General features: G+C 38.5%; 1 protein-coding gene and 1 non-coding gene across 4 annotated transcripts; both read right to left on the bottom strand.

The window, feature by feature from the left end:
- Nucleotides 1-19739: 19739 nt before the first annotated feature.
- Nucleotides 19740-50633, bottom strand: Vamp7 (vesicle associated membrane protein 7). 3 transcript variants are annotated; one of them, XM_090326200.1, is made up of 8 exons: nt 50513-50633; nt 44580-44736; nt 38825-38882; nt 35013-35150; nt 32815-32905; nt 27788-27855; nt 24905-24997; nt 19740-21492 (listed from the first exon to the last, which is right to left on the bottom strand). In XM_090326200.1, exons 2-8 carry the CDS (start codon nt 44723-44725, stop codon nt 21424-21426), a joined length of 663 nt encoding a protein of 220 aa, XP_090182326.1. In that variant the 5' UTR covers nt 44726-44736; nt 50513-50633; the 3' UTR covers nt 19740-21423. The 3 variants fall into 3 exon arrangements, with proteins under 3 accessions (XP_090182326.1, XP_090182327.1, XP_090182328.1); XM_090326201.1 differs by having other exon boundaries at nt 44645-44736; XM_090326202.1 differs by lacking the exon at nt 38825-38882 and having other exon boundaries at nt 44645-44736.
- A 2103-nt stretch (nt 50634-52736) lies between these two features.
- On the bottom strand, nt 52737-52839 carry LOC150041787 (U6 spliceosomal RNA). The gene has a single exon (XR_016533992.1). It is a non-coding gene; the product is annotated as a U6 spliceosomal RNA (small nuclear RNA).
- Nucleotides 52840-72089: the final 19250 nt, after the last annotated feature.

Here is a 72089-nt window from a genome sequence, read left to right as displayed (position 1 = left end):
CTCTGGTGGCAGTGGAGCTCACTGCACCACGGAGGGGAAGAGCATGGTGAGCATTCACCCAGAGTGACCACTGGTTTGAAATGGAGTTCAATGCAACACAGAGGAGTGTAGGGCTGTGATCATTCAGCCAGAGCACCCTCTGGTGGCAAGTGGACCTCACTGCTCAACGGGGCGGGGGAAAGGCAGTGAGCATTTACCCAGAGTGCACGCTGCTGGCAATCTGAGATCACTGCACCAAGGAGTGGAAGAGCGGGGTGAGTATTCACCCAGAGCGCCCTCTAGTGGCAAGAGGAGCTCACTGCACCATGGGCGGTGGAAGGCAGTGAGTATTCACCCAGCGTGCCCTATAGTGTGGAGAGGCCTACAAAATGGACGGGTGTAGGGTGGTGAGCATTCACACAGGGCAATCCCTGGTGGCAAGCGGACTTCACTGCACCATGGAGGGGATTAGGGCAGTGAGCATTCACCCAGAGCACCCTCTGGTGGCCAGAGGAGCTCACTGCGCCACGGAGGGGAAGAGCATGGTGATCATTCACCCAGAGCGCCCTCTGGTGTCAAGAGGAGCTCAATGCACCACGGAGGGGAAGAGCATGGTGAGCATTCACCCAGAGCGCCCTCTGGTGGGAAGACAAGCTCACTGCACCATGGAGGGGAAGAGGGACCTGAGTATACAAGCAGCCCGCCCTCCGGTGGCAAGTGTAGTTCATTGCACCTCAGAGGGGAAGAGCATGGTGAGCATTAACCCAGATCGCCCTCTGGTGGCAAGACATGCTCACTGCACCAAGGTGGGGAAGAGGGAGTTGAGCAAACACCCAAAGCACCCTCTGGTGGCCAGATGAGCTCACTGCACCACAGAGGGGAAGAGCATGGTGAGTATTAACCCAGAGTGCCCTCTGGTGGGTAGCGGAGTTCACTGCATCATGAAGGGGAAGAGCATGGTGAGCATTCACCCAGAGGGCCCTCTGGTGGGTAGCGGAGCTCACTGCGCCACGGAGGGGAAGAGCATGGTGAGCATTCACTCAGAGCGCCCTCTGGTGGGAAATGGAGCTCACTGTACCACAGAGGAGTGTAGGGTGGTGATCATTCAGCCAGAGCACCCTCTGGTGGCAATCAGACCTCACTGCCCAGGCAATAAAGAACCCAGGCAATAAAGAACATGAGACTCTAATCTCCAATTAATCATTAAAAAATGGTTATTTTTTAAAATAATTTTATTGTGATTAATAGAAGGGTTACATTATATTCACCAGATAGAATGTGCATAACTTCACAAACATTGATACCCTTTCTCATGACATGGTTCCTGTTTCCCTCCCACCCTCCCCCCGCTTATCGTGATTCCCCCCCTTCCCTATCCAATTTCAATAACCAATTAAGCACATATAAAATATATCAGATAACAAGGTGAAAAATTGTAACAATATGAGATAAACAAGGGAAAGCAAAAGAGATGAGTGATAACATAGTATATTAAGGACAACAGTCACTTATTATATGGCTTTTATTTCCTTATCCTGGAGGTCCTGACATTTAGTGTCATACTTTTTGGCCTAATGTCTCTACATTTTGTTCTATTATAAATCCCTGCTAGGAGAGCCCAAGGTTTCTACTGATTGTGACAAATGAGGGAGACTATTGGGCCTATGTTCCTATGAGTCTGGCTTACTTCACTTAATATGATTTTTTCTAAGTCTTTCCATTTCCTAACAAATGGGGTGATGTCATTCTTTCTAACAGCAGCATAGAATTCCATTGTGTACAAATACCACATCTTGTTGATCCATTCATCAACTGAGGGACATCTAGGTTGGTTCTATATCTTTGCTATGGTCAATAGTGCTGCAATGAACATTGTTGTGCTGGTGTATTTAGTATGTCTTTGTTTCTGGATGATTGGGTAAATGCCAAGTAGTGGAATTGCTGGGTCATAGGGGAGCTCTATGTTTAGTCTTTTGAGGAACTGCCATACTGCTTTCTATAGTGGTTGAACGAGTTTGCACTCCCACCAACAGTGTAGTAGTGATCCCTCCTGGCCACATCCCCTCCAGCATCTGTAGTTATTAGCTTTTTTGATCCTGGCCATTCTAACTGGAGTGAGGTGGAATCTTAGAGTTATTTTTATTTGCATTCCTTTTATGACCAGAGATGTTGAGCATTTCTTCATGTGTCTATAGGCCATTTTTGTTTCTTCTTCAGAGAAGACTCTCTTTAAGTCTTTGGCCCATCTTTTAATGGTATGGTTGTTTCTTTGGAGATTAGTTTTGGAGTGATTCAATTTTTTTGAGCTGTTGATATATTTTAGATATGTATGGTTAGTGAAGATCTTCTCCCATTCTGTAGGCTTCCTAATTAATTTACTAGCTATGTCCTTTGCCCTACAGAAGCTCTGCAGTTTAATGCAGTTCCACGTATCCAGACTTTCTCTGATTTGTTGTGTTTCTTGGTCCTTTTTGAGAAAATTTTGACCTGTGCCAAGGAGGCCTAGTGTGTCTCCTATTCCTTCTTGTAAAGTTTTCAGTATGTCAGCTTTTACCTCGAGGTCTTTGATCCATTTGGAGTTAATTCTAGTGCAGGGTGACAAAGAAAGATCCAACTTTAGTTTTCTGCAGGTGCTTATCCAGTTCTGCCAGCACCACTTGTTGAAGAGGCTGTCTTTCTTCCATTCTATTTTTTTGGCTCCCTGGTCAGAGATTTCCAACTGGTTATCTGATGTCATTTAATTGGAGAGTTAAATTCATTAGCACTGAGGGTTGGCATTGTGAAGTATTTGTTAGTTCCTGTCTTTTTACCTTCTTATTTTTTGTAAATTATCAACATTTTCTTGTCAATTCATGCTATAATTATGTGGAAATCTGTTTAGGTGTCATTTCTCTGTTGATATCATTTTCACGTTGGTTTTCAATGTGTAGAACATCTTTGAGAACTTTCTACAATGATGGTTTGGTCAATATATATTCTTTTAGTCTTTCCCTCACTATTCTTGATTGGTACTTGTTTGCCTTTAGGGCATGGCATATATCATTCCAGGCCCTTCTTGCTTGCATGGTCTCTTCTGAAAAATCTGTAGTTATTCTGATTGATAGCTTTAAGGATCCATTCCTTAGTCTCTATTAATCCTGTATGGATTATAATGTGGCAGTGGACTATCCTGTTTTGATCTGGTCTGTTTGGGGTTCTGAAAGCTTCTTGTATCTGGATATGTCAGCCCTTTGGGATATTTGGGAAGTTCTGCAATTATTCCATTTAATATATTTCCTATTCTATTGGCTTACTTCTCCAGGCCCTCCTCTATACCTATTAGCCTTAAATTAAGCATCCTGGTTGTGTCTTGCAGCTCCTTAAGTGTTATGTCACATATCTTGTTTTTGTTTTTGGTAATTTTTTGGTCTCTCTCCACAACAGCTAGACCATCTTCAATTCCAGAAATTCTATCTTCTGCACCATCTATCCTGCTCTTAATACTTTCTACTTTGTTTTTAATCTCCCTTCCTTCTTGATGGTCATTTTTGATGACTTGCACAATCTTCTTTGCTTGTTAATTTAGTTTTGAGTGCTCTCTCTCAAATCCTTCAGCTGAGTAGCTACCCTTTCCTCTATAAATCTTTCATTATCCTCACGTAAAACCTTATTTATGGTTTCCATCTTTTCATTTATCATGATATCCAGTAACATCTTTAAGGCCTCTTGAGGGCTCTCCTCTAGGATTCTCATTGTCTGCTCTGCTGCCTGTTTATTGTGTGGGGGAGATGTGTTTCCTTGACTTACCATTTTTCTTGAGCTTCTTGGCTTGTTCTGCCCATTTGGGTGTGAACACAAGGCTAATGCTACACAAGATAATGATTTTAAGGTAGGAGATAACCCAGAGCTCTATAGTCATCAAAACTTTACAGGTTCTCAATCTTAGGTACTCTGTCCCTCCTTTTGTTGATTTAGAGACAGACCAAATACCATCACTGTACACAGTATTAAGGCAAAAACCAATCTGACCTCTATGTGATTAAATCCATCTAGACAACAAGGATATCTGGGTCAAAAACAAACAATTGTACATCAACTAACAAAGGAACTCCTCTAAGGGGCAGGGGAACAGAAATATATGAGTATAATGAAGGGTAAGGGGAGAAAGTAAGCGAAGAGGGATATATGGAAGAAAAGGAGCTGAGGAAAGTTAACTCAGGCCTGAAATTCAGTAAAAAGAGCAAAAATGAATACTAAAACAAACAACCACAACAGAATGTATAAAGAAAAAGTGTGTGTGTGTGTGTGTATAAAGAAATCGATCATTAAAATAAATTTAAAAAACTTTAAAAGGGTGTAAAGAATTAATACTAATATTAAAAAGTGCCAAGATTGATATGTATGGGGCTGGGGAATTAAAAGCATAATCTGAGTTAGATATGAAGAGAGCCACAATGAAATAATAAAGGAAAGAAGAGAGAGTCAGGAGAAAGAAAGGGGGAAAGGGGATGAGGCAAGGAAAATCAGAAACTAGAAAAGGGAAGAAGGAAAGAAAAAACAGGAAAAAAGAATAGGACAGACCAAAAACAAAACAAAACAAAACAAACAAGACAGAAATAAAAAACAAAAACAAAAACAACAAAAAGAATTCTTCAGTGTATTTGGGAGGCTTGAGTCTCCTTTCCTTGTGATGATTGGGTGGCACGCTGGTACAGATAGATATCTCCATAGCCTATGGGTGGGCCATCAGGCAGGTCACGCTCCTCTGTGCTAGTCTGGAGCTCCCCTGCTCTCAGGTCTGATGGTAGGAGAATCAAGAAAGTTTGTAGTTTCCTTGCCCAGGGGCAGAGCTACGACATTTGATTTTCTAGTATGTGGAGAATCTGAACCTCTGCTCCTTTCGGGAGTCGGTCCCTCCTCTTTGGTGAGAGCTCTGGTCCAGTGAATTTGGATCTCCCTAGAAATCTGGCTACCCCTGGGAAGGGTCCTGAATGGGTTATTCATGAAGTCTGGAGCTGGTGGTCTGCTGGCTCCCTGAAACCCGCCATCCGCAGGGGTGTCTTGTTAGCTGGTGTGAACCAGCAAGCAGTGAGCTCTCAATGTGGGGTCCATTCGCTTGGCCAGGCCTGTTGCATAACGGTGGCAGTTGCTCAGCAGAGTCAGAAGCGCTTCTGTCCCCTTGGGGTGGGCTGGTGAAATGGCAAAGATGGAGTTCAGGCAATGATGGTGCAGGTACAGAGACCTGCCTGGGTCTGGGAGAAGTTTCTGGCATGCTGGGTCATTTGGGGTCCCACAGCATCTCTAGCTGGCTGCAGATTGGTCCGGGCTGCAAATGGCGGTGATGGAAGAGGTGGGTGTGCTGGGTGTACAGTTTCTGCAGGAGCACCCACTCACCAATGGGGAACGCGTGGATCCCAAAGTTTTCAGAAACTGCTCGATGATGGTCCCTGCAGTTTGGTTAGGGTTCACGGTGGGTTTTCTTGGAGCAGCTTTGCTCTGCAGCAGGGGTCCACTTGCTGTTTTTCGTCTGTTTTTTTTTCCTTTTCTCTGGCTGTCCAAGAAACTAGATCTTAAATCAGAGTAAGTTTTTATCCGTTTAGAGGTCCGATGGAGTGGGATTCTTGGTAGAAACTGTGCTCTTAGACCCTAAATCTCTGCTTAGTCTGAGAGAGATAGGGGATTTACCTAAAAGGATGTAGTCATCTTGGTCTCTCTAACAAAATTTCTTTGTGCTGGTCCTGAGGCTTGAACTCAGGAAAGACCTAGTGCTTTCCCTGAGCTACGTTTGTTCAAGGCTAGTGTTCTGCCATTTGAGCTCCACTTTAGGGGTTTTTTGTGTGTGATTATTGGAGATAAAGAGCTTCAAGGGCTTTTCTACAAGGGCTGGGTTTGAACTGCAAATCTCAGATCTTGGACTACTCAGTAGCTAGGATTAGTCTTAAGCCACTGGCACATGGCAAAAACAATGCTTTTCACACATCCCCCTCACACCCTAACCCCCATGCCCTATGCAAGATGTGGGCTGGGAGCAAAATTTGTTGGGATCCACCCAGCCCATCCCACTCTGGACTGTACACCCAGATCCTACACTTATGATTCCAAGCTTCTGAACCCTTTACATTTTCTTATCACAGTACCTGAAGTCAAGGAAATCATCTGAAGAACAAAGGCTCGGCATCCTGGAGCCTCTTTTCTGCTGAGAAGGATTTGGAGTATGGCTGACAGAAGGAAAAATAAGAAAAAGTCATCTAGACCACACTTACTGCTCCTGTCTAGACTACCCCCACTATGCTCCTAATGAGGCAGATCCTGGGCCAGGCCTGAGACAATGAGGGCTCACTGAGACCAATAGGGGACACGGCTCAGCATAAAGGTGCTTGTCTGGCTGGGGAAGTGTGCTCCAAAATCTAGACAAAATCTTGATATGCCAAGTAAAATGTGGATAAGCCCTCAACGCTGGTAAATGAATGCCTTAAACAATTTCTCCAACCACCAATCCCTGGTCTGGATTCAGAGCTGATTTGGACTCATGGATGTGCGGAAGAGACTTAGAGCTGGCCTTGACACAGAAGAGGTACAAATACAGAGTTGGAATGAACATGGATGTGCTCCAAAGTCAGATCTGGAGCCATTGCCTATTTTGAGACCTAACTCACCAAAACCACTTCAGGTACAACAAAAGATACCAAGAAGGGAGAAGCAGGCCCCAGTTCTCAACACATGCCCCCAGCCATTCCACACCCATCCCCTGGGCCTGCCTAGACTAGAAGCGCTAGCTAAAAGCTCAGCACTGACTGGGGGCTGGCTCTGGGTGCCTGGTTTGGGTCTTTCACCCTCAAAGCCACTTCAGGAAGATCACAAAGGACAAACAGGGAGAGACAGGCCCTACTTCTCCAAACTGTCCCTTACCCGCATTGCCCCCTGCCCTGGTCTGCATCCTGTAGGAAGGAGTGCTGGGACCTGCTTGTCTTCAAGAGTTGTCTTAAGATCAGCATAGCCACCCAATTCCTGCCTTCTCCAAAAAAAGGTGGCAGTTCCATAGGCTCAGTGTGAGAAATGTATAGCCTTAACTGTAATTCCCAGGATAGCAGAAGTGACTCCATTTTGTGTAGCAGCTGCAGTTTAGTTATAAAAAGAAATTGAAAAATAACCAGCAAGATGTTCACGGTCAGAGTGACCGAGAACTGAAATTGTATAGACAGGATAAGGAGTAAGATAAGGAGTATGTGAAAAACATGTTATGACCAGAAGAAGGACACGTAAGCCCTTCTCTAGCCAAAAAGGAAAATTCCACTACTGCCCAGAATAAACCCCCAGCCTTATTTGAATTAACCAATCCCTACACTGTAACCATGCTTCTGCTTCTGTAACCATGCTTCAGCTACCCATAAATACTCCCCTCTCCCCAGCCTCGGCGCGCAAGTCTTCTAGGAGACCTTGTTGCCCCGGGCGCCCGTGTACCCAAATAAACCTCTTGCTGTTTGCATCCGACTGCGTGGCCTCGTTGTTCCTTGGGAAGGGTCTCCTTCTGGAAGACGTCCCGCTGAGTCGGGGGTCTTACAAGTGTTCCTCCAGATGCTTCCCCTGGTCTTTCTGCATGCTAGGCAAGCACTCTACCACTAGGCCAAACTCCCAGCCTGCAAAATAAAATTTTTTACAGTATACTCAGATCAGAAAAATTTAACTAATTATCTTGCTAAAGCTATTGAGCAAATCCTATCAATGGATCTAAAAAAACCTGAATTACAGTGGACTGGCACCATTATTATTCCCATAAATGAAAAATTTCATACTATTCTTCTACTCTAGATGATTTGCCTGAGCCCAAAAGATTAACTTCTTGAGACTTAGAAAGCAGAAGAGAAGGGGCCGGGAGTTTGGCCTAGTGGTTAAAGTGCTTGCCTAGCATGCATGAAGACCCAGGTTCTATTCCTCGGTACCACATACATAGAAAAAAGCCAGAAGTGGTGCTGAGGCTCAAGTGGTAGAGTGCTAGCCTTGAGAAAGTCCAAGGACAGTGCTGAGGCCCAGAGCTTAAGCCCAGGACTGGCAAAAAAAAGAAAGCAGAAGAGAAGCAAATGTCAGTACTCTGGAGGTCAGAGCAGTCAAAACAAAACAAAAAACATTCAAATATGCCTCAGGTTTTCCTAAATCTCCTCCATTGCACAATCAATTCAGTCTTTTGGTACTGAAGTTATAAGTCAGGGCCTCACACTTTCTAGACCAATACTCTGTTCCTTCAGTCATGCCTCCAACTATACATTCAAACATTCATTACATTGTTGGCACTAAAAGCCAAGTTTGAACTTCAAACCTATCACCAGGTCTTAACACGAGATGTACCAAACCCTACTGTGGTTTCCTGAAACCTTTCCACATGATCCCCTTCACAGACCCATTTGGATGAGCAGATATACAGGGACTTGTGAATTCTTCACTGAGCCCCAACCTGTTCACCAGTGCCAATACTTCATACAGAAGTGCTTAGAATTGGGGCCAGGAGTTTGGCCTAGTGTTGGGAGCCAGAGTGGAATCAAACTGTACCTTGACTTGCATCAGACGATGGCTTTATTGTCTTATTGCTTTCTGGCCCTATTCTATGTAAATGACCTGAGAATTACCATATGAATGTAACACCTGGAGGTTCCCTGGGTCAGGAGGAGGGAAGAGGGGGGAGTGGAAAATAAACGCGGCAGTCTCGGCAGTCTTTGCCTGGACTGCGGACATCCCGGACCCGGTGTGTCTGTCTCTCTTCTTTTTCTTCCTAGTCCTTGTCCCCTATTTCAGGAACCCCAATCTGCGAACCCTGGTTTGCTGCCGGTTGGCCCCGGCATCTGGCGCCCGAACAGGGACCCTGAAAATCTGGGACGAAGGTGAAGGACCCCTCCCTGTGGTGAGTAACACATCGTAGGACTATTAAGAGAGGATCTTAAGAAAGTGTATAGTCAGGAGTAAAAATTATGGGTCAAGTTAATAGCCATAGGTTATATCTACCGATCTTAACAGGCCTACTTGAAGCCCACGGAACGTGGGTGGAAAAAGGGGTGCTTCAGAGCTTCCTACAGTTTGTCGAGGAGGCATGCCCGAGGTCTATAGAGGAGGAATTCCAAAAAGCCTGGCAGCGGATAGGAAAAAGAATTCAAGATTATTATAATGTATATGGCCCCGAAAAGACCCCAGTAGAGGCTACTACTGTATGGAATTTAGTAAGTGAATGCATAGATCCTCTACATGAAAATGCTGAACTTAATCTTGAATTAAGGGAACTTTATGAGTTAAAGGACCCTTCTGAAAAACCTGAGGCTGAGCCATATGCCGCAGCCCAAGAGAGTCTAAGTGAGATCTTGAAAAGGGAACAACAACCAGTAGATATTGAGTATGAGAATTCAGGTTTGAATATCAAGGAGGAAAGTTATGATGAGTCAATGGAGGGCCGGGTGGCTACGATAGAGAAGAAGTTAGAAGAAATGCTACATCTTCTATCGAAAATGGGGATAGAGCAGAGAGCCCCCCAGAAGTAGGAAAGAAATATGACCCTCAGGCCACTATGGTGTCTGATTCTAAACCTTACCCCTCACACCCACCGCCTCCGGCTGCAGCCTTACGGCCTCAATCCCTTTTTCAACCTTTAGGCAAGCCTAAAGGCCCTAGCAACAAGTCCCTTTTAACAGGCACTACAACCAGGCACAGTACATCGCAATTAAACCTGACTCAGGCTGCTAGAGAGAGGGAAGATATTTCAGGGCCTCGATGCTTCCCTAGTTTAGTTGATCATGATGAACAAGTATACCATCAACCTGTTCCTGTTAAACTATTACAGGATTTAAAAAATGCCTGCTCCCAATATGGGCCAACTGCCCCTTTTACTCAAGTAATATTGGAGGCCGCATATGCTGGTATTGCATGCCCAAATGACTGGAAGCGGCTTGCCAGAGCATGCCTTAGTGCAGGAGAGTACTTATTATGGGAGACAGAGTTCACTGCACAGTGTCGGGCTAAAATTGAAACAAATAGGTCTAAGAACCTGCCTTACACTTTTGATCAGTTGTTAGGAGAGGGAACCTATAAAAACACCGAAGATCAATTGGGTTATGCAAAGGAGGCCTATTTACAAATAAATGCTGCGGCGAGAGAGGCTTGGAAAAAGTTACGCAATTCCAATCGTACAAAAAATCTAGTAGAAGTTAAACAGGGACCGAATGAACCTTATCTAGAATTTTTGTCTCGATTAATGGAGACTGCAGACTGCCTAGTACAAGATGAGAATGCAAGGAAGAGTATAGTTAGACACATAGCCTATGAAAATGCCAACGCCGCCTGTCAGGCGGCTATCAGACCCCATAGGAATAAGGGAGGAATCACGGACTTTATTTCACTGTGTGCTGATATTGGACCCTCCCATGTACAAGGCCTTACTTTAGCCGCCGCTCCTCAAGGAAAGACTGTTACTGAGTTTCTAAAATATAGAGGTCAGCGGCATTCTCGGGATGCTAGACCCCCAGGGCGTTGCTTTTCTTGTGGACAAATAGGACATTGGATGACGCAATGCCCACGCCAGGCCAGGCAAAAGAGAGAAAAATCACCTGGCACATGTCCACGCTGTGGTAAAGGGAAGCACTGGGCTAAAGATTGCAAGTCAGCAACAAATCGCAATGGTCGCCCGTTTTCAGGAAACTGGAGAAGGGGCCAGCCCCTGGCCCCGCAAAACCATGGGGCAGTCCCTCCCTCTTCTCGGCCACAAGTGCATCTTCTAACAACCCCCCAAGATCAGTCTCCGGCCTCTTCCGTGCCACCCCAGGCAGTGCAGGATTGGACCTCTGTTCCTCCACTTGCTCAGTATTGACCGCAGAGATGGGGACACAAGCTCTCCCCACGGGGGTCTTCGGCCCCCTTCCCCCGGGAGTGGCTGGATTGCTGTTAGGGCGAAGTAGCTCAGCCCTTAAAGGGATACAGATTACACCTGGCAAAATTGACCAGGATTTTACTGGAGAAATCAAAGTTATGGCCTCTGCCCCGAAACACGTGGTATCGATCCCAGCCGGTCAAAAATTAGCACAATTAATACTTGTGCCTTTACCTCCCGGGGAGACTGCTAATTCCCCATGTGGACAGAGAGGATTTAGATCTTCTGATATCTATTGGGTACAAAGCATAAAACAAGAGAGGCCTGAGATGACTATATTTATACAAGAAAAGCCCTTTAAAGGAATATTAGACACTGGAGCAGATGTGTCTGTGATATCTAAAAAACATTGGCCAGCCCAATGGCCCCTGACAACCTCTATGACTTCCCTACAGGGGGTTGGGCAAGCAACTGACCCACAGCAGAGCAGTGCGATCCTTGTTTGGAGAGATGAGGAAGGGCACTCTGGTCATTTTCAGCCATTTGTCTTGGATCATCTGCCAATTAATTTATGGGGTCGTGATATCATGGAAAAAATGGGAGTGTATATGTTTAGTCCTAGTGCTGCGGTCACTAAGCAGTTACTTGACCAAGGCCTCCTCCCCTTTAGGGGACTAGGCCGAGCAGCACAGGGGGAGCTAGAGCCACTCCAACCCGTCTCACCCTACGAGACAAGGATTAGGGTATTCTCTAACGGGGGCTGTAGTTTGTCCTGCCCCTCATGCTGATCCCATAAATTGGCTCTCTGAACAACCGGTATGGGTCGAACAGTGGCCTCTTTCACTAGAAAAGATCATTGCAGTACAGCAGCTGGTACAGGAACAGCTGGACTTGGGACATGTGGCCCCTTCTAACTCTCCATGGAATTCTCCAATTTTTGTTATAAAGAAAAAATCAGGTAAATGGAGGCTGTTACAGGATTTGAGAAAAGTCAACGCCACTATGGAACTGATGGGGGCCCTACAGCCTGGCTTGCCTTCACCCATGGCAATCCCAAAGGATACTTATAAGATTATTATAGATTTGAAGGATTGTTTCTATACTATACCCCTGGCGCCTCAAGACTGTAAGCGCTTTGCCTTCAGCGTCCCCTCTGTTAATTTTAAAGAACCCATGAAGCGATATCACTGGCTTGTGCTCCCACAGGGCATGGCAAATAGCCCAACTTTATGTCAAAGTTTTGTAGCGAGAGCCATTTCTTCCACTTGTGAAAAATTTTCTTCTATTTATATTGTTCATTATATGGATGACATCTTGTTGGCTTGTTCTGACCCTATCGTCGTACAACAAGCCTTTGGACAACTAAAGCAAGATCTGAGCCTCTTTGGCCTTATAATAGCAGCTGAAAAGGTTCAGGAACACCCCCCTTTTACATATCTAGGCCATATATTAGGCCCACACTATTTTAAAAGCCAAAAAATACAATTAAAAACTTCACACTTAAGAACTCTTCATGATTTTCAGCAATTCTTAGGAGATATAAATTGGCTTCGGCCTTATCTAAAGCTCTCCACAGGAGAGTTAAAACCCCTTTTTGATCTCTTAAAAGGAGATACCAACCCTACATCCTTGCGCGAATTAAATCCTGACGCCAGGAGGGCCATCCAAATTGTAGAAAAGGCAATTTCCCAGCAACAAATGACCTATTGTGACTATTCTAAACCATGGGGAGTTTACATTTTAGCTACTTCTCACTCCCCAACTGCTGTATTGTGGCAGGATGGCCCACTTTTATGGCTTTATCTACCATCAACACCCGGCAAAGTGCTGACCCCCTACTACGAATTGGTAGCTAATCTGATACATATGTGCCGAGTGGATTCCCGTAAATATTTAGGTCAGGAACCTCATTTTATCTGTGTCCCATATAATCTACAACAACAAGATTGGCTATTTGCCCATTGCGATTCTTGGGCCATTGCTTGGGCCAATTATACGGGGAAAATTTTGCATCACTACCCGTCTAACAAACTTCTCCAATTTGCTGCGTGTCATACGTTTCTATTTCCTTCCATAGTACAGGCCTCGCCTTTATCTTCTGCTGCTTTGGTATTTACAGATGGATCCTCTAATGGAACGGCTGCTTTGACCATTAATGGGAAAACTCAATCTTGGGTTACGGGTTTTTCCTCCGCCCAAGAGGTGGAATTAGAGGCTGTTTTACAAGCACTCGTCCTGTTACAAGACGAGCCCTTTAACTTATACTCAGACAGTCAATATGTAATTCGTGCTCTTCAAGTCATAGAAACTGTTCCCTTTATTGGAACTACTAACTCCAATATTCAGACCCAATTTCGCCAAGTACAAACTTTGCTTTGTTCTCGCAACCACCCCTGTTTTTTTGGCTTTGTTCGAGCTCACACTAATCTTCCTGGCCCTTTAAGTGAGGGCAATGCGGTTACTGACTCCGCCACCAGAGTTTACTTAACTCAGGTTGAACTTGCTAAGCAGTCACATGCCATCCATCATCAAAACAGTCGAGCCTTTCGCTGACAGTTTAAATTATCTAGAGAAGCAGCACGACAAATAGTTAAGACTTGCTCCAACTGTGTCCCTTTTTCACCAGCCCCCCATTTAGGCATAAATCCACGAGGACTGCTTTCTAATCACATTTGGCAGATGGATGTCACACATGTTCCATCATTTGGCCGATTAAAATATGTTCATGTTACTGTAGATACTTATTCTAATTTTATCTTGGCCACTCCCCTTGCTGGGGAAGCCACTAAACATTGTATCTCTCACTGCATTCGATGCTTTGCTGAGATGGGGATTCCCTCGCAAATAAAAACAGATAATGGCCCTGGCTATGCAAGCCGAGCATTTCAATCCTTCTGCCATTCCTATAATATCACTCATATTACAGGCATTCCTTACAATCCTCAAGGTCAAGGCATCGTGGAGAGAGCTAATGGATTATTAAAACATCAAATTGCTAAAATACAGAAAGGAGAGTCATATCCTGCTACCCCTGTGAATATACTTAATCATGCCTTATTTGTTTTAAATTTTTTGAATTTGGATTCAAATAATTTATCTGCTGCTCAGCGATTCTGGGAAAAAAGAGCGCAGCGTCCTTTTGCCTTAGTAAAGTGGAAGGATCCCCTAACTGGTGCTTGGCATGGACCCGATCCTGTTCTAACCTGGGGTCGAGGGCATGTATGTGTTTTTTCACAAGGAGAAAATGATGCCCGCTGGCTGCCTGAACGCTGCGTTCGGATCGTGGAGAGTGACAGTAGCCATCCAAGCAGCGACTCACTGGGCCTACACCCCCAACCCTCCAGTGGTGCATCCTGCGACGTGGGAAGGACCTGAGTTATTTGTGCATGTCAATCGGGACTGCTACTGATCCACTTGTTCCACACATTCATATGAGCTGTGTTTCTCCTCCTTTTACTATTATGTAGGGACCTTTTAACATATTTATTGACTCTACACAATTTAATATGTGACATTATTTTGTCTTTACCAGCCCTCTTCTTAATAACCTTTTTTGTAAAAGATGCCCAGGTGAAAAGCAAAGGCCTCCAGAGGTAAGTAGAAGTCGGCCGACTCCCTTGTATGTCTGCGTTTTATTTTATTTTATTTTAGTTTGTTTGTTTGAAAAGGTGCACTGTGGGCCTAAAACAGAGGCCTGGGTGGTCAAGGGACGCCTTGACCCCCCCCTCCCCTTCTGAGTTTCTTGTCGATAACAAGGCATACCTGAGAGTCCCACCAGCAAGACATGTCTAAATCTAAAAATAACTGTTTGGTGAAAACATTCATTTGAGCTCATGTTTTTTGTGTTAAGTGTATCTGATTGAGTCCAATTTTCTTGTTATATGTCAATGTCTGATCATTTAAAAGTCTCCGTTTCTCTGTCTTGTTCATGTTACATATTTTTTCTTGTCCAGTTTTGTCTTTAAAATTGGTACCATTTCTAAGTATGGATCCTTATGGTTTTTCTGTGCGTACTCAAGCACACATCCTTGTTATTTATTTGAACATTTCTGGGCCTAGCATGGCCACTCCCCCATGTCTGCAGTTGTGACAAGCCCTGGAAAAATAAATTCCAGCTAAGTTGCCTTGCAAAAAGTTTTGTTTTGAACCTGGTTCTCACCTGTAAGAGTAAACTTGGCAAAACTCTCTTGACACAAACTTCCGGAAAACGAACGGCCGATATTAATTTTGCGCGCTTTATGATCTTTGAGTATGAATGTGTGTGAATGAGTGAGTGAACATGTTCAAGGTTAAATTGTCAGCATGCTGTATAAAACAATGGTTGAACTCATTTGAAACAAAGGCAATTGGGTAAATCTAAGTCTAAACTTCAAGAAAATTATTATGCTTGAATGTTTCCTATGTCTTAAAAGTATTATTGCATTGTTTTAAAGAAAAACTGGTAAAAAGTATTTTTCTAAAGATCCTGAAATCTGCATTTTAAAAAATCTGGTATTGCAATACATACAGCTGTTTACATTGTAAACATTGTATCCTGTTCAGCACAGAGGTGTTAGGGAATTTGGGATTTATTACTTTAAGTTAAAGTTTGGAAACATGTATTAGAGATTTAAATGTAAAATTGTTCATTAACGTCAGAAATTTTGCCTGTCCTTTCTTGCAAACTGACACTAGAAATCTGATGGTAAAATGTGGATAATGTGATTAGTATTTTAAAGGAATGTTTAAAGGTTTATCTCCATGCTATTGGGTGTATTTTAAAAAAGGAGAGGAAACTAAGTCCAGACTTAGACTTTTGGTGCACTGATGTCTATAGTTCTTGAATTAGGGAAAAACTGTTATTTGAGTTTAAACTGTTGTTGGAGTTCTAGACAGTAATCTAAACTGCAAAAGAGCCCTTTTTTCTAAAAGGCAAGAGGAGTGCCTTGAGCCTTAGGGGGCCTGAAGGCAGAAGGAGTTCTTTGTGCCCTTAAAGGTTTTTCAATTGCAAATAAAGGCTAAGGTGTTAATTGTTTAAGCCAGTATCAGTAAAAGTTATTAAGAACATTGGAAATGGGTTTCTAAACAATATTTGAAAGTGAAGTTGTCTTAAATGTTTAAAGAAAGAGAAAAAAGGAAAATTAGGACTACCAAAGTAATTGCTTAATTGCTATTTCAGCTTGCTCTTGTAAGTTACCTTATAGCAACTTCCAGCTAGCCCATGGAGAAGGACAGCAATCCTTATTCAGATGTAACTTTGGCTTTTACCAGGTTCTAGGTAAGCTCATGCTTAGAGACTATTTCTGTGTTGACCACCTTGTTGCTTTAATTGGAGTAACGTGGGCTTTTGTAGGACTCATTGATCTGAAAGCCACAGCTTTGAGCCTGCCCGGGCAAAGCAAAGTCCCTGTGAGACTATGGTGTCTAATCTGCCAGCAGGATGCTAGGACAGAGTTGTTTTGGAGCTTGAAGTGGCAGAGTGCTAGCTCTGAGCTGAAAAGCTGGGGGGAAGCACTCAAGCACCAAGCTCGGGACTCATAGTGGTAGGGTGCTAGCCTTGAGCTGGAGAGCTGAGAGACAGTACCCAGGCCCCGAGTTCAAGTACAGCAACCAACAAAGTGAAATGCCAATGGCATGTTTATCCCTGTGTGGAGAGACACTACTGGGACACGAAAGCCTCTGCTTGGATGGCAGAGATGGTGTCAGATCTTAGTCACTTGTGCTTGGCCAATCAAATTAATCAGAGCCGGGAGGTCATAGAATAGTTTGTAAGCATGCCTTACTAATGCCCGTGCCTTTCATAACTGGGCAGGAACTTGTCAATCTTCTGTGATAGTGGGTAGTTTAAAGTCCTAATTGAGTAAAATTTTTATTTTTTATTTTTGACACCAGCCACAAATTCAGGAAAAGTTTGTGGATCTGAGGCTTGTGTCTCTATTAATCTGTTTAGATCTGACAACTGAAGCATTGTTAAGGTTGCAGAAATTTAGTTCCCCAGACAATCAAGAAAAAGCCTTTGCAAATGGGTGCTAGGTAAGCTACACTATTGTAGCCAAGGATGGTTTGTGCAGTTGTTGAATGTCAAGTATGATCTCTAGTTTGGAGTAGATTGTTGTTCCTGGTGTCTAATCCTTGCAACCCCTTGATAAAACAGGCTGGGCTTCTTAAGGTCCCTCGTCAAGCGCGGAGACGGCGCCCCTGAGTCAGCTTGAAGAAGTCACGGAAGTTGAATCTCCACCCATCAAATCCCCGTTGGACCAAGGGACCAAAGTCATTTTTGGAAAATGTGACAGGATAAATTAGGGGTATAGAAAAGAATAAAAATTGCACTTGTGTTTCTTTTAAAATAAAAAACGGGGGACATGTTGGGAGCCAGAGTGGAATCAAACTGTACCTTGACTTGCATCAGACGATGGCTTTATTGTCTTATTGCTTTCTGGCCCTATTCTATGTAAATGACCTGAGAATTACCATATGAATGTAACACCTGGAGGTTCCCTGGGAGAGGAGGAGGGAAGAAGGGGGAGTGGAAAATAAACGCGGCAGTCTCGGCAGTCTTTGCCTGGACTGCGGACATCCCGGACCCGGTGTGTCTGTCTCTCTTCTTTTTCTTCCTAGTCCTTGTCCCCTATTTTAGGAACCCCAATCTGCGAACCCTGGTTTGCTGCCGGTTGGCCCCGGCAGCCTAGTAGTAGTAGAGTGCTTGCCTAGCATGCACAAAGACTTGGGTTCGATTCCTCGGTACCACAAACGTAGATAAAAGCTGGAAGTGGTGCTATGGCTCAAGTGGTAGAGCTCTAGCCTTGAGAAAACACAAGGACAGTGCTTAGGCCCTGAGTTCAAGCTCTAGGACTGACCAAAAAAAAGTGCTTAGGATTGTTATGTTGGTGTTTTGTTGAAACTTCACTTCCCATTTGTCACACATTTCTGTAAACTTAAAATCCAACATTCAACTCCTTGTTTCCATAATACTTGTGTGGCTGTTTTCCTCATAGACACAAAGGTCAGTCACAACCATTTCTTTCACCTTGTATATTTTTCTTCAGAAAACAGAGTTGTGAGAAATAAACCTGTTACTAAGGCAGAACCATGCAGTAGGATCTAGGGCTGCTATTATTGCAATTAGACAGGGATTTGAAAAGTAGCAACCACCAAATAACCATCATTTTTACCTCTGTGTGGTTAGAAATTACATATATCACATGCAATCTGGATGGTCTGTGGATAACTCACATGGGCTTTTTTAAAGCTACCCCAGCCTGTTCAAAAACATTCTGTAATAGCTGATGTCACCTATCTAGGTTCACAGGCTACAAGGGTATTTCTAGGGCTGTAGTCTAGCTCTTTAAAAAATAATAATTATGATAATTAGCAGGGTGCTGGTCACTCACGACTGTAATCCTAGCTACTCAGGAGGCTGAGAGCTAAGGATCATTATTCAAAGCCAGCCTGGGCACAAAAGTCCATGGGATTCTTATCTCCAATTAACTACCACAAAACCAGAAGTGGTGCTGCAGATTAAGTGGTAGAGCGCTAGCCTTGAGTCGAAGCGCTCAGAGACAGCGCCCAGGCCCAGAGTTTAAGCCCCATGACCAACAAAAAGAGAAAAAATTGATCTCCATCCACTTTTCTTTTATTCTGTTTAGCCAATCCTGTTTGCTATAGTGAAAATTTCTATGCATATTTGAGCAGTCTCAGAACTAGTACATTTTATTTTTATTGTAATTAATTTATTTTTGGTGGTGGTAGATATTGAACCTAAAACCTTGTATACAATGGGCAAGTACTCTATCATTGAGCTATGCCTCCCCCACTTTCCCTTCTGAAGCCATTTTTTTTTGTCAGTCCTGGGGCTTGAACTCAAGAGCCTAGGCACTGTCCTTGAGCTTTTTCTAGGGTAGTGCTCTACCAGTTGACCACAGCACGACTTCTGGCTTTTTATCTGTGTATGTGGTACCAAGGAATTGAACTCAGGATTTTGTGCATGCTAGGCGGATGAGCACTCTACCATCAGTACACACTCATGGCCCCAAACCATTCAATTTCCATAGATTTATTTTTTTAACTATTACATGGAAGCCCAGTTTTTGGAGGTTTTTTTTCCTGTTTTATTCCTCCATAACTCATTATTTAAAGATGGTAATTTGAAGGCTATATGCTCATTCTTTGATTTTTTACCTGGTTTCATCACGATTTATACACTTCTTCTGTTGTGCCAAGATTGTTCCAAGTTCTGGGAATGACCCCCTCCCCCCTTGTTTAGGGCCCATGTACTTGAACCCCAGGTGGTAACAGCTTGGTACTCAGTGGTTAGACACCTGAGTTCTAATTCGACCAGTGGTTAATTGTGATTCTCCTTTAAAAGCGGTGTAAAGGTCTTGCTCAGGGCCTTTCAGCGTTGCCTTCTGTTGATACGCGGAGGCCCGAGTCTGGACTCGAAAATAAATGAACCCCTGCTTTTTAGCTTTGGCTGTGGTCTCTGGTGGTCTTTTTGGAATTCTAGAAATTCTGGTACAACACTTCATCATCATCAACATCATCATCATTATTATTATTATTATTATTGTTATTATTATGCCAATCCTGGGTTGGAACTCAGGGCCAGAGCCCTGTCCTTGGACTTTCTCAAGGCTAGATAGAACTCTACCACTTGAGCCTCAGCACCATTTATGGCTTTTTTCTATGTATGTGGTACCAAGGAATCGAACCCAGGTCTTTGTGCATGCTAGGCAAGCACTCTACCACTAGGCCAAACTCCCGGCCCTTCTTCATTATTTTTGTTGTATTTTTTGGTTTTGAATGAGCTCACACAATGTCATAGATCTTTATTGAAGGACTGTTATAGCACTTCTTAATACAGCCTTAGCAAAAACTAAAATCCCTTTGTTCTATACCCTACAGTTAAATGCCAGGAAATGAGAGTAGACTCCGGTAAGAATTTCTAAAACAAAGAACTCACTCTATTACTATTAATTTTATTTATGTTTTCAGTTAGTTCATTATTTACACTAAAACACGTGCTTTAGAAAGCATCCTGATACATACATAGACCAAGGGACATAGCTAATCACTAAAACATGCACATTCAATTTTACTCAGGTGTGCATAAGAAAGGAAAGTAAGCTTTAAGCCTTTTTCTTTGGATTAAAAACAGTTGGAAAATATTATTGAAGAATGCCAAATGATTGGGAGTTGCTAAAGAAGACTAGAAAATCATTTGTGTTGTGAATAAGTTCCTGTAGGCCTATGGTACATGTCACATAAGTGAATCAGGTAGCATGAACTGATTATTTTAGATGGAAGAACAGGTACCACTATGAGTCTAATTATAGGACATACATACAAATTGAAGGCACATGACTAGGCTAAACAGGTGGCTGATTTCTACAGACTAACTTGTTCTTTAATTGGATAAAGATAACTTGTGTAATGGAACTTATTAATAAATGCAATTAGATCTAGCACAGCAAATGTCTTCCTTTCAGACATACACAAAGTACTAGCTAACATATATTAATGTAGATGAAATTGTATTATTATTGTAGAGTTTTCTTACACTGTAGTAAAATATATGGCAAACTACTTTGTCTTCTTTCAATACATTATACTGTCTATTCTCTTTCAGGTTTCACAAAAGAATTCCTCAAAATTAGGCAGAAAAAAAAGAATTTATTAAATCATAAAGGATATTCTACTATTCAACAGGAGTAAAACCCAAACTCTGGAGCTGACTTTTAGCAATATTGATTTTAAGCTTTTCTCAGAATGGAAAAAAAAACACAAGCAAACAAAAACAAACAAACAAAACCCATCTTTCCAGACTACCTCTCTTGTACAGCTAAAATGCTAGTACATTAACTGTGGCTCTGTTCTTTCTTAGCAAGGCAATCATTTGCCTCCCCAACCCACCATTACCCATTCTACTAACAATATATCTCCCTCAAATATAAACAGAAGAAAAAGGAATATGAAAAAACTCCCAGCTTCTAGAAATGTTTAAATAGATATCTTCTCAAATCAACTACAATGAAGAAACAGAATATATCAAACTATCCACTATACTTTCACTAAATTTTATTACCAAAAGTAAATGCTAGGAAGAAAAAGATAATTCTGTGTATTTTTAACAGGCTAGTAAAATGATCCACATAATGTTTAGTACTTTACCTTTCGGGGCTCCTACTATAAATAAGCAGCACCAACAAACTAAGTATAATTCCCAAATAAAGACTATTCTCCATTTATATTGTTTTGAAGCACCTGAAACTTCCATAACAAAAGGTATGAAGATAAGTTGGTAGTAATGCTATCTCCCAAATACTTCTCTGTACACATATAAAATCATAATTTTATTAGACAAGTATAAATGGTGGTCTTCACCTTGGCAATGACTTTGTGCAATTAAAACTAAGATTAATTTTAGAAGTAGATGACACTAGTTAATGAAAGCCTTTTTAAAGGTACTGCTGTAATCAATGATTCAATCTGAAGTGCACTGGAATAAATTGTTAGGACAAACATTTTTTTTAAGTGAAAAGAGGGTTGAAGCAACTGGCAGACACTTTTTGTAAGTACTGCAAAGCCTGAGTTACATGGATTACTTTTAATTCTTTTTTCCCTCTTATCCTTGTTAAACAACTTCTTTATTTCTTCACACAGCTTGGCCATGTAAATCCACCACAGAGAGGTGACACAATGATATAGATGAAGACCTGGAAAGAGGAGGAAAGCAATTTTATTTCCTTGAATTTATCGTATGCTTCAAAATAATATAGAAAGGGTAGCATAACCTATTAGAGAACATTGCTAAGCTGGGGACTGGTGGCTTACACCTGCAATCCTAGCTACTCAGGAAGTTGAAATCTGTGGATCACAGTTCAAAGCCAGCCTGGGGAAGAAAGGATGTGAGACTCTTATCCTAACCACCAAAAAGCCAGAAATGGAGCTGTGGCTCAAGTGGTAGAGTGTTACCTTTCAACACAAAAGGCCCCAGGACTAGCAGGAAAGGAATGGGGGGAGGGATGGAGGGAGAAGAAAAGAAGAAAAGGAAGGAAAGAAGGAAGTTTTGAAAGGGAGGAAAGGAAAAAGAAGGAAGGAAGGGAGGGAGAGAGGGAGGAAGAAGGAAGGAAGGAAGGAAGGAAGGAAGGAAGGAAGGAAGCAAGCAAGCAAGCAAGCAAGCAAGCAAGCAAGCGAGCAGCGAGCGAGGGAGGGAGGGAGGGAGGAAGGAAGGAAGGAATGGAGGGAGGTAGGGAAGCAGGGAGGGAGGGGAAAAGAAAGAAGGAAGGAAGGGAGAGGAGGGAAGGAGGGAAGGAGGGAAGGAGGAAAGGAAGGAAGGAAGGAAGGAAGGAAGGAAGGAAGGAAGGAAGGAAGGAAGGAAGGAAATGCTGCTGATTTCATTACAGTGGTAGTTGTGTTCTATGCAACAAAACATCATTTTCAAAGAAAAAAGTAGCATTGAAATTATGTTTTCTAATCCTTCATCAACTTAAGATCCACTAATATTTTCTCTGAGAGAGAAAGCAGGAGGATTGTTGATCTTCACTGCTAAATACGTAGAATTAAGGCTATACGAGCAACCCTTCTGGTATAATATTAATATATGATAAAAAAAATCCCAATAGCTGGGTCCTAGCTATTCAGGACGCTGAGAACTAAGGATCTCAGTTCAAAGCCAGCACAGGCAGGAACATTCAAGATACTCTTGATCTCCAATTACCTATCTGAAAGTTGAAAGTGGCACTAGGAAAAGCATGGGGAGGGACAATATTTACATAACTTAATGATAAGAATATTGCTATAAACCAGCAGATACTGACAAAAGAGTTATGGATGGACGGAGTTATGGATGGAGTCATGATGGAACATTGTCAAACTACTGATTATATTATAGCTATGTTAATATTTTTTAAAGTATAATACTACAATTATTATTTTTTAATAAATTTTGTGCTACTACCATGCTTTGAGCTCAAGGCCTCACACTCTTGCTCAGCTTGCTTGCTCATAGTTGGTACTTTACCATAACCCTCATTTTTCTGGCTATTTAGACATGGAGTCTCTCAGACTTTTCTGACTGGGCTAGCTTCAAATAGCAATGCTCTGATTTCAGCCTAGTGTTCTATCACTGAGGTCCACCTCCAGTCCTGATTTTTTTTTGTGGGTCATGGGGCTTGAACTCGGCCTGGGAGCTGTCCCTGATCTCTTTAGCTGAAGGCTACCCCCTACCCTTGAGCCAAGCCCCACTTCTCGAGGTTAATTGGAAATAAGAGTATCAGGTCCTTTTGTGGCCAGGAGGCCTTTGAACCTTGATGCTCAGATCTCAGCCTCCTGAGTAGCTAGGGTTATAGGCATGAGCCACTGCCTCTGGCCACAATCCTAAAAATTTTTAACATATTTAACTGATTTGTTTCATTATTCACACACTAAGCTAAAATGCACGCAGGCATTACATGCTCCACCCCCTAGGAGTGAGCAAAAGCATGTAACTTGGAAGAGGTAATTCTAGAAAATGGTGGTCATTATTGAAAAAAACTGAGTTACTCACATAAAATTCACACCTACACACATTTACATATACATATTATACAAGTTAGAGAACTTGTTAGGAAAGGGGTTATGTGAATGTTAGGTTGGGGGGTGAGTTAGGATTGCAGGAAGTGTTAGGTACACAGTTATGTATGGATTTGAGTTAGCAGATGGTTTAGGGTAAGGCATAAGATTAGAGTTAGGGTGTATGATGGGGTAAATGTTAGGAAACATGTTAAGATAATGTTTGGGTTTAAGGTATATGCTGGGGTATGGGTTACATGTTATGACTGTATTGAGGCAAGTTTGGGGTACATGTTAGGGTGCATGTAAGAGTACCTATATGGTTTAGAGGTTGCATTAGGGTACTTGATTCTGTACACATTAGCGGTTAGGGTACATGTTGCAGAACATGTTATGGTTAGGGCACATGTTAGAGTATATTTTAGGGTACATGTTAGAGCATATGTAAGCGTGGTTTAGAGTATGTGTTAGGGTATTTTTTAGGATACGTGTTAATTTTTAAAGTACTTTTTAAAAGTTAGAGTACAGGGCCGGGAGTTTGGCCTAGTGGTAGAGTGCTTGCCTAGCATGCACGAAGACCCGGGTTCAATTCCTTGGTACCACATACTTAGAAAAAAGCCAGAAGTGGTGCTGAGGCTCAAGTGGTATCTAGCCTTGAGAAAAATCCAAGGACAGTCCTCAGGCCCTGAGCTTAAGCCCAGGACTGGCAAAAAAAAAAGTTAGAGTACATTTTAAGGTACATGATAATGTTAAGTGTTAGAGTTAGGATACATGTTAAGGTGTGAATATGGGCTGTATGATGGGTACATATGTTAGGGAATATTTTAGGATACATGTTGGAGTTAAGGTACATGTTAGTGTTAGGACAAGTGTTAGCATATGTGTTACAGCTATACATCTGGGGTACATGTTGGGGAGCATGTAAGGTTCCCTTGTATAGTTTAGAGAATGTGTTAGTGGACAGGGTACACTTTGAGGTACATGTTAGGATATGTGTTAAGAGTTAGAACATGTGTTAGGGTAGTGGTTAGTGTTACGGGTTTGATTCATGTTGAAGCATGAGTTAGGATATGCATTAGGTTACAAATATAAACTTTACTAACTTGATACAAAGACAATTTGTCACACCTGTAATATAAAAATCTCACAAGCTGAAATATTCAATTTTGGGTGAATTTTTTTTCTTGGTCAGTAGTAGAGCTTGAACTTTAGGCCTGGGTGCTGTCAAGGATAACACTCTACAACTTGAGTCACAGCGCCACTTCATGTTTTCTGGCGGTTAATTGAGGATAAGAGTCTCATAGACTTTAGTGCCCAGGCTGACCTTGAACCACAATCCTCAGACCTCAGTCTCTTGAGTAGTTAGGATTACAGGTGTGAGCCACCAGTGCCCAGCTAGGTGAAATCTTTTAGTAAAGATTAAAATTGCAGTGCTATCCACATAAATAGCAACCGATAAGTATAATTCAAACATAGTAATACATCTGCATAAATTAATCTAAATTCACAGACTAAAAAATAAAGAAGCTAAGCTCAGGAGCATAAAGACCACAACATAAAATGATAAAAACTTACAATTGATACGATGATGATGATGATAGTGAGCTTAATATTCTTCATACACATGGCTCGGGCAAGATTTCTGCTGGTAGTTTTGAAGGTAACAGACTAGAAAGCAATCACAAATTGTTCAGCTCTTGACACTGATTGCATGAATGATCTTCAGGAACACTTTGCAAAAATGTTTCTTTCATTAATTCTGTTGAAGTCTCAATGTCCTTTACCTCTCTTTACAAGTAGTCACTCATAATTGCCAGTTCTAAATAGCAAGGTTCTGTCAGATCTATCTAAGCTATGTAAGCCCATTAAATATGCTTCACTTCCTTTGCTTTTTTACTAACCCAATGATTCTTCCAGTGAAAAGCATTTTCCTCTTTGTTTCAATAAGAAAAGCTCCTTCTAAGGTATTTGACTGTATCCTCATTAGCTTTGTCTGCCCAGTTTATTAGCATAACAAATATACCTTCTTAATGTATAAGTTAATAATGGAGAAACTAAGCATGGTGGGGAAAGGAAGGGATATATTCAAACTCCTTTACTATCTCTTTAGTTTGTCCATGAATCTAAAACTTTTCTAAAAATAAAGTATTGTTTACATAAAGAAGAACATATATGAAAAATTCCTGTACAGAAATTAGGAAATTCCATAAAGTGCTATATAAACAGGATAAAATAGCATGACCTTGAAGAAAATGTAAGTTTGATTAAACATTAAAAACTGTGAATGTAATTAACCATAGTAACTGAAGAAAAAACATAATTTTCTTGACAAAAACATTTGAAGTGGTGCTGTGGCTCAAGTGGTAGAGCACTAGCCTTGCCCTTAAGAGCTCAGGGACAATGCCCAAGCCCAGAGTTCAAGCCCCACGACCGACAAAACAAAACAAAAGAAAACAAAACAGTTGGTTCAGGAATGTGGCTTAGTAGTACAGTGTTTGCCTAGCATGCATGAAGCCCTGAGTTTGATTCCTTGGTACCACATACACACAAAAAAAGCCAGAAGTGGTGCTGTGACTGAAGTGGCAGAGTGCTAGCCTTGAGAAACCTTAAGGACAGTGTCCAGGCCCTGAGTTTAACCTCCAGGACTGACAAAAAAATCACTTTTGATAAAATTCACCAATAAAACTCTCAATTAAAGAAATGAAAGGTATTCTTTGACCTAATAAAGGGTACCAATAAAATATTTACAGCTGAACCAGGCATCATGCCTGTAATGCTAGCTACTGGAAGCTGAAATCTGAGGACTGTGTTTAAAGCCAGCTGGGTAAGAAAGTCTATGGGACTCTTGCCTCCAAATAACCACAGAAAAGCCAAAACTAGAGCTGTCGCATCTCTCTAAAGTCTTGAGCAAAAAAATCTCAAGAATTGTGCCTAGACCCTAAGCTTAAGTTCCAGGACTGGCACACACATAAAAAGATGGCAAAACTACTGAATTTTCCCCATCAGATAGTTAACAGGTAAGATATCCAATCTTAGAATCTACTGAAAAGCTATAACAACTAAATTTTCCAAACTTGCAGGATTCAATCAAAACCAATATATAAAAATAATTCTGTTCCTACATACCAGCAACAGATTTAGGCACCATGATTCTAAAGTTTATGCTTCTAACCACTACAAATCTTGTACCAGTCATAACATACACTGTCAGTGTGTCAACAAAATACAGGGTTTTTTTTGAAAGTACAAGTTACACTAGTACTGATCACACATAAACAGTCAGGTAAACAAAGTTTATCTTCAGGAATTAAGAAGAGCTGAAAGAATGGAAGTAACAAATAAATTAGGATCAGATACTTATCTTCTTACTTCCTACTACAGCAATGTGTTTTTCTACTCTGCATTTACATTCGCAATCCTGTTACAATTGTAACTGATTTCTGTATTCTTTCTGTATGTATCATCTTTCTCTCAAATTTTACTTACCTAATTATATGAAAAAATAAATGATACATGTAACTTTAGCATACTTCACTCACAGTTATACAGTTTCCTTTAAGGCTTACTAAGGGCCTTCCTAACCTATTTCGTTTGATACAAGCAAAGCCCAAATATTACTGTAAACAAGAAAGTGCACTGTTCAGTTTTCAGGATTCATCTTGGGTCACAACTGATCTACACATTTGTTTCATACTGTGAGATGCTTTTTATAGCAAAAAAGATTGGTTGGTATAGGCAGCTGAGGTGATGATTTATCAATCTAAAAACTATACATCAATCCAAAGGTTTAGGAAACTGTTTTTGTATACTGAGTATGCTTTCTTTCTGTTTCTTTTTTTTTTTTAGCAATTCCTGTCACTTGAACTCAGGGCCTGGCCACTGTCCTTGAGCTTTCTCAAGACTAGCACTTGACTTGACCACTTGAGTCACAGCACCACCTCTGGCCTTTGTTCTGTGTATGTAATATCAAGGAATCAAACCCAGTGCTTCATGCATGTTAGGCAAGCACTCTACCACTTGGCCACACTCCTATCTCCCTGAGTGTGCTTTCTAAATCAAAGATTCCTTAATGGCTATTAATTGTGGCTATTCTTCTGTCTTATTTTTGCCATCGTTACCATAATATCACATAATAACAATATAAATAGACATGAGAAAGGAAACAAAAAATAAACTGAGTATTAAACTTCAGGAATTTTTCTTTTTTTTTATTGCCAGTCCAAGGGCTTGAACTCAGGGCCTGAGCATTGTTGTTGGGCTTTCCTCAAGGCTAGGACTCTACCACTTGAGCCACAGCACCATTTCCGACTTTTCTATATGTATGCTATGTTTTTGTGTATGCTAGGCAAGCACTCTACCACTAGGCCAAACTATCGGCCCCAGAATTTTTCTATTTTTAACCATTATTTGTAGTTTATCTATTTTGCATGCTGAAAAATTGTTATATTGTGCACTTACTGAATCCACAAGATTTTCTGTTTTATCTATCAATAGTTCCAATCTTTCTCCCCGCTGAGCAACGAGATCTGAAATTTCAGAAGTAAAAAAAAATATATTTTATATTACAAAAACAGAAATTGTATCTTTATTTGAATCCACATCTGATTTCAATCATAGTTGGTGTTCTTGTTACCTCATACTTATCACAAAAGTACTTATATGTTTAAATAACAATAGCTCTCAGTTTTTATTCTACTGTATGCTCTTGACATGGTGTGGTACACTCCTCAGGTTACCACATGATCTTGGACTTGTACTGTCATAACGATATGCAAAAATAAACAATTTAAAAGTTAAGAAATATTTGGGGGCTGGGAATGTGGCTTAGTCGTAGAGTGCTTGCCTAGCATACAAGAAGCCCTGAGTTCAATTTCTCCGTACCATATAAACAGAAAATGCCAGAAGTTGTGCTAAGGCTCAAGTGGCAGAGTTCTAGCTTTTAGCAAAAGAAGCTCAGGGACAGTGCCTAGGACCTGATTTCAGGTGCAAGGACTGGCCAAAAAAATTTTTTGTCAATTTATCAAGTAAAGTAAAGGTTGGCCTACATTGCAATTACTCTTCTTCATTAGACATTTAGGCATTATATAAATGAATGATCACTGCTGTGATCATTTTAAACTTTCTGTAAGAAAACAGATAGCAGACCACACTTGACCCAAGAGTGGTAGTGTGAAAATTCCTTAACTGAGAATATGATCTGAAAGTGGTGAAAAAAATGAACAAAAAAATGAGTGAAAGCTAGACACTTCTAGAATAATGATATGAAAAGTATAATTTGGGAAAACACTTTCCCCCTGCTGAGTCCCAGTTAAGGGTTATACTCTCTCCCAAGGAGAGACAGACACATGCATTTCTCATTTCACACTACCCCTATACATCTCTTGTGATTCACAGAATAATGAATGAGTCCTCAAGTCCCTTACTTCCACTCGTAGTTACCATGCTGAGAGGAACAAATCAAGAAGAACGAAGTTACACAGCCCCCTACTGGTTAAAAGTAGTCCATGATCACTGCTAACAGTTTGAAATAAAGCAGTAGGACCAAGTTATTTTTGTAAGAGGAAGAGGCAAGCCTTAAGAACACACAGCTGCCAGGCCAGGCATGGTGGCTCGTGCCTATAATCCTAGCTACTTAGGAAGCTGAGATCTGAGGATCATGGTTCAAAGCCAGCCCGGGCACTAAAGATTATGATTCTTATCTCCAATTAATCACTAGAAAATGGGAAGTGGGGCTGTTACTCAAGGGGTAGGTGGGTAGCCTTGAGCTGAAGAGCTCAGGGGCAGTGCCCAGGCCCAGAGCTCAAGCCCAATGACTCACCAAAAAAAAAAAAGAACAGACATTTAACAGACTTTATTTGAAACAAAAGATGAGGTAGTTGAAGCCTAAGGGTGCTACCTAAAACAATAGATATTTTGGAGGAAGGTAAGTAAGATGAAGCAAGTAGTGTCATGGGCAAAACAAGCTAAAACTTAGGACATTTAGAAGCACAACAGACAAAAATAGGAAACAAGAAAACTAAGAGCCTTTCTGGAGAGTGGGAAATTGCAGTCATAATACTCAATGTACACATGAGAAAATGGATCCAGGTAACTTGAGGGGATGAGTGGGGTTGGGAGAGATGGGGGAGAACAACAGGAAAGGTGACATTGTACTCATAAACTGACATACTGAACTGAAACCCTTTTGTACAAACTACTGAAAGATAATTTAAGGAAAGGTTTTCCCTAAAAACAAAACAAAACAAACAAAAAACAGCCAGACCATGTTACGCCTGTAATCCTAACTACTCAGGAGGCTGAGATCTGAGGAGGATCAAGGTTCAAAGCCAGCCCAGACACAAAAGACCAAAAGACCATGAGACTATCTCCAATTAGCCACTAGAAGATTTGGAAGATTGGAGATAATGGGAAGTAGCACTGTGGCTCAAGGGCTATGGTGGTAACCTAGAGCTGAAGAGCTCAGGACAGCACCCAGGCCCAGAGTCCAAGCCCCACAGACAAAAACAAAAAAAAAACAAACAAAAAATACTGCATTCAGAGCTCAGAGAATGCCTCTAAGACGTCCCTTACAATAGAACCAAAATCTAATTAGACTGCATTACAAGTAGTGAGAATTAGCAGGTGTCCCTTACAATAGAACCAAAATCTAATTAGACTGCATTACAAGTAGTGAGAATTAGCAGGTGAGTAAGGGGCAGCAGTGAATCTGCCAGATGCTTAACAGGGAAATTGAGAGATCTGAGGAGAGTCAACAGACTTGTGAGATATGAAAATGAGCTGGAGAGTCTGAATCATATAAAGGAAAAAACAGGGAATAGAAAATAGCTTTGATGTTTCAGAGAAATGAAGCAAGACCGATAAGAAGATAGGGAAATTATTTCCAAAAAAAATTCAAAGGGTCAGACTCAGAAGTAAAAACCAGGAGGTAAACTAAAAGCAGACAAGCTCCAGTCCAATAATACCTCCTTTTTAGTGTTTAGTAACAAGATCAGAAGATATGAGAGTAGCTACCTAAAATAGGCCTTCCCTTTTGGAATATAGAAGAGGCTATCTAAACTTGTTCTATTATATGAAATGAGAAAAAAACTGGAAATTCTTCATGAATGTATAAAGACAGAATAAAAGATACATCATGCCAAAGGAAGTCTTAAAGGTTGTCTGTGTTTGGGGTAGGATTCATCCATCTAAACCTGTTCTAAGGGACATGATGTATATTCACTCAGCTCAAAAAGTATAAAAACTACAGGTGGAAACTGCCATTTTGAGTCTTTAATTCCCATTTCCAGTAAGGGGAACAAGAAATGTTTCTCTCTCTTTTTCTATTTCTCTCCACATTTTTAACCCTAATATACTCAAATAAGTACATGCTAAAACTTCTATAAACAAAAACAAAAAGGAATGACTTTGAGGTAATCCAGCTCACACCTGTAATCCTAGTTAAACAGGAGGCTGGGATCTGAGCATCATGGATCAAAGCCAATCCAAGCAGCAAAGTCTGAGAAATTCTTATCTCCAAGTAACCATCAAAAAGCCAGAAGTGGTGTGGTGCAGCTCAAGTAGTAAAGCAGTAACTCTGAGGAAATAAAAAGCTAAGGGACTGTGCCCAGGCCCTAAGTTCATGCCCCAGTACTAGCACAATAAAAAGGAAAGGGAAACATAATGTATCACAAAAATCTCAATGAAGATTTTTAAATATTTTTAAACAAACCAAAATGGAAATTAAACACAATAATTGAGATACAAAATTAGACAAAATCAAAAGTAGACTGGAGGAGGTGAAAGACAAAATATCAGCAAACTTGAAAATAGGTCAATTCCGAGTATCAGTCTAAAAATATTTTGAATAAGGTATCAAAAGAATGAATAAAAATAACAACTTTACAGAAATGTGGGACATCAAAAATGTACAAACATAAGAATAATAGGTATACCAAGACAGAAGCTAGAGAAATGAGGGATAAAAATGAAAAAAAAAATACTGCCTTGGGAGGGGAGCTTAAATCTGTAATCTCAAACACTTGGGAGGCAAAGATTTAGAAGATGGCAATTCAAAGGCAGCCAGGAAAAAAAGGATGGGAACCCATTTCACATTTGCTCCTGACAATCCCTGCTATGTGGGAAGTTATAAGGAAGGTGATCGCAGTCTACGGCTGACCCTGGAAATAGTGAGACTAAAAAATAATTAAGGTCAAAAGGGCCGGGATGTGATTTGGGTGTTAGAGCATTTGCCTAGTAAGCCCAAAGCCCTAAGTTTAAACATCAGTACTATCCAACAATAAAAAAGAAATAGTGACAATGTACTAGAATATTATTCAGTTATGAAGAAGAATGAAGTACTGATACATGGTACCACATGAATGAACCTCAATATCATGCTAAGAGAAAGAAGCTAATTCATAATGGGTTACATATTATAAGATTCCATTTATGCAGAATGCCCAGAATTTTGTAAAAGATTTGGTAAAGATAAAAAGGAGATTAACTGATGCTAAATCTAGGGAATAAGAGACTATGAGGAATAATTACAAAAGTGTACAAGGTTTCTATGAGTGTAATGAAAGTCTGATTTACTTGGAACTTAATGTATCCACAATAGTATAGCATTGGTTGCTTCTACTTTTATGCAAAATACATTTGGTAAGAAAAAAAATTAGTAGTTATCTCAAAAGGCCCTCTACTGTTCATGTAGACATATATTTAAAACTACAATCAATTTACACAGGGTACTGGTGGCTCACATCCATAATCCTAGTTATTCAGAAGGGTGAGATCAGAAAATTACACCTTGAAGACAGCCCAGGCTGGAAAGTCTGTGAGACTCTTAATGAAATAAGGAGTTCAGGTCTGCCCAGCACCATCTTGGTCACATGGTGGATGGTAGAGTCTGGTATCTTGTCTTCATGGTGGGAGGAGGTGAAGCCCCTGCCTCCCAAGTGATGAACTTGCCTGTCCCTGAAGGTAAGGGTGGGCACTTGGATGATAGGTTACTAAACTTGTCTGTCCAATGCCTGGAACTGGAGTTTTCCTGTGACCCTGCCCCCTGACCTGACCCTATTTAGGCCGTGACCAACTCAAGCGCAATTATGCCATGCCACATGTCTCCATGTTCCTGTCCTGTCTCCTGTTTTCTGGCTCTTCTCTGGTCATCATGTCATCCCCACTTAAGCTGTCCCTTGGAGCTAAACTAGTTTGTTGCTATTTTGTTCTTTCTTTCCTCTCTGGCTTTCATATAACATTTTTATTTTTTAAGTCGTATTAAAGTCTTAAAGAACTGCTGAAAGTACTAACAGCTGAAAGTACTAGGAATGAATTATTCATAGAAGCAGACAATAGCACAGATAAGTAACATCAATGTCTCAACTGATATTAGCTTTTAATAATGAGAATAAGTAATTGTTGTGCCTGTATCTCTATTATAATTTGACTGTAAAATAATAATCTGTTGTTAATGTCCATATGAGTGAAACAATGCCAGTGAAACATACCTATGTTTCTGACCATGATTCCTTTCAGTTCATCCACTTGAGCTTGAGTTTCCATCACTCTGTCTACTCCCTTATTCTCAGAGTGATGCTTCTATTAAAAAAAAAAGGTTTAACTTAGACGTTAACCTAAGACGTTATTTACAACAGAAAGCAAAACTAACAGAAATGATCATTTATATTAATATGAGAAAATTATATCTCTATTATATGAAAGATACATGTCATCTCATTAAAATGAAAAATGCTTCCATGTGAAAAGCTAAATATTATTTATAAAATATCTTATTTTGAGTAAAATTAAGTAAAGGTACTATAATAACAAATATATATCTGAGATTCTTGGGACAAGAGTGAAAAGTATATAATCTGTGTTTAGACATACAAAGAAGACTATAGGGGCCAGGAGTTTGGTCTAATGGAAGAGTGCTTGCCTGGCATGCACGAAGGCCTAGGCTCGATTCCTCAGTACCACATACATAGAAAAAGCCAGAAGTGGTGCTGTGGCTAAATTGGTAGAGCTCTAGCCCTGAGAAAGCCTAAGGACAGTGCTCAGGCCCTGAGTTCAAGCCCTGGAACTGGCAAAAAAAAAGATTGTAGTTGGGGCAGGAAGGACAGAAAAAAATGCACCCAAATTTGTTCCCTACATTTTGGATATAATGAGGCAGAAGCATGCTCTGTTTCTCAGTATTTGTTCTTTCATCCACTGGCATCACAGCAAGCTTCCTATTTTCATTAGCTTTTCACAGGATCTAGAATCTAGGTCACCAATGATAACATACATGTTAAAGTTATTATCCACAGCTAGTAACAGTGGAGTGTTTAATACATAATGTCCCAGTCACTTCTTTATGCTAAGTGCTTCAAATAGGATATTATTCAGTGTACCTCAAAACTACAATGAAAATGCCTTCAGTATTTCTACTTACAAATGAGGAAACAGGCACAGATTTACTCAAAGGTTCAAACATAATTCCAGAGCTAATGAGAAACTGCCTAATTTGAAATGTTTTCTGATAGCTGTCCATTTATTTGTGACTTTGCACCCATATTCTTTTGTTGATAGTGTTTTAAATAGTATCAAATATGTAAATGTTTCTTAGTAAAGTGTATGCAACAAACTACTGCTAAAATATTAAGAGTTTATAAGCAAGGTTTAAATAACATGAGTTTAAAAGGACTTCATTTCCAGAGGAATGAAGCACATATATGCATGCATATATACTTTGAAATATAAAATGATGCAATCACTTAGAAGAAAAGTGTGACAAAATTTAAGATATTACACAATACTTTCTATATGAACCGACAACTTCATTCCTAGGTATTTACCAAAGAGAAATAGAAATATATATATATATATATACACATATACATATATGCAAACATTTATATGCAGACAATCATAGCAGGTTTACTCATGAGAGTTGAAAACTGAAAACAATCCAAACATCTAGAAACAGGTAAATGGATAAATAAATTATGATATATATATATCCTTATTAAAAAGGACACAAAACTGCTGACTTATACAACATGAATGAGTAAATATAAAAACTTTTACAAAATAAGCAAGACATAAAAAGATACATACTGTATGATTCCATTTATTGGAAACTGTACAAAAGACAAATAGACTATAGATTGTAGTTGACTGGAGCAGAATACAGGGGAAGCAACTATCTAGGAAAGGAAATGATGGAAAATCTAGAGCAATGGAAATTCTTTCTGTCTTATTAATTACAATGGTAATTTAAAGGGAATTGTACACACATATTTACATATGAGAGTAAAATGTCACTGAGTTGACAGGGATTTATGTAGATGAACAGGCTCTCCAATGGTTACTCTGAACTGTTCAAAAAATTAATTTGCCTCATGAATGGGTAGAAAGTTTATCTATACATTAAAAGGACAGTTGGCATGGTCAGTAGATTCAAGCATTAGATCAGTAGCTGAACAAGACTATCTTTCACGTTCTTCCTAACTCTGAGATTCTCTGACAATTATTAAGAAATAGTATCACCAATTATTACCTTTCTATCATAAAACGGCCCCTTTTATTAAGCAAATTTCACTATGTTGACTTATAATAAAACAATAAGGAGAGTATACTACAATAAGGACCCTCTGTATGCATGGGATTTAAGGTAATAAATAAGAAAATGAATCAAAACACTGTATACTGAGAAACATCTTACCAATTGTGCAGCCAAGACACTTGAGAACTCACTATTCATGGCATATGGAAGTGCTGTCTGTGCTCTTGAACCATAAGTAGTCTGAAATCTTTTCTTTACCTCATTCAGAAAATTGAAGGCTCTGGAACGTTCAAAATCCTAAGAAGTAACCAACATAGAATTCACACTTACAAAGTAAACAAATATGCCATGAATTAACAACAACAGTATAAACAAGATAATGGTTACTGAGCAAAGACTCTTAGGAGGAAGTAGGATTAATTTATTTTCCTTTCTTTCTTTCTTTCTTTCTTTCTTTCTTTCTTTCTTTCTTTCTTTTTTTCTTTCTTTTTCTTTTTTTGTCAGTAGTGGTGCTTGAATTCTGGACCTGGGCACTGTCCCTGAGCTCTTTAGCTCAAGGCTAGCACTCTACCCCTTTTGTCACAGTGCCACTTCTGATTTCCTGGTGGTTCATTGGAGATAAGAGTCTCATGGATTTTCATGCCCTGGCTGGCTTTGAACTGCAATCCTCAGATCCCAGCCTCATGTGTAGCTAGGATTACAGGTATGAGCCACTGGCACCCAGCATTAATTATATTTCTTAAGACTTCTTCATATAGGAAATATAGGAAATAGGTAGCTAATTTGCCAATGCCAAACGTATAGTAAAATAAAAGAGCACACAGTTAAATCCAAATATATCTGGCTATTGCCAATTGAAAGTAATAGTACCTGGGTTATTCTGCTTCTTGAGGTTAGGAACTTGGAACTGATATTTGCCAATAATGGTAATGTCTAGGCCCAATTATTCAACATATATGCATGAATATGTGTCAAATTATAGCTCAAGTAATATGAAACTTAATTTTGACAATTCAAGATTTCATATTTTCATAAATTCCAAGATCTTTCATATCAGTCTTTTCAGATGTTAATGTTTGGGTTTTTTTCTCCCTGATTTTAGAAGGTACTATGTGAGCATGGTTAAAAATCATTGCAATCACTACAGTTGACAATCTTTTCCACTTCAACTAAGATAATTAGTCCAAACCAATTTTTTTGAGTTGATGGTAAAAATTCATGGTAAAAATTCAAAGAAAGCATGTTCATGGACAGAAAAATTATACATTGTTATTTTCATCAGTCTTTAACTTAATTTTCAACCACAGCAGAGTGCAGTGGCTTATATCTGCAATCATATTTACTTCGGAGGCAGAGATGAGGAGGATAATGGTTCAAGACCAGCATGCAAAAAAAGGTTACCAAGATATGCATCTCAACAAATAACATGTATAGTTGCTCAGATGTTGCATATGTTGTAGAACCATGTCTAATGTTGGACTTGTGCAAAAAAGACTCTATCTAAAAATTGACTAGCGCAAAGTGGCGTAAGTCCTGGCTTCAAGTGGTAGATCATGGCTAGCAAGCATGGGGCCCTGAGTCCAAACCCTGATACTGCCAAATGTTTTTTTTTTCTTTCAACTATGAATGTAGGTAATAAACCAGAAGAGTAATAAGAAGTAATTGTAATTTTGCATTTCTACAGAAATATTTTTATATACCATGGCCATTATAGGTATATGGAGAACATTTATGCCCATCTCACTTTCAAACTTTTTGTTATCAGGATCATGACTAGGGACTGTTAATGAGCTAATAATGAAGTATAATCATTTAAAATACATTCAATATTATAAATACACATACTAAGTATTCTGTTTTGTTTAGAATCACATATATACTATTTCACACATTTAAGAACATGAGCATGCCCACAGGCAACAAACGAGTATTTAAAAATAAAGGTTAGGGTTAGGAGCCAGCCTCTAATCCTAGCTACTCAGAAGGCTGAGATCTGAGGATTGTGGTTCAAAGCCAGGCCAGGCAGGAAAGTCCATGAAATAACTTTTTTTTGCCAGTCCTTGGCTTGAACTCAGGGCCTGGGAACTGCCCTTGAACTTTCTCAAGGCTATCGCTCTACCATTGGAGCCACAGCACCACTTCTAGTGTTTTCTGTTTATGTAGTACTGAGGAATCAAACCCAGGGCTTCATGCATGCTAGGCAAGCAGTCTACCACTAAGCCACACTCCCACCCAAGTGTATGAAATTCTTATTTCCAGTTAATCACCAAACAGCCAGAAATAGCGCTGTGGTTCAAATGGTAGAGCACTGGACTTGATTGAGCTCAGAGTCTCAGGGACAGTGCCAAACCCTGAGTTTAAGCCCCAGGACCAGCAAAAAAAGCAACAAAAACAAAAAACAGAACAAAACAAAAATTTTTAAAAAACCCTATAGAACAATAAAAGGTTAGGATTCCTAATCTAGGACAATTGTGCTAATTACATCATTTTTACCAGAACAGTTTAGAAATAAACATGAGGCCAGTAAAACATGAAAGAACAGTCACTTCAAAAGAAAGGAGGGCGTAGATTTAGGAAATGTCTCCTTATTTCCATAATAAGAGACTAAAACACAAAGATAGGGCACAGTGGCTCATAGCTACAATGCAGCTACTAAGGAAACAGAGATGGATAACTATATGGGAAGCATAAAGTAAAAAAAAATCACAGTCTAGGCCAGCCTAAGAATAGATGGGAGACCCCATTCAAAAAATAGCTAAAACCGGGCTGGGAGTTTGGCCTAGTGGTAGAGTGCTTGCCTAGCATGCACAAACACCCGGGTTCGATTCCTTGGTACCGCATACATAGCAAAAGGCCGGAAGTGGTGCTGAGGCTCAAGTGGTAGAGCTCTAGCCTTGAGAAAGTCCAAGGACAGTGCTCAGACCCTGAGCCCAAGCCCAGGACTGGCAAAAAAATAGCTAAAACCAAAAAGGGCTATGGGGGATTGTTCAAGTGGCTCAGTATCTGCCTAATAAGGGCAACATTCTGAATTCATACCCTAGTATCACCAAAAGAAAAGGACTAAAGAATCCTCTTCTTTATAGATGAATAAATAAGCATGTAGCTCCATGCAATCATTAGGGAAACTCCTAGGGGAAGAAACTGACAAGAGAAGAGTTGTTGACAACATCATTAAGTTATACAGCTTTCCTAGAGCCAAGAATTATTAAAGAAAAAAAAGCTGAGCACCAGTGGCTCACACCTGTAATCCTAGCTACTCAGGAGGCTGAGATCTGAGGATCAAGGTTCAAAGCCAGCTGGGCACTTAATTCTGTGAGACGCTTATCTCCAATTAATCACTAGAAAACCAGTGGCGCTGTGGTGTGGCTCAAGTGGTAGAGCACTAGCCTTGATCTGAAGAGCTCAGGGACAGCATCCAGGCCCAGAGTTCAAGCCCCATGACTGACAAAAAAAAAAAACGGCCCAGAACATAACTGGATGAGGGACGTAGCTCAAGCAGTAGAGCATGTGTCTAGCAATTCTAAGGCCCCAAGTTCAAACCCTAGTCCCACGTAAGTGAAATAAAATATAAATTTACATGATTGCTGATTGTAATGTATTGTGATTTTATTATTTTCAAAGCCTAAACACATTAAACTTTATTATCTACTGAATAGAAGAATGATATAGTAAATTTAACATTCTAGTGACATTTTTGAGAAACTTTGATACCAAAGAATCTTAATTACAATAACCAATTGTCATTATGGAACAGAATAAATGCTGAAGTTCCAAGAATATTAATAAGAATTGAGCTGAGCTATATATATCTAAGTACAAAGAATATCACATGTAGAACTAAATAACAAATTAAAAGAACAGAAAAAAGCAGCTGTGAAGTTTACATCCCCTTTACCCACCATAGGTATAAATAATTAATAACTGTATTTACATTACACATAATGAAATAGTAATATGCCTTCATTACTTACATCATCAGTGATACAAAGATATACAATCCTGTCTTGGCAGATGTAATGAAACAAATAACTGTAGAATAAAAGATACACAACTTATTTTGGTTAAAAGCAGTATCTCTTTCATATCTATCTTACATGTTTGCACAGGCAAGCCCAATAATGCTAACATATTATTTGCAAATAAAATCCATTCTCTTCCTCACCTTCCTCATACATCTGTTTCACTCAATTTAAACCAACAGAAGTGAATAAAAAGTTCTCTACCCTAAATACGTAAGACAAAAACATGTGTGTTACCCATTAACGTGACTGCTGTAAAAGCAAAATTGGGCTCTTCATGCTCGAATAAGTGATATAAAAGATGGAATCTTAGAAGGGACATATAATTAAAATAGTGTCAATGGAACATGTGATTTTCATTGCTTTTTACTAATATCTCAAAGCAAACACCTTTTCTACCAAATGCTCAATCATATTTGAGTATCTAGTTTGATCCAATTATCATGCTAGATATGAGGATACCAAAATGCAAAACTTATCTGTCTAGCTGAGTATCACAGGTAATAGAGACTTGCCCAAGGTTAATGGAAAAGACTTCCTGGAAATAATAATATCTGATCAAATACCTGAGGAATAAGTAAAAGAATGCAATTCAAAGAATCATCAAAAAGTATTCCATAGGGGCTGGAAGTTTGGCCTAGTGTTAGAGTGCTTGCCTAGCATGCATAAAACCCAGTTTCGACTCCTCAGTGCCATATAAATAGAAAAATGCCAGAAGTAGTGCTATGGATCAAGTGGTAGAGAGCTAGCCTTGAAAAAACCCAAGGAGAGTGCTCAGGCCCTGAGACCAAGACCAGGACTGGCAAAAAAAAAAAAAAAAGTATTCCACGTTGAGGAATGAGCAAGCATATAGATCTAGAGATAAGTGGGCAAATAATGGATGTAGGAAAGTAAAATTCATTCCCATGACTAAAGTACAAAACACAGAGAAAAATAAATTACCTGAAGGGATGATAACAGCGATATAAGCAGATGCCAGGCTATACAATACTTTATATATGGTATTATGCATTATCTTAAGAAAAATGAACACATTTTAAAAGATTTTAGCCTGTGGGAAAATCTAGCCAGATCTGCTAATGATTACCAAATTCTAGGTATCACCTATCTTTTAAGCTACAGTCTGACATACACTAGTGTCTGTTGAGCACGTCCAATTGGACATACCATAGACAAGTAAACATAACATGTCCCAAACTGAGTTATCATTTTCTCTATAAAATTAGTCTCTCCTAAGACATATTTAGGAGTCACTTGGTACAAGGTCATAAACAATGTCAAGGTATGATCACTATCATCAAGGAGCCTAATGTCAGATGACAGAGACAAACAAGATTGCAATTATAACAGTGTGACAAGTACTAAACTAGACGATAGGTAGATACATAGAAGCACCTCAGTCTCGGAGATTATTAAATACTTTGTAGAAGGTGCACTATTTAAGTTCAGAGAGACAACGGTAGATTTAAAAAACATTTTAAGGTATGATAAGTGCATTCCAGTCAAACTTAAGAGCTATTACAAAGCCTGGGAAGAGAGAAAAAAAATCACTGAGCTGTAAATTCCTAAGTATGGCTGAGGAAAAAACTGAGGACTCAAGTAAAAAACAATTCCAGAGAAGGGAGTAGTCAATAATGCTGCTAAAAAGAAGTATCAAGGACAGATTTCAGAAGCGCTCAACATAAAGTAAAACAGACTTTCTTCTTTTGATATACAATAAGACATTTTATTGAATTTGTGAAACAAAAGAACAGAAATTAAGGCAGAAGGGTAAAAAGAAAAACATAAGTGATGGAGCCTCACCCCAGAAGACACAGAGATAGACTGGATTATGATGAAAATGGAAGAGCAGAAAAACCAGATACCTTCTTCTACTAAAATTGATATTAAAACTAGGTAATTATAGCTTTACTTGTAGCTAGAAGTGACTATGTTAGTAAGTCTTGGTTCATAAAAATATGACCAGAACATATATTTCCTATATTCTTCTTAAAGTATTTCATGCTTTTCTTGACCATTTTCCCAGAAACTAATTGGAAACACACACACACATACCTATAACACACACTGTAAGTCTAGTAAGGTTTTTTTTTGTCAGTCCTGGGCCTTGAACTCAGGGCCTGGGCATTCTCCTTGAGCTTTCTCAAGGACAAAGCTGTATCACTTGAGCCACAGTACCACTTCTGGCTTCTTTGTTTACGTGGTACTGAGGAATTGAACCCTGGGCTTCATGTATAGTAGGTAAACAGTCTACTTACTAGGAGGCCACACTCCTGGCCCTAATATTGTTTTTGAGAAACTATATAGCCATATTCACTAGTGAGTGAGATTAACCCCTATAACAATTCCTGCATCCTCTGAATCATATTTCAGGAAGCAGATATAACCTGTACAGTCCTCAAATATGACATATTTTCTTATACTCATTTTGGATGTAGTCAAAAAGGATAGTGAACCAGAAAGAACTTCCTGGATAACAAGAGCAGGAGTTAAGGAGAAAGGATGGTGTTTCTCCATCAAGCAGAAACACTAATACACCATCAAGTAATACACCATGAAGTAGTTATGTGATCATTGGCTAGGACACAATGACTTCTACATGTTTCTGGGAAAACTTTTAACTACTCATCTCTGGACTCTCATTACATTAATTTTGTATGTTAGAGTCATTCTCATAGTAACTTAGAGTAGACAAAATTATGAAAAGGGGTTACCGCTAGAAAGTAACATGGATCACTTTGAAATAAGAACTAAGGAAATAAGTTTGATTAAGAAACAAAAAATTTTCTTTTTTTGTGTGGGTCATGGGGCTTGAACTCTGGGCCTGAGTGCGGTCCCTGAGCTCTTCAGCTCAAGGCTACTGCCCTACCACTGAGCCACAGCCCCACTTTTCATTTTCTAGTGATTAATTGGAGACCTTCAGTGACCTGGCTAGCTTTGAACTGTGATCCTCAGATATCAGCCTCCTGAATAGCTAGGATTACAAGGCGTGAGTCACCATGCCCTGCCCGAAACAAAAGATTTTCTTAATATTATCAATGAGGAAAGTTGATTCATTTTTATGAAATTATTCAGATTTCCTAATTAGGACCCCTCAAATAAGCCACCAGAATCATCTTTCTAAACAAAAAGGTGTTGTATCCTAAAAGCTTTCAATGCCTTCCTACTTACCAAAGGGAAAATGGAAATTACAGGGGTTACAGTTATATAAGACAGGTAATGAGTACATTTCTTTTTGGACCATGTCACCCTTTCCCTAGCTTTCTCCTAGTTTTTCCCTCTTGTCTCCACCCACAAGTTGTATAGTTCATTTTCAACACAGTGTCTAGTGAGTACCCACAGCTATATTTGTTCACCCATTGTTCCTCCTTTTCTGGGCCCCCACACTTACCTTCCCAAAAACAAATGAACTAATAACAAGACAGAAGGAAAAAATAATAAAAAAAAAAAGCAGCAGCAACAACAACAACATAAAATCTCTTGTTTCCCTTTCTTGGAGTTATTTTGTATAATATTATTTTATATGAACATATACACTTGGCCATGGAGTGTTTGTGATAGCTCCCATGAATATCCTCCTTTGGGCTGTTGACTGCCTAGAGACCAGTATAATTTAGCATGTCCCACTATATTTTTTTTACTAGCTATACTTGTAGATTTACAGGTACATTCTAGTTATCACAAATGAGGGAAACCATGTAACCTGTTTCTTTGGCTCTGGCTTATTTTGCTTAATATAATTTTTTCCTGTCTTTCCATTTACTTATGAATGATACAATATCACTGCTTCTGATGGAAGAGTAGAATTCCATTATATTCCATTAATACCACACTTTCTAGATACACTCATCCACTGAGGGGAATATGGGTTAATTTCATACCTTGGGTACAGTAAACAATGCTACAATGAACATGGATGTGCTGGTCACTTCAGTGTGATTGTAGAATCCAGTCTAAATGGGTCAAAGATTCAACATAAGGCCAATTATCATGAAAATATTAGAGGAAGGAGTCTGGGAAACACTAGGGATCCTAGGCATCACTTGAAACTTTTTAAGTAAAGATACAGCATCACAACAAATTAAAGAAAGAGTGGATAAATGGGATTGCATCAAACTGAAGAATTTCTGCATAGTTCGTGAGATAAATAGAAGGTCCACAGAATGGGAGAAAATCTTTACCAGCTATGTCTCAGACAAGGATCTCATATTTAATATATAGTTAGAGCTCAAAAAGTTAATCCCTTTCCCAAATAAACCCTCAAAGAAAGAACAACCAAATTAATAAATGAGCTAAAGACTTAAAGAGAGTTTTGTCAGAGGAAGAATAAGAATGGCCAATAGACACATGAAGAAGGGCTGGGAGTTTGGCCTAGTGGTAGAGTGCTTCCTAGCATGCACGAAGACTTGGGTTTGATTCCTTGGTACCACATACATAGAAAAAAGCTGGAAGTGATGCTGTAGCTCAAGTGGTAGAGCTCTAGCCTTGAGAAAAGTCTAAGGACAGTGCTCAGGCCCTGAGTTCATGCAACAGGACTGGCAAAAAAAGGAGAAGACACATGAAGAAATGTTGAATATATTCTTTTATGAAGAAATGCAAATCAAAACAACTTTGAGATTCTATCTCACCCCAGTTATAATGGCCATTATCAAGACATCTAATAACAACAGATGCTGGTGGGGATGGGGCCAGAAGAAAACACTACTAAACTGTTGGTGGGAGTATAAACTTGTTCAATCAGTCTGGAAAGTAATGTGGAGGTTTCTCAAAAGACTAAAGAGAGAACTTTTATGACCCAGCAATTCCACCCACTCATAACATGCACTATGAGGCCCTATATGACCTTTTCTGTTGTCCATCTTTCTACGTTTACCTTCACCATCCTAAGTAACAGTCACAAAGAACAATTATACAGATTTTTAAAATAAGATTACATATATATACATAAGTTTCTACCTACTGTTCCTTTTCATTAGAGTGCTACCCACCTATTATACTCTATAGATTTTTTTCATTAAATTATAATCCCTATGAGGCAAATACTATATTTCTTGTTATATCACTAAGCAAACTACCTAGCAATAGTAAGGAACTATATTAATTTCCTAAAAAGAAAAACGGAATACATATATATATATATACATACATATGTATATATATGCAAGTATATATATATTGGCCATGGGGCTTGAACTCGGCCTGGGTACTGTCCCTGAGCTTTTCAGCTCAAGGCTACCGCTCTACCCCTGGGCCTGGCACTGTCCCTGCGCTCTTCAGTACAAGGCTAACACTCTACCCTTCAGCCAAGCCCCACTTCCCATTTTCTAGAGGTTAATTGGAAATAAGTCTCAGGTCCTTTTGTGCCCAGGCTGGCTTTGAACCTTGATCCTCAGATCTCAACCTCCTGAGTAGCTAGGATTACAGGTGTGAGTCACTGCGCCAGGCTTGGAATACTTATATTTTAATTATCATTTCTTATATCCTACAACTCTACAACAAAGTCAGTTTTACATCAACATTTCATTATCAATTCAATAATGGAATAAAATAACAATGAGTTTATAAGTTTTTTTTCCCAAAGTGGTAAAAGTAACTGATCTATTAGCTCATTCAAATTAATCTACCTAAAAGCTTGCTTTCTACTTTTTTTGTTTGGATTACAACGAAACTACTTTCTTCCCTCTACCACATACAGATCAGAACTCACTTGCCATGTGAGTACGTTAGTTTGTTATTTTCAGAAGGTACTTTAGCCAGAATCTGCTCTGTCACCTCCAGGAAGTTTCCTCCACACCAAGCATGTTTAGCGAGAATAGTGGTTCCCCGGGCAACAACAGCAAAAAGAATGGCCATGGTTTCACAATCTATTTTGAAGAAAAAAAGACACAGCTTTTAGAATATTTCTTTAACATGATCTTTCAAAAGCAACTATAATTTATCAAAATTCACCTAGTAACATTGAACAGCAAACATGAAATAATAAAAGACTTAATAGGAGCTGGAGTCATAACTCAGTGGTAGAAACCATATTTAGCATCTGCAAAGGCCCAGGTTTGATCTCTACCACTAAGAAGAAAGAAGGAACAACAATAAGGTCCCATTTTTCCACAAGCTTACACATTGGCCCACGCTTATATTCACATACCAGTGATACATTGCATTTACAAATTATAACATAAACTGACATTATCTCTTTGAAGAGCAATGAACATAAACAGCATAAACATCTGAAAATTTATCATACAGAAATTTTTTTAACATAATTAGACTCTAAATTCACACAAAGCCCATATTTATTAAATGGTCATGATGTGAAAGGAACTACTTTAAGTGTTTTATAATTACTTACCCATTTAATTCTCACAACACCATGAAATTATACATACGGTGACACTCACATTAAAATAAGGAAAGTGATGGGCTGGGAGTTTGGCCTAGTGGTAGAGTGCTTGCCTAGCATTCATGAAGACCCAGGATTGATTCCTCGGTACCACATACATAGAAAAAAACTGGAAGTGATGCTGTGGCTCAAGTGGTAGAGCTCTAGCCATGAGAAAAGTCCAAGGACAGTGCTCAGGCCCCGAGTTCGAGCCTGATAACTAGGAAAAAAAAGCTGAGGGACAGTGCCCACGCTCCATGACCCCCCACAAAAAAAGAAAAAGTGTTCAAGCCCCAGGACTGACAAAAAAAAAGAAAAAAAATAAGGGCCAGGAGTTTGGCCTAGTGGTTAAAGTGCTTGCCTAGCATGCATGAAGACCCGGGTTTGATTCCTTGGTACCACATACATTGAAAAAAGCCAGAAGTCGTGCTGAGGCTCAAGTGGTAGAGCTTTAGCCTTTAGAAAGTCCAAGGACAGTGCTCAGGCCCTGAGCTCAAGCCCAGGACCGACAAAAAAAAAAAAGAAAAAGAAAAAGTGTTCAAGCTCCATGACCAACAACAACAAAAAGAAGTAAAAAGTTGCCGGGCCTGGTGGCTCACAACTGTAATCCTAGCTACTCAGGAGGCTGAGATCTGAGGATCGTGGTTCAAAGCCAGCCTGGGAACTACAAATCTGGGCACTACAAGTCTGAGAGACTCTTATCTCCAATTAACCACTAGAAAATAGGAAGTGGGACTATGGCTCTGGGGGGTAGGGTGCTAGCCTTGAGCTGAAGAGCTCAGGGACAATGCCTATGCCCAGAGTTCAAGGCCCATGACCCCCCCACCAAAAAGAAGTAAAAGTCAGGGGTTAACTATGCTTGTTTATGATTGAAATGAAGAACTATAAAATAGTCACTGTAATTTTATATTAAAAAGGGGCCAGTTGCTTGGAGGCAAAGAAATGTACAGTACATGTATACACACACACACACACACACACACACACACACACACACACACACGAAATTTTCTGGTCCTCCCAACAAAAAGACGAAAAAGTAGCAGTCTTAGTTACCATGCAGTTCCAAGAAAATGAAGTTTTATAACAATACAGAAAAATCTATTCAAGTTCAGGCTTGAACTCAGGACTTGGATGCTACCCCTTACCTCTTTTGCTCAAGTCTAGCACTCTACAACTTAAGCAACAACTCTAATTCCTTATGGTAGTTTAGTGGCGATAAGTGTCTCATGGATTTGCCTGCCCAGGATGGCTCTGACCAGGTAAGCCACTGGTACCCCATTTTAGCAGACCACAAATTCATGACAAATCAAGGAAATGATGCACATTCTTAAATTGCTTACATAATTTGAAATGCCTTGATCTTCTTAAGTACTACTGGTATTGTCTGTGCTGCTGAGAACACATGTGCATTACTGAATTCAATTCTGAGTATCTCAAGATTGGACAGAAGGGAGACAGAATGAGTTAGCAACCATTAGATTACATCATCAAGAGTGGCTAGAAGCTGGGTGCCAGTGGCTCATGCCTTTAATCCTCGCTATTCAGGAAGCTAAGATCTGAGGATAAAGGTTCAGAACCAGCCCAGGCAAACAAATCCACAAGACTCTTCTCTCTAGTTACCCAGCCAAAAGCCAGAATTGGAGGTATGGTTCAAGAGGGAGAATGCCAGCCATAAGTGAAAAAGCTGAGCAATAAATAGCATGAAGCCAGCCTGAAGTTCAAATACATACACACACACACACACACACACACACACACACACACACACACACACACACACACACGAATGGCCAGAACAAGAACTATTTAATATGAAGAAAAAAAACAAAAGATTACAGCGAATTTCAAGTTTATATAGAATATGGCCACCTAGTGTACATCACTCAGTGTGAAACTAGAAACAATAATTATAGAGAAGCAGAGTATTTTTTTGTTTTAGGTAAAGGGAGTTCCTAAATTTTCACTCTTCCTTCCCAAAACCTTTATCCTATGTTTTACTTCAGTCAGGTCTGTCTTTAGAACTCTGCGATAGAAAGGTAATCTATAACTGCTTCTTAAGTTTTCAAATAAAAGATATTTTGGGGCTGGGCACTAGTGGCTCACACCTGTAATCCTACCTACTCAGAAGGCTGAGATCTGATGATCACAGTTCAAAGCCAGCCTGGCCTCGAAAGTCCCAGCATGGGCATGAAAGTCCATGAGACTTAACAAGAAGTGGCGCTCTGGCTCAATGTGGTAGAGTGCAAGTCTTGAGCTGAAGGGCTCAGGGACAGCGCTTAGGCTCACAGTTCAAGTCCATGCTCACCACCACCACCAACAAAAATGTTATTTCTGTTCCAGATGCTAAATTCCAATTCCAAAAGATATGCTGTAGCTGAATTCAAATGTGAATTGCACACACATTTTTTAGTAGAATTACAGTGTGGGAGAGATCTTGGATTTTACTAGAAGCTAGTAAGCAGCAATTAACTGGCATAACTGAAATGTCCTTTTATAGCATTATCTATACAGGAAAATACATCAAGAGCTTCAAACAGTAAGTTTAAAAAGAAACTTTCAAAATAACTCCATTTGTGTTACCTGTATGAAATATTTACTAATAGCGAAGGAATGATACAAATATTTGAATGAATATTCAACTAGAGGTTGAAACTAGTTTTGGAGAACTAAGTAGGGGGAAAAGACCAAGTCTTGAGTGTTCCTCACACTCAACTCCATGTGATCTGAGAATTTTTAAAATTCTATATTGTTGTTATAATATTAGAAAGTTTATAAAACTGCTGTGGATCATGTAATGTATACCTTATGAATAAAAAAGGTATAAAATTGAGTTCGGCATTTGTATTTATGTTTATGAAGGCATAGTTGCCAAGAAATCCCCCAAAACTGTCAGTGCTTAATTTTTAATGTCTTGAAAGCATGTCTGATTGATCTTAGGTTGACATATCCTAAAATTATGATAATCATGGGTTAAACATATTCATGTTTCCAATTAGTTTTAAAGACCAAAATTGTTCTTAGTAGCAACAATTTAAAATTGAACAATATCTCCAAGGAATAAGACTTGAATTTTGAAAATTGAGACTTTTACCTAACATTTTGAAAGTAATATTGTGGCATTATAACATTAACATGTAGATTACTTCAGACTTAGGAGTAAATATTCAAAGATTCATTTTTAATAAGAAAAAAAAATAAATCACAATGTAGTATACAAAGGTTTACAACCTTTAAGGAAGGTAAAAGAATTTAACCAACAGAGTACATGGTAGTAATCATTATCCAAAGACAGCACGTGTACCATTATTTGTATTTCTGAAAAGCATTAGTTTACATTAGCTCTTGCAACAGTTTCAGTGTGAAATGTCTCACAGGACTGACAAAAGACAACCTTGCCACGAGTGTACTATTATATTAAATGGCCCATTTTAGTAAAAGGTCCATGAAATGTTGAGGAAAAAGATAGGAACTCATCTTCTAAGGGGGTAATAGAATGAGAGAAGACACAGAAATGAGAACAACCTAAGATGGTAAATACACTAGTCTGATATGTAAATTAAGTCATTTGAATTTGTTCAAAGAATGTCTATTTCTATTTCTATTTCAGTTCCAAACACATGTACCAGGCAAGCAGGAGACTCTGGAGATTGAAAGTTGGGATATGATGTTGATATAAAGGAATCTTGAGCCCAAGAGAGCCAAAGTGCCATGAGAAACTGATAACAAGCAAATACAATAACTCATAAGGAATAAAATAATCTAAGAATGTCCAAAATTGTTCAGATTTCTTAAAATTCTGTGATTATCTCACTTTGGATAAAGGAATGAAGGTGTTACCTGTATATTAGAAATTTCCTCTGTATAATATTAGCCTTAGTTCTCCTTAGAAGAACAAAGTGTTTGTTTTATCCTGTTTTCTCAGTGTTCAGCACAGTGCCTAGCATATATCACTTGAACATTTGTTGAATAAACGAGTGAACATTGTGTTTTGGTCTTAAATACACTATAAATGGTAGATAACTTTATATTTAGTAGGGCCTAGTAAGAACAATTTCACTCCCAAACTATCTCCCTTATTTAGATAAGGCAGTAGAAGTTAGTAATCCAATCCCCAAATTTTTGTGGCTCTTAGATGGAAATAGGCCTATTACAGCTTTAAACTTCAAATTGTGATGCAACAATATTGGAGAAAACAAAAAATTAGAAGACAGCTATGAGAAAAACGTTCATAAAAATTGAAGTTACTATTTGTGTTATCACAAATATTTTTATGAACAATACTGAGACTTCACCCAATCCTTGTAACGTTTTCAGCATAGAATTCTAAACTGTCAATCAACCACCGTTTTAAATTTTGCATTAAACAATGTATAACATATTGATTGTTGTTGTTTTTCCCTGCCATGTAAACATGTAAATTCCTGCCAAATTCTGCACTCGTGTCTTACTTACAACTAGCTGTATTCCCCACTCTTTAAAAAGTGTCGAATATATATCAGCTGTTTAATAAGTATTTGGTACGTGTACAAATGGACTTGCTCCCCACACTATCTATGCAAAGGAAAAAAATTGTTTGTACGTAACAGCATCCTCTAGGATCAAACGAGCAAAACTGGTACTACAGGTAGTTGAGAACAATTAAGATAGAAAGAAGAGTGTGATCACTGTGAGTTACAGGAGATGAAAATATATTTACTAAAATGCCAAATACACGATCAATTTGATAGCTTGTGGATATCAATAAAAATAACAACATACAGATCTGATAATAGAAAATAGATCAGAGTGGAAATATAATCCCTACCGAAACTGAGAAGGAAGAATGTAAACATTAGAAGGTGGAATAAAATGTAAGGTGCTTGGAATTCTAAAAGGAACATAAGCAGTCACAAGTAGAAGGCATAGCAGCAAGTGATGTCAACGAATAAGCACAAGATGAATTTTTAGAAAACCGGGTATCTGGGGAGATTCAAATGCTATAGAAAGGTCTAATAGAACACGAATGAGTGAAAATTAACATTTTCCCATCCGTAATGACAACTTAAGTGACGCGTTCTGATACTCTTAACTATAGGCCTTTCAGTGGCATAAAACGCACTTTGCCCAAATTGGATCTGCTCAGCAATTCAAACTGTCGACATCAGAGAAACCCAAGTCACCCTTACTCTATCTTCACCCCAGCACCTTTAAAAAGTCTACACCTCCACCTTCTCTCCGGCATCCCTCGCATTCCGAAGAGAACGCCCCCTTCTATTTACCTGTCCGGGCACCCTTTGAGGGCACGCGGGCTCGTGACCGAGGGTCGCAGATCGGCCCACGGTCGCCCACTGCGCTCACCCAGAGAGGGACTGGATTTAACAGGCTGACTTCCGTGTAAAGCGCCCCCACCCACTACGTATGGCCTCCTGGGAATGTGAACGCTCCTCCAATCGGAACGGGCGATAGGGCGGGACCTACACGTTCCCAGATACCCACTAGTCTACGAACCGTACTGCATTATGGGAGTTGTAGTTCCGACTGCAGATTTGCCGGGCCTGTCACACTTAAGATCAAAAACTCCTGTCATAAACAACAGCAAATGTAGGAGGTTTCTGGGAAAATGACAGAACGTTAGTGTAACAAAAAAAAAGAACCAAAAAATGAGTCAACTGGGTTAATGATGAGCTTCCCCAGACGTCTCTCTTCTGTTGCCTATTACTTCATTGACAATATAGAAATTATCTGACAGGAACTCCCTCTGTTTTCATCAAGAAAATGACCAACTTCCCTGTGCCCTTCACTATCATTTCTCCCATTCTATTATTATTACTATTGTTTTTGCTGCTATTGACAGCTTCTTTCTTTTGCTCTAAGTCCATGCCCCTAAATCGCTATTCTTTCTGACCAAATCAGTCCAGAGCTTCTGATAAACCCTCTTTGTTATCACTCCTCACTGCCTCCCTGTCATCTTTCTATTTATTGTCAACATTAAAAGATTGCCAACCATCCCATTAAAAGGTAGACTAAAGACTTAAAGAGAAACTTCTCTGAAGAGGAAGTAAGAATGACCTATAAGACTCATGAAGAAATTCTTGATATCTCTGGCAATAAAAGAAATGCAAATTAAAACAACTTTGAAATTCCACCTCATTCAAGTTAGAATGGCCAGAATCAAGAAATCTAATAAGGGGCCTGGAGTTTGGCCTAGTGGTTAAAGTGCTTGCCTAACATGCATGAAGACCCGGGTTCGATTCCTTGGTACCACATACATAGAAAAAAAAAAGCCGGAAGTGGTGCTGAGGCTCAAGAGGTAGAGCTCTAGCCTTGAGAAAGTCCAAGGACAGTGCTCAGGCCCTGAGCTCAAGCCCAGGACTGGCAAAAAATCTAAAAACAACAGATGATAGCAGGGATGTTGCTAGGAGGGATGCTACTATACTGTTGGTGGGAGGGTAAATTTGTTCAACCACTATGGAAAGCAGTATGGCAGTTCCTCAAAAGGCTAAACATAGAGCTCCCCTATGACCCAGCAATTCCACTACTTGGCATTTACCCAACCATCCAGAATCTAGGGCATACTAAATCCACTAGCACAACAATGTTCATTGCAGCACTATTTACCATAGCAAAGATATGGAACCAACCCAGATGTCCCTCAGTTGATGAGTGGATCAACAAGATATGGTATTTATACACAATGGAATTCTATGCTGCTGCCAGAATGGCATTGCCCCTTTTGTAAGGAAATAGAAAAACTTGGCAAAAATCATATTACGTGAAGTAAACCAGACCCAAAGGAATATAGGCTCAATGGTTTCCCTCATTTGTAGTAATTAGTACACATTTAGGACTCTCCTAGCAGAGTATTACAATAGCTCAAAACCTAGGTACATAAGGTCATATAGGATGACACTAAATAAAAGGATCTCTAGGATATGGAAACAAGAGCTTTATCTTGTGTGATTGTTGTTCTTAATGTACTATGTCACTTCTCTTCTCTTCCCCTCCCCTTATATTTAATCTCATATTGTTACTGTATCTGACTTTGTTACCTGGAGTATTGTATATATGTTTATTTGTTTATTTGAAATAGGAAAGGGAAGGGGGAAAAACAAGATGATTGGGCGGGGTTAGGGGTAGGGAAATGGGGACAGAAACCATGAGAGGGGGTATCAATGTATAAGAAGTAATGTACCTAGTACCTGGTGAATGTAACTGTAACACCTCTATACATTACCTTGATAATAAAAAATTAAAAAAGCCTGTGAAAAGTTTCATTTGAAATATTCTAAAGTAACCTTTCTCAGCCACATAAGACAGCCTCCTCATCACACACACAGTTAAGCTATTGATCATTCTCCTATCTCTCTATGCCACAATTCCCAATGGTGTTCCTAAAACAAATACTTAAAAAAAACCTCTGTTCTCTAAAATTAAGCCATTATTATATTCTACACAGTTTAAGCAGTTTTGTGATTTATTTACATGCAAATAAAAAGTGTATTCAAAAATATGACATGCTTCATGAGTTTGCATGTCATCTTTGTACAGGGGCCATGCTAATTTATGTATCATTCCAATTTTAGTATATGTGCTTGAAAGCAAGCACAGGAAACTTCTTACACTCTAGTTTTTCTTAAGACATTACATACACATCTGTGACTAGACATTTTCCTTTTAAATGTTTAAGTTCTTTAAGGCTTTTCTCTCTTTCTTGTTTTTTTACTCTTCACACAGTTATTAGTCATCTTAATCCTCCCCATTGCTTTACTTGGCTTAGTTGATGTTTCCCATATCTAGCAACTCCATGTAAGAGTCAATTATCTAATAATAAATGGGTCTAAAACTTTTCAGGTACCTGAAACTTAAAAGTACTCCACAATTGACTTAATGCATTTCTACCCTCCCTTAACCTGCTTGTACATCCTCTATGAATCCCATGCCCCCCCAATTCAGTTGGTTGACCACACTAGTATGCTGGATATTATTTTGAAAATGTATACTCCCTCAAAGCTCACAGCTAGACAATAGTAAGCTATATTAATTCTATCTCCTAAAAATTCATCTCATCAATATTCTGTTTTTTCATCTTTTTAAAGATTTCTATGAGAATTGAGTGACTCAGTTTTCTCATCTTTAAAATGAAGATAGTAATCGTCATTGTCTTCAAATATTGTCACAATGATTAATGAGCAGTAGAGCCAGACTGAAAAGAAGCAATAGTACTGAGAAAACTAGTGTTTGCCACTACTTAGCCTTCATTAGATAATAATTTATTAGTACATTTAGGCTGAAAGAAAGAAAAATGGCAAGTGATTATATATTTTGTTCAAGTTAGCCTTCTTGATTTGTCCGTGTTTTCTCATGCACACCAAGCATATAGTACTTATTCTAAGGTAGTATAACAAGTAGCACTACTCAAGACCATTTGAGGCAGGATAGCCTAGGGAAAATGAGACATGGTAAGTGGCTGCCAGGGATCCAAAGACCTAAGCTTAAAGCTTGTCGGTTCACTTCCCTTAAGATTAAGGGAACCAAGTCTTTTTGAGGGAAATGTAGCGGGATAGACTGGGGAAATAAGGTACAGTCAGCTAACAGCAAATACAGGAGATATTCCTTCATGTACTTCCCTTAAGATTAAGGGAACTCTGGTGCTCTAAAGCAAAAGATCTTATTTCCACCATCTACTCCCACATATTGTATTCAAGACTGTTCCTATACAGTAACTAAGATAGTTAATTTTTTATCAACTTGATTCTGCCACAGTTTGCCAAAGATTAAACATTATTTTTAAGTGTGTCTGTGAGAGTGTCGGGGAACACATTACTATTCGAACTAAAGTAGTGCACTCAGCAAAATAGGCTGTCCTCCAACTACATGAATAGCATCAGCCACCTCACTGAAGATCTAAATATAACAAAAGGAAAAAGAAATTTCCTCTTTTTGACTATGCTTCACTGCTGGAGTTGGAACATTTCATCTCATCTTCTGCACTTAGAGTGGGATTTTTATACCAGTGGCTACCATGGTTCTCAGGCAGACTGACTTACAGTGCTTTCCTAGGATTTCTAGCTGCAGTTTCTAGATTTACAGTTTCAATCATCATCTGAGTTCAATAATCCCCTAATCTTCATGAGATCTCTTATTGATTCTATTTCTATTCCTATTACTTCATAGTCTCCAAACGTAAACTCATCCATATTCCAAAAATTTATATCGTGTTTTATGGGTCATGGGGCTTGAACTCGGCCTGGGTGCTGTCCCTGAGCTCTTCAGCCTTGCCGCACTTGAGCCAAGCTCCACTTCCCATTTTCTAGAGGTTAATTGGAGATAAAAGTCTCAGGTCCTTTTGTGACTGGGCTGGCTTTGAACCTTGACCTTCACACCTCAGCCTCCTCAGTAGCTAGGATTACAGGTGTGAGCCACCAAAATCTGTATCTTCAGCACAAGCCCTTGTATCAGGAAAATAAGGAAGGCTTCCCTGAAGTATAACATTTAAAACAAAACAAATGTAAAAAAGGAATCAGCCCCAAGAAGATAAAAAGGAATATAAATAAGACTAGTATGATGGAAGTCCACTGGCAGTTCGGAGGGAGGAAAGCACATTAGTCTTTCAAATTTACCAAGTTTCTTCCCACATTACAGTCTGTACACTAACGGTCTATGTTTTGAGAATGTGTTCCATCTTGCTTTCTTGTGGACATGTGGTCTTGCATAATTATGTGATTCAGGAGAAAGAACTTGGATTTTAAGTGTAATAGAAAATCAGTACAGGAGTTCAAGGAGAAAATTGAACCTTTAAATTACCTGGATTTTTTTTTACCATGCCAATAAATATGTAACTTTCCAAATATGTTGGGCACTTTCCAAGAAAATGCAGAAACATTTGAACAGTTGTACAATTTTCAAACTTGGAATTCCTATTACCATTTCTTCAAAATTACCAAAGTAAAATCTCTTTCTTTGTATTGGTGATTATAAATAAGTTGTATTTATGAAATAAATGCTTTGATTGCCATTTCAGTTCCTATAGCTGCCATGCTTAGAATTATAGAACTGACAGGGCTGGGAGTTTGCCCTAGTAGTAGAGTGCTTGCCTAGCATGCACAAAGAGCCCAGCTCCATTCCTCGGTACCACATACACAGAAGAAGCTAGAAGTGGTGCTGTGGCTCAAGTAGTAGAGCTCTAGCATTGAGAAATCCCAAGGACAGTGCTCAGGCCTTGAGCTCAAGCCCAGGACTGGCAAAAAGGAATTATAGAACTGACAGTTTAAATAATCTGAACCACTGGTGCATCTGAGAAACCTGGTTTTTTGTTCTTGCCAGAGGTTACAAAATTAGGAATATATATATATAACATTAATTATAACCAGCCCTGTTTTAATTGGTGCTTGAGAATGTCTGTTCAGCCAGAATAAGATAAACATATGACACAGAGTTCTAGTCATATCTGAAAAACTCTTGTTTTATGGTGTGTTTGACATAATTGGATCTTAATGTATTATTTTGTGGTTTGCAAACAAATCTAGTGGATTTGTTATGTTGGGATCCAAATTATTCATGTTTATTGCAGTATGCTGCTAGTTATCACTGCTATTTATGTAGCTTTCCTCCTAGATATTTGGACTTCGGCAACTTTTCCTGTATTCTGTGCTCAGCACACCTACATCAGGCATCCCTTTCTTTCTGTCTTTTTTTGAGGTTCACAATCAGCAAAGGAACTTAAAATGGGATCTTAGAGGGGCTAACCAGGTTAATGAGAAAACTATATTTTTCTCTTCTAAGCATCAGGCTCCCAGTAATCTACTTCCCACTAATCCTAATTTCTTAAAAGTTCCATTATCTCTTTACTTTACCACACTGAGAACCAATCTTTCAGCATTCAAATTCTTGGGTGATAAACCAGTCAAAACCATAGCAAAGCCAGGCAGCAGGGACTCACGCACATCAATCCTAGCTATTCAGGAGTCTAAGACCAGAAAGGCTGTAAAAAATAAGTCCATGAAACTTTACTCCAGAATAACTAACTCACAGTGGTGCTGGAAGTATGACTCAATGGTAAAATGTCACATAAACAATTGGAATGCCCTGAGTTCAAAACTTCAAACTATAAAAAGTATTTTATTTACTAAGTTGTTTATTTCCTCAAATTATGTTGTAAATGTTAACCTCCCTTCTGTTTGTCTTTCTTTCATTATTTTTCAAGAAACACATAGAAAATTTACAATGAAATTTTGCATTTTCTTTCTTACCTGCTAACTTCTAACTCTAGAAAAGTTAAGAATTTACTACATTTTGCTACCTTAACTAACACATTACATGGAGCATGACAGAAAGCATAACAATTGGAGTAGAAGACTGAATTAGAGTACTGTTGGCAACACAATTTCTTAAGTTTCAACATTTATTCTCTTGCAGGGAGGCTTGAACACAGAACCTCTCACATAGTAGGCAAATATTCTATCACTGAGCTATATTCTCAGCCCAAGTTTCATTGTGTCTAAGAACAGAAAAGATAATGTTAACATCCATACCAAGGGTTGATTTGAACTCAGCCTGGGCACTGTCCCCGAGCTCTTCAGTCCAAGGCTAGCACTCTACTACCTGAGCCACAGTACCAATACCAGTTTTGTGATGGTTACTTGGAGATGAGTCTCACAGACTTTCCGAGCCCAAGACAGCTTTGAGCTGGGATCTTCAAATCTCAGCCTCCTGAGTAGCTAGGATTACAGTCATAAGCCACCATGCCGGGCCTGATACAAAATTCTGATACAGCAGAAAATAATAAAACTGGTGTTCCTATGAAAGAAACCTATAACTTAGACTTTTTTCTAACTTGGCTTATTTCTAGTTTAGATTTGAATAACAAGCTTCTTGCCTTTAGCCAATTATTTCTGACTGCAAGGAGATGGAACTCTTTCTCCAGGCAGAGGCTGATATTGGTCATTAATCACTTTTATGGGAAAACAGGCATAATACACTCTCACACCTTTTCATCTCACTTTTCTTTGACAAGGATGATGATATGCTCACATAAGTTATCCTGAAGTCATTGTAATATAGACTGCAAAAGCCATAATTTTCACCCTCAGAACAAACAAATCATGTTCTAACTTTGAGTATTTATTTACAGCAATGATTTATTCTGCAGTACATCTGTTTTCTCAGATCTGAATGTTTTCAGATTTGTGTCCATGTCTCCCTTGTCATTCATATTCAAGCTTACATAGGCACTTCTCAGATAGACTTTCTTATCTTTCCTTACTGACCCCTATTGACAGTTGGCTTCACATTAGGCACACTCTGTACATTTCTTCTTCCTCTCCTGACACTTTACTACCACTTTGGGATACAATTATATGCATTACACTAAAGTGTTCATTTCCAATTGAGTTACTGTGGTTCCCACCATAGGTTAGCACACAGAGAAGAGCAATGACAAAGATTTTCAAGGATTCTGGTTACCTCTTAACAAGTCTGTTTCTTGAAGTGTTGTTGAGGGCACATATTATGGACTTTAATTGTGGGTGATACGTTTTACATTTCAGATATACCTCCACATTCCAATCTTCCTCAGCATTTGAATCCCTTCATCAACAATAAACAGGTATGCTGTTTCATTCACAGTAGGTTATCTTTTTTTAAATTTTTCTTGCCAGTCCTGGGCTTGAGCTCAGGGCCTGAGCACTGTCCTTGGACTTTCTCGAGGCTAGCCTCTATCACTTGAGCCTCAGCACCACTTCCAGCTTTTTTTCTATGTATGTGGTACTGAGGAATCAAACCTGGGTCTTCGTGCATGCTAGGCAAGCACTCTACCATTAGGCCAAACTCCCATCCCAGTAGGCTATCTTTTGATTCATATTTCAACAAATCAATCAAATAACCAATTAACACCTTCATTAACTCTGAAAACTGTAACATAAAATTCAGTCTAGCTAGGTGTGAGTGGCTCATGCCTGTAATTCTAGCTAATCAGAAGGCTGAGATCTGAGGATATCAGTTCAAACCTAAGTGGAACAAATAGCCTATGATGCTCCAATTAGCCACCAAAAAAGCCAGAAGCAGAGGTGTGGCTCAAATAGTAGAGCACTAGCCTTGAGCAAAAAAGCTAAGGGACAGTGTCAAGGCTCTGAGTTCAAGTCCCAGGGCTGGCACACTCACAAACCCCCTCAATATAAGCTTTTTGGACCTATAATAAAAAATTCAGGGATAATTTTATTTTTCCTCTATCATTATCCCACACCCTTAAAGTCCTTTCCTACACAGATTCCCCAGACATCTGTTTGTAGAATTAAATTACTCACAGGATTCTTTGGAATGTAGCACATCTCCTTATGGATCACTTTGTGTTTCTTACCTTTAGAAGTCTGCTGAGATTTGTGTTTGTTTAGTCTAGAGGCAAAATGGATGGTAAGAGTACATGAGTCTTAAGAACCATTAGCATTCTCTTAGCAACTGTATCAAAATAAGACATTGCTCTTTCCATGGGCAACACAATATGGGGCTCTTCAGGCAAAGGCTGAAAGGCCCAATACCACAGGAGGTAGTGGTGGGGTTGCCACTACCATAAAGAGTCGTAAGGCCACTTCTCTGGCAAAATAAAGAAATGGATTATAGGAGTTCAATGTCTCAGACTCATCAGGGTCCTCCCAACACATCTCTTTCCCAATTTACAGGATCCCATTCTTTTCCACTCAGTGCTGTTACTTATGAATGGGGCAATGCCATTCTTTCAGATGGAAGCATAGAATTCTACTGAAGAATTTCTGCATGACAAAGGACATAGCTAGCATGATAGAGAGATCACAGAATGAGAGACGATCTTTACCAGCTATGCACCAGACAAGGGCCTCTTATCTAAAATATACTCAGAGCTTGTCAAAAACAAATCCTCAAAGAAACAACAACCCAATTAATAAATGGGCAAAAGACTTAAGAGATTTCTGCAAAGAAGAAATAAGATTGGCCAATGGACACATGAAGGGATATTAGACATCTCTGGCTATAAATCAAAGCAACACTGACATTCCACCTCACCCCAGTTAAAATGGCCATTATAAAGAAAACTAACAACAACAAATGTTGATGGGAATATAAGCAAAAGGGAATGCGACTTCTTTAACCACTCTGGAAAATAGTGTGGGTTTCCTCAAAAGACTAAAAGTAGAGCTCCCCTATGACCCAACAATCATACTCCTGGGCATCTATCCAATTGATCACAATCCAGGCTACACTAAAGCCACCAGTACAACCATGTTCATTGCAGCATTGTTTCCCATAGCCAAGGTATGGAATCAACCGAGATCCGTAAAAGTGAATGAATGGATCAAGAAAATGTGGTATATATGCACAGTGGAATTCAGTGCTGTCACTTTAATACCAGACACCATAATATCATTTATCTGGATATGGTTCATTCCATTTTTTCTCCAGATAAAAAGTTAAGAGGCCGAAGAGTAGTAAAATATAGTAAAGCAGCAAGTTTGCTGACAGCAAAAGTGAAGTACGAACTCTCCAAAGATAAGAGCTCTGGAGCTGGATGTCTCTTGTGGTCTTTTCAGAGGGTAGAGGTTACAGTAAGGGTTTCCTTCTATATCTCATTCCCTGTATGTCCCTCCTTGTGGGCTGAGTTGATTGCTGGTGTACTCACTGCTCTGTCTCTTTGTATTGGTCTTCCTTCTCCCTCAGAGCATGAGAAGGAAAACAAATTTTATTGCTCATGTCTCATCATGCATGAGTACAGAATTGGATTTTATTGGTCATACTTGATGTTGTACAGGCAGTATCTCACTAGTGATGCAGGATTTTAAGCAAGAACACAGAGTATCATAGACAGAAGTACATTTGAGCAGGAACCCAGGGCATTATGGGAAGAAAAGGTGCTATTTTGAGCAGAAGTCAAAGCACTATGGTAACAAGAAGCACCATAGTGGGCCACATGTTGTTTGTCATGTCTTATCTCCACAGTTTTTTTTATCCTTATCTACCTAACAGTACCACTTTCATTCCCTCAATCCTATAAGACTGAGTTAAACTTGCATCGTAATTCAGCTAATTGCATGATGAGAACTTGTGTTTGGTTGCTAGCACCTTCTTAGTCATTTGGCTATAGAAAATAAGATTCTTCAGAGCACACTTTAGAAGCCTTTAGATTATTTATGTCCATCTGGATGTGGGAAATTTAATCTCTGAGCTCATGTCTTTTCCTTTATGACTTTCCAGAGATTCTAGGAGCAACCAGTCAACATTATTATATTCTTTAGTTTTTCAGAAAATTTTAAAAGTATAGTCATTGAATTCCTTGCCTCTTATAAGTGGTGAGTTAGATGTAATAAATGTACTTTGTGTATGTCTTCAATTAGCTTGTAACATAGATTATCAGTGATATACAATCAGAAGGAGAATCTTTAGCAATTTTAGAACTAATAAAATTGGAAAGCCAACTCCAGAAACCATAAAGCCAGCTAAGGAAATTCATGCTTATAATTCTGTTTCTCCAGAAACACTTATTGGTAAGGCTTCTCTGGATTTGTTAGTGTAGAGAATATGAGTGTATATAATTATTTTAAAAGACTTACTAAATTTATGTAAACAATTGGACATTGCATAGTTCAACAATGGCTGTCTACATGCTAGGGAATCAGAGAACCTCACAAATGTTCAATTCAAGAAGCTGAACACTTGCTCATGTGAAACAACAATGATGTTGCTCCAATTCAAGGCTAAAAGTCTCTAATCTTCCTGGAATGTTGCTTGTCAGTCTGTGCTAAAGGCTGAAGAAGCTAGAATATGATGCCAGTGGATGATATTAGTGGTAGATATCAGGAAGGAGCAAAATGTTCCGAAATAATGGTCCTTACATGCAGTGAGTGGCCTATCCATTAGTGTCACCCACTTTCAGGATGAGTATTTTCCAATCACCACAGGAAATACCCTCACAGACACATCCAGAAGTGTATTTTGCTAATCACCCAAGTGTCTCTTAATCCACTTGTTGACAATTCAGAGTAGTGATCACATGGGCTTTATAGCCTTTTTGTGCCCTCTTTAGTATCTATCATCAATGTTTTATGATTTTAGTTGTGTTGATTTTTCACATAGTTAATCTTATTCCTAGATTGTTTTAGTTAATAAATGAATGAATAAAAATGAAGTTGATAATTTTTGCCTTGATTCAGATTTTAGAATATTACAGCTTTCTCCAACTCAACATAATTTTGTTTTTTGCTTTATGTAAATGGCCTTCATTATGTTGAGGTATGTTATTTTTATTCCTAATTTTTCAGCATTTTTATCATAAGGAATGTTGAATTGCAATGACCACATGTTTTGGTGTCCTTTGTGATGATGTGGTAGATCATATTTTTTGTTTGAGTACATTGAAATCTCCTTACATACTTGAGATAAATTCTGTTTTATGGTGGTGAATAGTCTTTTTAAGAAGCTGAGATATGAGGATCATGGTTCAAAGATAGCCTAGTCAGGAAAGTCCTGTAGCTCTGATTCAAGGCATAATACAAGCAAAAAAATTATCTGGTACAATATAGCATGTAAGTTAATGAATATTTATTTGAAGGGATGAATTTTATTAATCATTCTATCTCATTATGTTTTATTGTTTTAACATTTTTTTCTCCTTCATGAGTTAGTCTTGGTAAATGTGTATATATCTAGAAATTCCTTGAATTCTTCTAGATGCTTCAAATTAATTTGTATATAATTATCTATATGATCTGTTGTATTTTGGTGGTATTATCAATTCTGATTTTGTCTCTTTTCTTTCTTTTGCTTAGTATGGATAGAGATTAGTCAGTTCTGTAAAGACCCAGCTCTTTGTTTCATTGGTTTTCTTTTTTCTTTCTTTTTTTTTGCGGGTCATGAGGCTTGAATTCCGATCCTGGGCGTTGTCCCTGAGCTCTTCAGCTCAAGGCTACTGCCCTACCCTTGAGCCACAGCCCTACTTCCCCTTTTCTAGTGACTAACTAGAGATAAGAGTATCATGGTATCAGTGTCCGGCTGGCTTTGAACCATGATCCTCAGATCTCAGCCTCCTGAGTAGCTGGGATTACAGGCATGAACCATCATGCCTAACTTCATTGCATTTTTGTAGTTTTTAGTTCTCATTTCATTTTTTGTGATCTTTATCTTTTTTCCTTCTACTATTTTTGGGCTTAGTTTGTTGTTTCTTGAAATATAGTACCTCCATTTTTCACTTCTATTAAGAATATTTGTATTTTTTGTGATGATTTCCTTCTTGACCCATTGGTTCTGTAAAAGCAACAAAACTTGCTTACTTTTCATGTATTTGTATAGCTTCCAAAGTTTTGTGTTACTTATTTCTAGTTTATTGCATTGTGGTGAGAAATTATATCCAATGTGGTTTATTTTCTTTAATGTTGAAAGTTGTGGCTTTTTCCAATCTATCTTGGAGAAAGTTCCATGTACTAATGAGAAAAAATGTATATTTAGCAGCCATTTGATGGAATATTGTATTTCTATCTATTAGGACCACTTAGTTTAAACTGTCATCTAGCTCTGATGTTTCTGTTCATTTTTCTGACATCCCACTTGCAATGAAAGCCGGGTGTCAAAGTTCCCAACTATTATTTTATTGGAGCCTATCTCTCCCTTCAGGTCTTTTAATATTATATATATATATGCTGCAATATTAAGTACATATATAGTCTTGTTTTTCCCTTATTTAATTGCCTACTCTATATAATAGCCTTGTCGCCATTGCTTCTTACTTAAAATCTGTTTTACCTGATCTTAGTGTAGTTATTCCTGCTCTTCTGTTGCGACTTCTACTTACAGGGAATATTTTATCCTATCGCTCTCACTTTCAGTGTTTGTGAGTCCCAAGAGGTAAATCAAGTTACTTGTAAGCAACATAGAAGTAGATCTTTTCGCCAATTTAGTGAGCCTTTATATTTTTTTGGGGGGGGGAGCTGATCCTAGATCTTCAACATAGGTCCTTGGCACTGTCCCTGAGCTGCTTTTTATGCTCAAGATTAGCTCTACCACTTGAGCCACACCGCCACTTCTGGCTTTTTTCTGTCTATTGAGTATTGAGGAATGGAACCCAGGGTTTCATGCATGCTAGGCAAGCACTTTATCACTAAGCACCCTTCCCATTAATTGTATAATTTAATCATCTACATTCAAAATAGTTACTTAAAAGTAATGTCTTACTATAGCCACTGTTACTTATTTCTAGTTTTGTTGCAGTTCTTTTTTTTCTCTTATGATTTTTCTTAGAGTTTCAGGGAAATACTGTCATCATTTTGATTCTTTATGTACAAGTTTTTGTTTGTCTGCTGCTTTGTAGTTGCCATAAGGTTTACAAAAAAATCAACTTACATTGAAACTAATGGTAGCTTAATCATAAGGATAAAAACAAAAGCAAGAAATTGAACAACAACAAAAACAACAGGAAATATAAGGAAACTCTCAAGTTTAATTCCATTCCACCCTAATTTTAAATGTTTGATATTCTGTTTTATATCTTTCATTATTGCCTAGCACTTTATCATATTAACGTAGTTGCTAATCTTTAATCACTTTGGTTTTTAGTATTCACACTAAATATCTGAATGGTTTATGGACCATACTTACAGTATTAGAAATTTCTGGTATAAATATTCTCACAAGTAATTTTCATACATTCCTGTTTCCTTTTATGAGTTTGTAGAACTTCTTGTAGAATAGTCTTGTAGAATAGATCTAGGAAAGTTATATTTTCTCAGCTTTTGTACAGAGGGGTTACAGTTACACTTGTCAGGTAGTAGATATATTACTTCTTGATCCTTGATACACCTTCTCATGTCTGGAAAGCATTATTGAAGATGGAGGCAGAGAAAGCAATAATGGTAGCATGAACCGAAGTTGTGCTTCAGCCAGTAATGGAAGTTGAAATAGATAAGGATGGTATTTCCTTTAGAGCCTCCTAAAGGAATGTAGCTCTGTTACCACCTTGACTTCAGTTCACTAAACTGATTTCAGATTTCTGTCAAATATAACTATACATTTCTAATGGAATATATTTGTGGTAATTTGCACAGCAGCCACAAGAAAATACTGACTTTTTACAAATTGAATATTTACAAATATTTAAAGTCCATTAAATGAGAAAACAAAAATCTTTAAGGCAAATAACGCTAGAAAACTATACATCCATGTTGAATAAAAATCCATAATCTCTAATATACATTATAAAAAAATCAAACTGAGTTTATAGACCTAAACATAATGCTTATAATTATAAGGAGTCTAGAAGAACAGATAAGAAATATTTTCACAATCTTAGTGTAGGCAAAGATATGTGAAGCATGCATGGCACTTGATATTGTGTATACAGGATAAAATTGCTCTCCAGCTGTGGATCTATGAAACTGGAAAATAAGCTATCACTTCCAAAAATATGATAATGCTACACATGTACTTCAACATTTATAGGAATTCTAACTTACAAAGGAAGAGAAATGAAAGGCTAAAATAATTTACTAATGCCAATAAGCTTCAAATCTAGCAGAACAAATTCCATAAAAAGCTTAAACCTTATCACTATGTGAAGTTTTCTCTTTTTATTCTGTTATTTTTTCCCTATCTTTATTTCCTGTTGTCAGTGTTCTTTATTTTGGTACCTGATATATTGTATGTACATTTATTTGAATTAGGGGAGGGAAGGGAAACAACAAAATGGTGAGAAAGAGAAAAAGGATGAACCAGTGTAACAAGGATACTCACAAGACAATAAGTTGGAGATGAACTGGACAACATGGAGGAAGGCTGCAGGAAGGGAAAGTGAGGGTAAAACATGGGAAGGGGTAGCAATGTTTAACAAGAAATGTACTCACTAATTTACATATGTAAATGTAAACCCTCTGCACATCACCCTGACAATGAAATTTTAAAAAAAATCTAGCCAGGTAGTGGCTCACATGCATAATCTTAGCTACTCAGGAGTGGGAGTTCTGAAGATTGAGGTTCAATGCTAGCCAAAGCAGAAAAGTCATGACTCTTTTATTTCCAATTACTCAGCAAAAGCCTGAAAGTGGAGGTATAGTTCAAGGGGCAGAGTGTCATCCTTGAGTAAAAAAAGTCATGTGAGAGTGAAAAGCCCTGAGTTAAAGCCAAAGTTCCAGCACACACACACACACACACACACACAGACACACACACACACACAAACTTAAGTGATACAAAGACGTAATGCAATACATAACCTGAATTTTATTTTATTGTAAAAGACATTATTGAGTCAAATAGAAAAAGTTAGCTTGTAGGTTAGATGATAGCATTTTATCAAGATTAGTCTTTTTACAGTGTTAATTTTTGAATTTTTGAATTTTGTTAGTTCTACCATAATTACATAAGAGAACAGCATTGTTTTTTAGGAAACAAAGTATTTAGGGACAAAGAAATGGCATATCTTCGATTTACTCTTGAATGATTCAGAAAATACTATGTAATGAATACTATATAAGCAGGAGATATTTTTTGTACATATAGAGATGGAAAGCATATTACTGTAGGAGAAACAGATTTAAAGCAAAGTTGTAAAATTTTGAAAATTAAAGAATAGAGTCTGGTTGAAAGGTGTATAGGATTTCTTTATAAGTCTGTATATGTGAATTGACAAAAAAACCCACGATTTTTCATTAGTAGGAGTTCAAATCTAAGTGATGATTTAATAACCTTTTAGTTTCTTGCTAATACATTTTTTGCCAGTCCTGGGGTTTGAACTTAGCACCTGAAGACTGCCCTTGGACTTCCTCAAGGATAGAGTTCTACTACTTGAACCACAGCACCACTTCTTTTTCTGTGTATGTGGTATTGAGGAATTGAACCAGGGTCTTAATGCATGCTACACAAGCATTCGACCACTAGGCCAGAACTCCTAGCCCTTCTTGCTAATATTTTTAAGGAATCATTGTTTCTTGAAAGATGCTAGGCACAATTATTTCCTATTTTATGTGTCTGATAGTTCTAATGCTTGAAAGCCCAGGAAAGTAATTTTGTTATTCTTAGTCTTTTTTGACTCAGAATCATAATGTTTTGGGTTTTTTTTTGCCAGTCCTGGGGCTTGAACTCAGGGCTTGGGCACTGTCCTTGGACATTTTTTGTTCAAGGTTATTGCCCTGCCACTTGAGCCACAGTGCCACTTCTGGCTTTTTCAATGTATGTGGTACCAAGGAATTGAACCCAGGGCATCATGCATTCTAGGCGAGCACTTTACTATGTCAAAATCTCAGCCCCCATAGTGGTTTTATTTCAGTATTTTTTATATTTTTAATTTTAGTTCACATTCATTGGAATTTCATAAAATTTTCTTTTTTCTTTTTCTTTTCTTTGGTTCATATTACTCCAGAATTTGCATTTGCTTCTGCTGGTCACCTGGTGGCACTACTATACAGATAATTTTCTGATTGACATTTGTGGTTTGTGGAATCTCACATGTGATGTACATTTGGGTAACAAACTACAATAAGGCCAGCTTTTGGTTAGAAATTCCTAGGGAAAATAATTTTTTCTTTAGTTCCAAGAATAAAATTAAGCATGGGTTTTGGTTTTGGTTTTGCTAACCCTTTCTGTTACCTTTACACTGATAGTAAAACTTTTGGAGCTCTAAATAAATGTGGCTGGCATAATAGGACAGATGTCAATTTTGAATAAATCATAGGGTTTATAGTCTGTCTCTTGTGCTTATATCCTATTTCCTGTATTCTAAGCACTTCTGAAAGACAAGTTGAAGGTCATTCAGGATTGGCACATAATTTCTGACACCTTTTGGGTCTTTTTTTTTCAGTTTCTTTTCCTTCTGTATGGATTTTTCCCTTTCTATATAGCTTTGTGATTCATTTAAAATCTATCTTAGGAGGTCACATCAATCAAGATGCATTTTATTCATAAAATGATGTACTGAATGTTAATTGTACACTACTTAAAGATAATAAAATATAATTAAAATAAAGTAAAATCTGTATTTTTATCTTTGTAAAATTATTTTCATTTAGTAAGTCATTTTCTTTTTTCATATATTTTTATTGTAATTAATGGAAGGGTTACATGATATTTGCCAGATAGATGGTGCATTAATTCCCATACATTGATACCCTTTCACATGTCTTGGTCCCCATTTCCCTCCCCCCCACCCCTACCCCTCATCTTGTTTTCCCCCGTTCCATATCCAATTTCAAATAACCAAATACAAATATATCCGATATATCAGGTAACACAGTGAGATACTGTAACAATATGAGATAACCAAGGGACAGCAAAAGAGATGAGAGATAACATAGTACATTAAGAACAACAATCATTCATTATATGGCTTATGTTTCTATATCCTAGAGATCCTTTCATTTAGTGTCCTACTATATGGCCTTTTGTATCAAGGTTTTGCTCTATTGCAAATCTCTGCTAGGAGAACCCAAGGTTTCTACTGATTATGACAAATGAGGGAAACCATTGAGCCTATGCTCCTTTGAGTCTGGCTTACTTCACTTAATATGATTTTTTTTTTAAGTCTTTCCATTTCCTAACAAATGGGGCGATGTCATTCTTTCTGACAGCCGCATAGAATTCCATTGTGTACAAATACCACATCTTGTTGATCCACTCATCAACTGAGGGACATCTAGGTTGGTTCCATATCTTTACTATGGTGAATAGTGCTGCAATGAACATTGTTGTGCTGGTGGATTTAGTATGTAAGTCATTTTCTAAATACCTTTGACATTTCAAACACTTCTATGTTTGTAGTTATGTTGAATTATGATTACCAGATACCTTAAATTCTATAATATTTTAAAAGAATCCTATGTAGCTGTAAAAATAATTGATTTTTGTATTTTATTATGGACACAAAATGTTGATACTGGGTTTGAGATATACTTAAATTTCTCCATGAATCTTAAAATAAATTTCTTGAATGCATTAAATTCTAGTAATTTCAGATTTTTATCTGTTCAATCTTGATGGAAATTTGTTGATATCTACTGCTCACTTGTGATATTAACATGCCATTCCATTTACAAATGCTTTTATTTCAAATCTATTGTATTATGCATATATAGTACTTAATTGCTTAGCTTTTCTTAGCTGTTCTTTTACCTTCATTTTCTCTAGAATCCATTCCATTCACTACTTTTTTGTTGTTCAAGGTTCTTTTCATTAGGGTTTGAATTCAACATGTCACTTCTGAACTCAGAGCCTCATTTGCTAAGCTGGTACTATACTGTTGAGACATACCTCCAACGTTTAAGGAGCATTTTTCACCACTTCCTTTTTTCACCCAGTACTGGGAATTGAACTACTCAAGCCCTCATGCTTGCAAGGGGTTGCTCTGCCACTTAAGTTACACTCCAGCTTAGAGTTTCGTTGCTAATTGAAGATGGAGTTTTACAGATTTTTCTTTGAATACTGGCTTTTAACAATAATCCTCCAGCACTCAACCTCTGAATAGTTAGAATTAGACATATTCACATCTGGAAAATTTTTTAACACATGCTTTTTTTTTACTGGAAGAGAGAACTATAACACATCCATCACTCCAGGAAAAAAAATTCCTTTTGCCCATTTGCAATCAGTCCAACATATCCCAATCCTTGTTTAAAGGCAAATCATTTTACTGCTATCTTAGTTTATCCTTTTCTTGAATTTTCTATCAGCGAAGTCACAGTGTATACATCATTGTGTCTTTCTTCTGTAATACCACATAATTGTTAAATACATCAATACTATAGTGTGTCTCTAGAATATATCCTTTATTGCTCAGTAGTACTCAACTGTAAGTTTATGATTAAAAAATATTGTTTCACACTAGGCATGGTGGCTCACGCCTGTAATCCTGGCTACACAGGAGGATGAGATCTGAGGATCACAGTTCAACACCAGCTCAGGCACTAAAGAAGGTGAGACTCTTATCTCCAATTAATCACTAGAAAATGGGAAGTGGGGTTGTGGCTCATGTGTAGGCTGTAGCCTTGAGCTGAAGAGCTCAGAGACAGCAGCCAGGCCCAGGCCCAGAGTTCAAGCCCCACAACCGACATATGTGCGTGTGTGCGTGTGTGTGTGTGTGTGTGTGTGTGTGTGTGTGTGTGTGTGTAGTTTAAAAAACCTATTAAATATTCAAAAAGTTTACCTCATGAATAAAAAGCATATTTTTCCTGTTTTTCTTTTTCTCCACTCTGTCAGTCTTCCTTTTTATTGTTTTCATAAAAATGATGTACAAAGGGGTTACAGTTCATAATTGGGTTTTAATTACTTTTCATTAGTTTGTTTATTCATGCACAGATTCACAGAGATTGTATTCTGTTTGGAGTTTATAAAGATAGAACTACTAGAGACATGTAATTGGTTTTGGTATTTTATAACTATCTTTGGACAATTTACCTTGGATAAATATCCAAAAGCTGAATTGTTGTCTCACATGATGAATGTATGCTTACCTTCTAAGAAGTTGACAAAATCCCAAAGTTGTTGTACCATTTTACTTTTGACTACCAATATATTACAGTTCCAGTTCCACAAAATCCTTACTAACATTTTTTCCACACTTTTATTTTGAGACAAACACAGACAAAACATGAGACTTCCACTCTCCCTCCTCACTAACATTTTATCTGCCCAAATACTTTTAATTCTAGTCATTCTAATAGGTATATAATGTCTAATTATTTTAATTACACTTTATTTTTCTTCTTTTTATTAATGTATATTAATTGTCTAACAGGTGTTCATTGTGGTATTTTTCAATTCAACATCAGTTTATGAGTGCAATGCATCTTGATCAATATTAGACTTTCCATCATTCTCCTCCTTTTCTCCCAATGCCACTAATCCCCTCAATTTTTCTAGTTCCATTTTCACACATATGCATTGAATATTATGGCTTCATTCTTCCATTTTTCCTGTCTTTATCCATCAGCTCCCCTCCCTCAGGTCTCCCCTCTTCCTGAAACCTCAACTTCCATGTTCTAGCTTCCCAGTATCTTTTATTTTTGTCAGTCTTGGGCTTGAACTCAGGGTCTGGGCATTGTCCATGAGCTTCTTTTGCCAAGGCTAGCACTCTACCACTTGAGCCATTGCATAACTTCTGGATATTTTGAGTGGTTTATTGGAGATTGAAGCCTCATGAACTTTTCCGCCACGATTCTCAGACCTCAGCCTCCTGAATAGGATTACAAGGATGAGCCACTAGCACCCAGCTAGATGGTAAGATTTGGGTTTTTTTTGTTTGCTTGTTTGTTACAAGTTTATAATGTACTATGGTAAATTCCACCCCTTTTGTTTCTCTTCCTTAACCTCTGAACTTTATTTATTCTACCAGATTTTATTATTCTATTTTCAGATATGCTATGAAGCAATTCAATCACATTTACCCTTCCATCATATTCTCCTTTCATTTTCCCCTCTGCCATCAAATTCCATCCCCAAGCAATTCCACCATTTTACACTCATGGCATTCTTTTCATATACATACGTACATACATATATATATATATATAGAGAGAGAGAGAGAGAGAGAGATTTTGAATATGAGAGAAAATGTGTGACACTGGCCTTTTTTCAGTCTGATATATTTTATTTAACATGATTTTACTTCCATACACTTTCTTCAAATGACATAATATAGTTCATAATTTTATTCTTCTGTGTGTGTATATATTACATTTTGTCTATTATTCAGTCCATCAATGCCTATACTGATGATAGAGCTTAGCTAATATAAGCATGGGTGTGTAGGTAACTCTACTATATGCACAATTATCCTTCTAGTATATGCTCAACAGTGGTGTGATTGGATCATATGTTATTTTTATTTTTATCTGAGAAACCTCTATAATAATTTTCATAGTGGCTGTACTAACTTACATTCCCATTAACAATGTCTAAGGGTTCCTGTCCATGAACATGCAAGGTCTTTCCATTTTCTAGCATCTTCGATGATTCTTATCTTAACGATTTTATAGTTTTCATTTTAGAGGTCTTTCACCACCTTAGTTAGATTTACTCCTGTGATTAACTTGCTTAACTTTAAAAAAAACTATAGCAAGGTAGCTTTTCCCCATAACTTTGTTCTCAATTTATTTATTTATTTATTTTTGATTTTTTAAAAATATTTTATTGTAATTAATAAAAGGGTTACATGATATTTGCCAGATAGAAGATGCATTAATTCACATACATTGATATCCTTTCACATGTCTTGGTCCCCATTACCCTCCTCCCCACCCCCCCATCTTGGTTTTCCCCCCCTTTCCTTTCTAATTTCAAATAACCAAATACAAATATATCCAATATATCAGATGACAAAATGAGATACTGTAACAATATGATATAACCAAGGTATAGCAAAAGAGATGAGAGATAACATAGTACATTAAGGATAACAATCATTCATTATATGGCTTTTTTTCAATATCCTGGAGGCCCTTTCAATTAGCTTAATACTATATGGCCTTATGTACCAAGGTTTTGCTCTATTGCAAATCTCTGCTAGGAGAGCCCAAGGTTTCTACTGATTATGACAAATGAGGGAAACCATTGAGCCTAAGTTCCTTTGAGTCTGGCTTACTTCACTTAATAGGATTTTTTCTAAGTCTTTCCATTTCCTAACAAATGGGTCGATGTCATTTTTTCTGACAGCAGCATAGAATTGCATTGTGTACAAATACCACATCTTGTTGATCCACTCATCAACTGAGGGACATCTAGGTTGGTTCCATATCTTTGCTATAGTGAATAATGCTATAATGAACATTGTTGTGCTAGTGGATTTAGTATGCCCTAGTTTCTGGATGGTTGGGTAAAAGCCAAGTAGTGGAATTGCTGGGTCATAGGGGAGTTCTATGT

This window comes from Megascapheus bottae, chromosome X, assembly GCF_031878675.1.
Source record: "Megascapheus bottae isolate mThoBot1 chromosome X, mThoBot2.hap1, whole genome shotgun sequence".
NCBI lineage: Eukaryota > Metazoa > Chordata > Mammalia > Rodentia > Geomyidae > Megascapheus > Megascapheus bottae.
Note: the sequence above shows the minus strand (reverse complement) of the source record. Positions and strands in the feature narration are given on the sequence as shown.

Bases quoted from the DNA above. Each gene is read 5' to 3' on its own strand.
- Vamp7 (XM_090326200.1), bottom strand. From the start codon at position 44,725: ATGGCCATTCTTTTTGCTGTTGTTGCCCGGGGAACCACTATTCTCGCT. The intron at 32,906-35,012 runs GTAAGATGTTTC...TTTTTTTAATAG, and splicing joins GTGTCTTGGCTGCACAATTG to AAGCATCACTCTGAGAATAA. The intron at 27,856-32,814 runs GTATGTTTCACT...CTGAAATTTCAG, and splicing joins AATCATGGTCAGAAACATAG to ATCTCGTTGCTCAGCGGGGA.